Source organism: Nicotiana attenuata, unplaced genomic scaffold (genome assembly GCF_001879085.1).
Source record: "Nicotiana attenuata strain UT unplaced genomic scaffold, NIATTr2, whole genome shotgun sequence".
NCBI classification, from domain to species: Eukaryota; Viridiplantae; Streptophyta; class Magnoliopsida; order Solanales; family Solanaceae; genus Nicotiana; species Nicotiana attenuata.
The window spans coordinates 77809-149897 of record NW_017672305.1 but is presented as its reverse complement, the minus strand read 5'-3'; the positions used below and the strand labels follow the sequence as shown (position 1 = coordinate 149897).

General features: G+C 39.9%; 1 protein-coding gene across 1 annotated transcript; it reads right to left on the bottom strand.

Annotated features, from left to right (window-relative positions):
• Positions 1-40415: 40415 nt before the first annotated feature.
• LOC109212670 (tubulin beta-2 chain) lies at positions 40416-42774 on the bottom strand. The gene is made up of 3 exons (XM_019376340.1): positions 42210-42774; positions 41430-41699; positions 40416-41323 (listed from the first exon to the last, which is right to left on the bottom strand). The coding sequence occupies exons 1-3, from the start codon at positions 42601-42603 to the stop codon at positions 40647-40649; spliced, it is 1341 nt and encodes a 446-aa protein (XP_019231885.1). The 5' UTR covers positions 42604-42774; the 3' UTR covers positions 40416-40646.
• Between the last annotated feature and the right edge of the window lie 29315 nt (positions 42775-72089).

Here is a 72089-nt window from a genome sequence, read left to right as displayed (position 1 = left end):
AATATTATTTCAGTTTTAATACATCCTTGGCTTAAAATTTTCTTTTTATAATTCATATTGCGCTGAAGTAATGGTTTCTAAATAATCGTTATTATTACTTCTATATATTTTCTTTAAGTTATTTTTATATTAATTTTATAATTATCACGGAGCAAAATTAATATATAATAACCAATAAATAAAATAGTAGAGTGAGAATAATTTTTTGTAAAACTCTTATTTCAAATCTGTAATCTTGTTTGTCTAAGTTTCAATTCTCACAGAGGAATTGTTGTAGGCAAGATTACTGATTTTAAGTAAAAATATTCTCACGATGTTTTTACTATCTTTTAGCACAATTCAAGCACGAAAATATTTCTGTTTGATCGCCACTAGTTTTAACTCAATTAATTACATAACCTCACGGAGTGCTATTAATTAACTTTTTCTTAGTGAACAATATAATTGCATTAGCAATAAGCAATTATTCTTTATAGAAATACATGTAGAAACTCAAATAATATTATCAAGTGAATTCAGCGATTCCCAACTCTTTTTAAATTGTAAATTTTTAGGAAATTGTTTGTTTTGCTTTAAGTAATTAACAAGTTTTAAAACCCTACTCACCTTTCATCAATTTGATTCTTTGAAATAGTAGTAAAAATCTTAAAAATCTATAGCCTAGATAACCAATCTCTGTGGGATGATATCATAAACTATACTAGAATTTGACTGAGTACGAGCAGAAGAATTCTATGCACATTGGTCTCGTCAAATTTTTGGCGCCGTTACCGGGGATTGGCATACCTCTACTTCAGATTAAATATTTTGTTACTAATTTGAGAATTTATTATTACAAATTTTGTTATCCTTGTTTTTTATAATAATATTATTAGTTTTTACTAAATAGTACTATAAACATTACTATTATAAAAATAGTAACGTTTTTTTCTTTCTTAATAGTATTGTACTATTTTAGTTTTGCTCTCATTTTGTTTTGTTGTTATAACTATTACTACTACTATTTTTATTATTAATGTGTGTCTATAACTATCATACTATTGTCAGTACTTATTTCTACTACTTCTATCATTAGCTTTCCTTTAACATATTTAGCATAATATTGTTGGTACTTTTACCTACTTTATCATAACTATATTTTTGTATTTTTTTTTTTTGTTTGCGATAACTACAACTAATACTATATTCTACTTTTACCTATATACAATAATAAGTATGACATTTTTTTAGTATTGCTAACCACTGTTTTGTTTTGTTCATTGTTTTTGTTAGCCTAATTACTAATATTATTATTGATAATATTATCTTACTATTTTTTTCCTTCACCAACAATTTCTTTTATCTTTAAAATTTTCTTTTGTTTAGTTATTAACTATTAGTTCTACTTTAAGAACTAGTTTTAATCTTCTTTACTTTCAGAACTTTGAGCAGTTTATGACCCGTTCTTCTACAAAAGAGTTGGTCAATTACGATCCTGAAATTGAAAGATCTTTTCGATTGTGCAGGAAAGAAAAACTTTCATCTTCTCAAAGCATAGCTTGTGAAGGCATGGAGAATCAAGAAGTAGAAGAGCGCAACCCACTGAAAATTCCACCACCAGTCCATGTAGATGAACAATTTGATGAAGTGGCGCCAAGGCCAGCAAACAGAATCCTAAGGAATTATGCTAGACCAGACCACTTTAACTGTGAATCTAGTGTCAGGAAACCCCCAGTGGCAGCCAACAATTTTGAAATCAGGATCGACCTGATTCAAACAATTCAACAATCTTGTATCTTCACTGGAGATTCAAGTGAAGATCCACACAGTCATTTAATTGATTTTCTTGAACTTGTTGAAACTGCTAAATATAATGGAGTATCTCCTGAAGCAATCAAGTTAAGGTTATTTCCTTTTTCTTTAAAAGGAGACACCAAGACTTGGTTGCAAAGTTTGCCTCAAGGATCTATTACCACATGGGATCAGATGATTCAAAAAATTTTGAACAAATATTTTTCTCCAGCTAAACCGACAAAGTTAAGACAAGACATTTCTAATTTCTTGCAGACTGACACTGAGTCAGTATATCAAGCTTGGGAAAGATTAAAGGCAATGTTAAGAAAATGTCCACATCATGACATTTTTGAACAAATGCAGTTGTATATTTTTTATCACGGGTTAAAACCCTCTTTTAGAAATGTGATAAAACCCTCTTTTAGAAATGTGATAGATGCAGCTGCAGGAGGTTCTGTAATGGAAAAAACCATAGAGGAAGCATTGCTATTATTGAATGAGATTTCTGAGAATGCCATCCAATGGCCATCTGAGCGTGTAATCATCAAGAAGGCTGCTACATTAAATCAGGCAGACACTTTAAGTACGCTAACACAACAAATTGTTTCTTTGCACAAAAGTTTGAATCTTTTCAGGTGAATACCCAACAACTAAGCCAGTCTGAGTCTTGTGATATATGTGGAGGAAACCATCAAAACCATGAATGTCAAGCAACCAATCACAATGATGAACATGTCAATGTGACGACCCGACCCGTCGTCTCATGAGAACCACTCCGTTTCCCCCATTTCCTACTTTGTTATGCTTCATTATCAGTGTCTTGTGTGAACGAGTTGAATTGGGTTGATTTTTGGAAGGAAATGAGACACTTAGTCTTTTTAAGGAAGGCTTATTTTGGAAAAGTCAACCGGATGTTGACCTATGAATTAGAGGGATCGGATGTGGATTCCGACGATTCGGTTAGCTTCGGGAGATGATTTGTGACTTAGGAGTGTGATCGGAAGTGATTTTGGAGGTCCGGTGTAGAATTAGGCTTGAATTGGTGAAGTTAGTATTTTTGCGATTTCCGGTTGATAGGTGAGATTTTGATCCGGGAGTCGGAATGGAATTCCGAGAGTTGTTGTAGCTTCGTTAGGTGATTTAAGATGTGTGTGCAAAATTCTGGGTCATTCGGAGGTGTTTTGGTCGGGTTTTTGATCGAATGCGTAACTCAGAAGTTTTAGGAGAACTTAGGCTTGAATCCGATGTAATTTGATGGTTTTGGTGTTGTTTGTGGTGTTTTGATGATTGGAGCAAGTTTGAATGATGTTTTAGGATGGGTTGTCACTTTCGGTTGAGGTCCCGGGGGCCTCGGGGTGATTTCGGATCCATCGGGGTTGAATTTTGGACTTGTTGCATTTCTGAAGTTGCTGGTATCTGGTAATTCCACATCTTCGGAAAAGGGGCCGCAGATGCGGTTCCGCAGATGCGCTAAGGGAGTCGCAGGTGCGAACTTTGGGTCATTGGAGGGCTTCCGCAGAAGCGGATGGTGGTCCGCATATGCGGCGTCCGCAGAAGCGGATATAGACCGCAGAAGCGGTCCAGGTGGTTAAGTGGAACTCCGCAGAAGCGGTGGAATTGCGCAGAAGCAGAAACCGCAGATGCGGTGTATGGGCCGCAGAAGCGAAAAGGCCTGGACAGAAAAAGGGTTTTAAGGTTTCATTTTGTTACGCGAGCTAAGGTATTTTTCCACCATGTTAGAGCAACCTTGAGAGCTTTTGGCCGGAAATTGAAGGTGATTTCGACTGGGTGTGATTGGAGGTGAGTTCTATAACCTAAATACATGATTTAATGGAAGAATTAACCTAGAAATTCATGGAAATTCATCAAAAAGGGAGAAAAGCTAGGGCTTGGAATTTGATATTTCAAAGTGAGTTTTGATGGGTCATTTGAACTCGGATTTGGGAGTTTTTGATATGTATAGACTCGTGGCGAGATAAGGAATCCGATGATGTTAATTTTTCTGATTTTCGAGAAGTGGGCCCGGGGCTTGGGTTTTGCAAATTTCGAGAATTTCGATATTTTTCGAGTCTTTTCGATTGGGTTATGTTCCCTTAGCCTATTGTAACGTATTCGTTGTGGTTTTGATCAGATTCGACGCGCGAGGAGGTGGATTTGCGAGGCAAGGGCATAGCGAGCTAGGATTTTGGCCGGCTTGAGGTGAGTAATGATTGTAAATAATATCCTGAGGGTTTGAAACCCCGGATTGCACACCGTAGTGCTATATTGAGGTGACTTGCACGCCGGATATTGAGCGTGGGGTAGAGCACCGTTGGGGGATTGTGACTTGGTCCGTCCCGATTGATGATTTTACCGCGTATTTGACTGAAACTTATTTGTTATTATCATGATTTGGGCTGATTGCCATATTTGGGCTTCGTGCCAATTATCTGAACCCTTCGGGGATTTTTATCACAGTTTCCTCACTATTTTGAAATACTACTTGAACTCAGTCCTATTGATTATACTATTTTACAAACTCAGCCGCTTTAATTGAACTTCGAGACTTAAATGATATTTTCACTGTTGTTTGGGCTGAGCACTACTATTTTATTGATGCCCGAGGGGCTTATGATGTTTTCTGGACTGAGTGAGGCCGAGGGCCATATGTGAGGATATGTTGAGTGATGTGAGGAGGCTTCCAGGCCTCGTGAGTGATGTGAGGAGGCTTTCAGGACTTGTGAGTGATGTGAGGAAGCTTTCAGGCCCTGTGAGTGATGTGAGGAGGCTTTCCGTCCTTGTGAGTGATGTGAAAAGGCTTTCAGGCCTTATGTTATATGCCACGAGGTGGCTTGATATTGCGCTTGAGCCGTAAGGGGCCCCTTCCGGAGTCTGCACACCCCCAGTGAGCGTCGTCGACGATATATGGATCGGGCTGCACGCCGCAGCGAGATCTGGATCGGGCTGCACGCCGCAGTAGTTACTATATGATACTGTTCTGAGAGTGATCTGAGAGAGAGAGCCCGAGGGGCTGAGAGTGTTTCTCAGAGTGAGCCCGAGGGGCTGGTATTGTTTTGAGATATTGCCCGAGGGGCGAACTTTTATGTGCTCATCTTGCATAATTACTTGCCTTTTTACCTGTTATACTGCGGTATTTGTGCCCGAGGGGCGGATTTTTTTCTGTGCTTATCAGCACTAACGGTTTTGAAATCATTTCGTAACTGTTGAAAAAATCATTTTCAAAAGAGATTTAAATTGAGCCAATATATTTCTAAAGCTTTCACAGCTTCACTGTTTTCTCAAAGGATTGTACCCTGCTTCTATACAGCATGTTGGTTTCTTTACGTGATTTCTTACTGCTCAGTTGTTATTTACCTTTATTACTCACTGAGTTGGAGTACTCACTTTACTCCCTGCACCTCGTGTGCAGTTGCAGGTATTTATTCACCCGGTAGCGGGTATTGGCTGTTTGGAGGCAGAGCTGTAGTAGTCTAGCGAGGTGTCTGCCAGTGTTCGCAGCACCGCTTCTTTCTATGTTATTCATTATTCCTATTCAATGTATTTCTAGACTTGTAAATGTAATTACATTCTTATAGATACTCGTGACTTGTGACACCCCGATTAGGGCTGTGTTGGGTTGTATTTCCGCTAATTAATACTATTAAGTCATATTTAAGCTGTTTAATTATGTTTAACTACTTTTGAAAAGACGAGTTGGGTTAGTTGGCTGGCCTCGTCTTCACGAGAGGCACCATCACGACCAGTGCGGGGTTTGGGTCGTGACAAGTTGGTATCAGAGCCTAGGTTACTAGGTCTCACGAGTCATGAGCAGGTTTAGTAGAGTCTCGTGGATCGGTACGGAGACGTCTGTACTTATCCTCGAGAGGCTGCAGAACCTTTAGGAAAACTTCACATTCTTGAATTCTTATTGTGCGTCCTTGATTCAGCTTGAAAAGAAACTCTTGAAATTCCTTCCACGCGTTCGTATGCGCGTATGAGCGCTCAGTATCAGATGTGCCTTGATGGCTTGTGATTCCCCGATCAAGGGGTGAGATGTGATCTCTGTGAGCTTGATGTTGGGCCAGTCTGGAGGACTTGAGGCTGGATCTTTGCCTATGGCTTGAGCACCGATGTGCTGATTGTGTGAATAAGTGTTTTGAACTTATATGTTCGGTATTGTCCTTATTAGTGGAAGTGACGGTTGGGTAGCCATGTAAAGAGTGTATTTAGTACTGTCAGATGTATCTATGTGACTTGGAAGTGGCGAGGAAGGTCTGCTGGATGATAGGTGAACTATTAAGTATATGAATTCCATTGTGATTAGGTGTGTAACTCCGAGTTATGGGCGCGTGAAGAATCTTTTCATGTCTCCAAGATGGGAGTGAAGTAGATTTTATGTTGCGGTACGAGTTCAGACTCAGGAAGAATAAGTGGTTGCGTAATGTGTATGGCGGTGGAAGGTATACAGAAATGCTATATTGAAGCGAAGCAGGTGGGCTAACTCCTGCGGAGTGTTTTGAAGTGGTGTGATCCCTATGTGTATGTTGGAAGATCTCATGTGTAAGTGAAAGTATGTGTTGAGATTTGAAATTTCGGGTCGCTTAAGAGAGTGGGCTTAACTGTTGCAGGAATAAATGCGAGAATTGCAAAAGAGTTACAGTACGGGATGATTTGTGTTTTCACAACTTATAAATGATTTGAGTTTAATCTCGCTATGGTATGGTGGCATCAATAGAGTAAAAGTGTTATGAGTTATTGAGCGTATCTTGATCTATGGCTTCGAGCCAAGTGGGGGAGGTTGCACGGTTAGGTGCTATGTTGGTTCCAGTTTGGGGCACGCGAGTGAATTAGCTATGGCTAGAGTAAAGGAAAGTTTGACAAAGGTTATATTATACTTCATAGAGTATGAGAATCACAGAATGTCTAGAGTGTTGTGGGTAAAGGATGCTCGGCGCATAGAGCAGGAAGTTGCTTGGTTGTATTGGCATGAGGATTGGATTTTGCGGTGTCAGAGTGCCAGTGAGGCACGGGTGGTTCTGTTCTTTAGATCAGGTAATTTGCAGTTTGAATAGGAGTGAATGACTTTCGAGAATGGTTCTAATGTGTTCAAGATTCTACAGGAAACAATCGGGTATCTTGAGGTTGTGTATGTGGTTAGGGACTGTGTTTTCATTGGAGAAGGTCGAGACTTGCGGCGTTTTATGATTTATTATGGGATCCTATGTATCGGTATCTGGAAGTTAAAGGTGACGGATTTAGATTTGCTAGAAGTCCTTCAGAGTAAAGTATTCTGGAATGTGGTGTTTCTGGGGATATTGAGAGAGTATTTAGCGGCTTATGGGTTTTAGACAGTGTGGTCTTGTGCTTGGGTCTCGGGTAGTGGGCCTGGGTTGAGAGATTGTGGTACTACAACAAGAGGGGGTATCAAGTTGAAAAGGAATCGGAAGGAAATCTAGATAGATGAAGTGGCTTGGTAGTAGACCGAATCGGTATGGAAAGGATATGATTAATTCTTTGTGTGTGTTCAGGGTACTGAGTTCGTACAGGTATTTTGCAGTAAAGCTCTTGAGTTCTGACAGCTTGCTTAGCTTGGTCTAGTTAGAAGGATTCAGTCCTAGTAGTTTAGTTTGTGCAAATTGAATTGGGAGAGAGTTCTTGTTGGGTTTTAGCGTGGTTTGGTGGTTGGGAGATGTATATTTTCTATGGGCATACGGAGCATGGGGTGTGTAATGATTTTCTTCTAAATGGGATCAGTGGAAGTTCTTGGCTAGATGAGTTACAGTTTAATTCTGAAGAGAAGTTCATAAAACTCTTAGGCAATGGGTTGCCTCAGGTAATCAAGGAAATGGTACTGTTAATTGGCAGTGATTTGACGGGAGTATAAGTTTCAGAAAAGGGTAATGTGATTAAACTGATGATACTTCGGTAGTATTGCGGCACTTTCTTATTGGGTCGACTGATGATATTCGGGTTGCTTGGTGGCACAGGGAAATCTTAGAGTATCTATCGTGGAATGATTGGGTATTAAAGGTGTGGCATGTGTANAGGGAGATAAAAGTTTTCCTGCTAACCTTGGATGGTATGGTATATGTGATATATTGTGGAGGATCGAGATTTGCGTGTACGAGGTTTCAGTTCAGTTCTGAAAAGAAGTTCATAAAACTCTTAGGCAACGGGTAGCCTCAGATAATCAAGGAAATGGTGCTGCTAATTGGAAGCGATTTGACGAGAGTATATGTCTCAGAAAAAGGGTAATGTGATTAAACTGATGATACTTCGGTAGTATTGCGGCATTTTCTTGTTGGATCAACTGGTGATATTCAGGTTTGCTTGGTGGCACAGGAAATTTTAAAGTATCTATCGTGGAGTGAAGGGGTATTTAAGGTGTGGTATGCGTTAGGACGACAAAAATTGGGATCAGGTATGATGATTCGTGTGCTATATGGAGTTGGAGACTGGGAGTTCTTATGTACAGGCTATGTCGTGGTTGTGGATCGTGTGTATTCGGCACCGTTTAGCGGCAATCGGGATTTGGAGGCTCGGGTGGATCTTTATTTGCTGGTATGTTAGATTTTGGATGTGATGTTGAAATTCAGACTGGTTGTCTTAGTGTTAGGTGATTCTGAACTATTGCGCTACGGGCTATGGCGGAAATGCCACGGGTTGAGTGGCGAGGTGCATTGGATTATGTTCTTGCAGAGTGGTTTATATTTCAAAGACCCAGCGGACGGCTGGGAAGGATTGCTTTTCTTAATTGGGCCTTCGTGATGGATGTCAGTGCAGAGGTTCCTACCATTGGTTCCGTTCCGGTGTTAAGGGACTTTTCGGATGCGTTTCTTGTGGTCGGGCATGTCGCCGGGCGAGGTTGTGGATTTCGATATTGATTTGGTGCCGGGCACCGTATTGTACGGCTCCGGCAGGAGTTATAGTAGTGGAAGGAGCAGCTTCAGGCTTTCTTGGTAATGAGATCGTTGGTAGGCCGATGTGGATACGTGTTTAGCTTGAGTTGGCTTGGTTGGCCCCGAATTGTATTGTTGAGGGATAGGTTGATTCGATCGTTATTGAGCTTGTTAGTGATCTGAGAAGAGCTATGAGTTGCTTTTCGGTATTGTGAGACGTTATGATTTGTTGGTTATGGGCACATGTGGTGCGGTTCTATTGGGGATTCATAGTGAGAGTCGAGCGAGAAGAGTAATTGGGTGTTGCTCGGTAAATGGAGTATTTGTTATGACCTATCGGGTTGCGTGGCGTATGTTGTTTGTTTCACCGTGGGTGTAATGAATTGCTTTAGTTCCAGACATCAAATTGTGTGTGGCTGTCGATTTTGAGCATAGTGACTTGAGGTGTTTCATGTGTAACAGTGTTGGATAGGATCGCGCATTGTAGCGAGGCCACGTGGAGAATATGACCTTTCGGGGTAGATTCAGGTGTTCTATTTCTATGATGTGAGACGGGGTCTCAGCCTTGTGTTGTGATGGTACTAATGAGCTTGAGGTACAGCTCTTTCGTTTGAGTCATTTTTCATGATTTGAGTATGTTCAGACCATTTCTTATTGGTGCGCGTATTATGCAAGTTGTGGCTTAGGCCTGTATTGAGGTGTCATATCACCAGAGTGGTGTGTTGGATTCGAGGTGATCGTTAGGGTCACTAATGAATACGAACGGTTTGATTTCAGCTTGTTGGAAGGATAATATCGAGGTTCGGCTCGGAATCTGCTATGGTATTAGTCAAAAGGGAAGTGGCTTCATGAATGGTTGATCTGAGAAATGGTTACGGTTTATTGTGTGTTTCATTTATCGTTGGCGGCATATGAAAGTGTTGGAATAAGACCTTAGTTGATAAGAGGTTTTCTAGCGGTATTCGGGTGTTGTGGGCAACTGCTGTGAATAAAAGTTATCGTTTCGAGTGTTTGGGTTATGTAGTATATTAGATGATTGCACCTGAGGTTGCAGGTATGGGTTATTACAGCTGGTTCGGGATTATTCTGAGTATAGATGTGAGGTTCTGATCTTGTGTATGATTTCGGAAAGTGCAATGTGGTTCTATGGTTTATGGACTAGATGGATTGTGAAATTTCAGCTATGTTGTGTTATCGGACCTATGCGAGATGGGGTGACGTGGGATCACCCCCGGGTATATGCTTGGTAAGGTCATTCAAGTATTGGTTGGCTTCTAGGACAACTCTGGGTACGCTCGAGGACGAGCGTTTGTTTAAGTTGGGGAGGATATGACGACCCGACCCATCGTCTCATGAGAATCGCTCCGTTTCCCCCATTTCCTGCTTCGCTATGCTTCATTATCAGTATCTTATGTGAACGAGTTGAGTTGGGTTGATTTTTGGAAGGAAATGAGACACTTAGTCTCTTTAAGGAAGGCTTGTTTTGGAAAAGTCAACCGGATGTTGACCTATGAGTTAGAGGGATCGGATGTGAATTCCGACGATTCGATTAGCTTCGGGAGATGATTTGTGACTTAGGAGTGTTATCGGAAGTGATTTTGGAGGTCCGGTGTAGAATTAGGCTTGAATTGGCGAAGTTAGTATTTTGGCGATTTTCGGTTGATAGGTGAGATTTTGATCCGGGAGTCGGAATGGAATTCCGAGAGTTGCTGTAGCTTCGTTAGGTGATTTGGGATGTGTGTGCAAAATTCCGGGTCATTCGGAGGTGTTTTGGTCGGGTTTTTGATCGAATGCGTAACTCGGAAGTTTTAGAAGAACTTAGGCTTGAATCCGATGTAATTTGATGGTTTTGGTGTTGTTTGTGGTGTTTTGATGATTGAAGCAAGTTTGAATGATGTTTTAGGATGGGTTGGCACTTTCGGTTGAGGTCCCGGGGGCCTCGGGGTGATTTCGGATGGCCATCGGGGTGAATTTTTGACTTGTTGCATTTCTGAAGTTGCTGGTATCTGGTAATTCCGCATCTGCGGAAAAGGGGCCGCAGATGCGGTAAGGGAGTCGCAGGTGCGAACTTTGGGTCATTGGAGGACTTCCGCAGAAGCGGATGGTGGTCCGCATATGCGGCGTCCGCAGAAGCGGATATAGACCGCAGAAGCGGTCCAGGCGGTTAAGTGGAACTCCGCAGAAGCGGTGGAATTGCCGCAGAAGCAGAAACCGCAGATGCGGTGTATGGGCCGCAGAAGCGAAAAGGCCTAGACAGAAAAAGGGTTTTAAGGTTTCATTTTGTTCCGCGAGCTAAGGTATTTTTCCACCATGTTTGAGCAACCTTGAGAGCTTTTGGCCGGAAATTGAAGGTGATTTCGACTGGGTGTGATTGGAGGTGAGTTCTATAACCTAAATACATGATTTAATGGAAGAATTAGCCTAGAAATTCATGGAAATTCATCAAAAAGGGAGAAAAGCTAGTGCATGGAATTTGATATTTCAAAGTGAGTTTTGATGGGTCAATTGAACTCGGATTTGGGAGTTTTTGATATGTATAGACTCGTGGCGAGATAAGGAATCCGATGATGTTAAATTTTCTGATTTTTGAGAAGTGGGCCAGGGGCTCGGGTTTTGCAAATTTCGTGAATTTCGATATTTTTCGAGTCTTTTCGATTGGGTTATGTTCCCTTAGCCTATTGTAACGTATCCGTTGTGGTTTTGATCAGATTCGACGCGCGAGGAGGTCGATTTGCGAGGCAAGGGCATAGCGAGCTAGGATTTTGGCCGGCTTGAGGTGAGTAATGATTGTAAATAATATCCTGAGGGTTTGAAACCCCGGATTGCACACCGTAGTGCTATATTGAGGTGACTTGCACGCCGGATATCGAGCGTGGGGTAGAGCACCGTTGGGGGATTGTGACTTGGTCCGTCCCGATTGATGATTTTTTACCGCGTATTTGACTGAAACTTATTTGTTATTATCATGATTTGGGCTGATTGCCATATTTGGGCTTCGTGCCAATTATCTGAACCCTTCGGGGATTTTTATCACAGTTTCCTCACTATTTTGATATACTACTTGAACTCAGTCCTGTTGATTATACTGTTTTTACAAACTCAGCCGCTTTAATTTAACTTTGAGACTTAAATGATATTTCCACTATTGTTAGGCTGAGCACTACTATTTTATTGATGCCCGAGGGGCTTATGATGTTTTCTGGACTGAGTAAGGCCGAGGGCCATATGTGAGGATATGTTGAGTGATGTGAGGAGGCTTCCAGGCCTCGTGAGTGATGTGAGGAGGCTTTCAGGCCTTGTGAGTGATGTGAGGAGGCTTTCAATCCTTGTGAGTGATGTGAGAAGATTTTCAGGCCTTATGTTATATGCCACGAGGTGGCTTGATATTGCGCTTAGGCCGTAAGGGGCCCCTCCCGGAGTCTGCACACCCCTAGTGAGCGCCGTCGATGATATATGGATCGGGCTGCACGCCGCAACAAGATGTGGATCGGGCTGCACGCCGCAGCGGTTACTATATGATACTGTTCTGAGAGTGATCTGAGAGAGAGAGCCCGAGGGGCTGAGAGTGTTTCTGAAAGTGAGCCCGAGGGGCTGGTACTATTTTGAGATATTGCCCGAGGGGCGAACTTTTATGTGCTCATCTTGCATAATTACTTGCCTTTTTACCTCTTATACTGCGGTATTTTTGCCCGAGGGGCGGATTTTTTTTTTGTGCTTATCAGCACTAACTGTTTTGAAATCGTTTCGTAACTGCTGAAAAGATCATTTTCAAAAGAGATTTAAATTGAGCCAATATATTTCTAAAGATTTCACAGCTTCACTGCTTTCTCAAAGGATTGTACCCTGCTTCTATACAGCATGTTGGTTTCTTTACGTGATTTCTTACTGCTCAGTTGTTATTTACCTTTATTACTCACTGAGTTGGAGTACTCACTTTACTCCCTGCACCTCGTGTGCAGTTGCAGGTATTTATTCACCCGGTAGCGGGTATTGGCTGTTTGGAGGCAGAGCTGTAGTAGTCTAGCGAGGTGTCTGCCAGTGTTCGCAGCACCGCTTCTTTCTATGTTATTCATTATTCCTATTCAATGTATTTCTAGACTTGTAAATGTAATTACATTCTTATAGATACTCGTGACTTGTGACACCCCGATTAGGGCTGTGTTGGGTTGTATTTCCGCTAATTAATACTATTAAGTCATATTTAAGCTGTTTAATTATGTTTAACTACTTTTTATGAAAAAAGTCGGAAGTTTGGGTAAGTTTGGGCTTGGGCCTCGGTCCTCTACGGAGAGGCACCATCACGACCAGTGCGGGGTTTGGGTCGTGACAAGTTGGTATCAGAGCCTAGGTTACTAGGTCTCACGAGTCATGAGCAGGTGTCTGCCAGCGTTCGCAGCACCGTTTCTTTCTATGTTATTCATTATTCCTGTTCAGTGTATTTCCAGACTTGTAAATGTAATTACATTCTTATAGATGCTCGTGACTTGTGACACCCCGATTAGGGCTGTGTTGGGTTGTATTTCCGCTAATTAATACTATTAAGTCATATTTAAGTTGTTTAATTATGTTTAACTACTTTTGAAAAGATGAGTTGGGTTAGTTGGCTGGCCTCGTCTTCACGAGAGGCGCCATCACGACTAGTGCGGGGTTTGGGTCGTGACAGTCAATGTCATCGGATACAAGCAGTATCCTTTTGGAAGTCCAATGACACAGAAATATCCAGGTTTTCAATGGAGCAATTCAAATGATGTTGAGAACTCTCAAAGCTTCCCGAAGCAACAAATACAGGGTCCACCCGGATACCAGAATCCAAACCATGGTCAATCAAACTTCAGACCTTATCAGCAAGCAACTCCATATCAGCAAAGGCCTCAACAAGCCCATCCTAGTCTTGGTGACCTTTTGTACAAGTACATTAAGGTCACTGATGAAAAGATGGAGAGCCAAAATTCATCCCTCAAAAATCTGGAAATTCAGTTGGGCCAACTAGCAGCTCTTGTGTCAAAAAAGATCCAGGGTCTCTTACCAAGCAATACAAAGAAAAACCCAAAAGAGCACCTTAAGGCCATCACCGTACGGTCAGGTAAGGAACTCGATGAACCTTATGGAGAGAGACAAGAAAAGAACCAACCAGAACAACGAGTAGACAATGGTAAGAATGTTGAGAAACCATCTGAACCATCAAAAGAGAAAGAAGTCAAGCAAAAGGAAGAAGAAAATATTGAAAAATTAACTCCTCTCCCCGTGACAATTCCTTTTCCACAAAAATGAAAAGAAAAAAGCTTGATAGTCAATTTGCAAAAAATTTGGATATTTTAAAACAGATTCACATCAATATTCCATTCACTGATGCTTTATTGCAAATGCCTTCATATAACAAATTTTTAAAAGAAATTTTGTCAAGTAAAAGAAAATTGGAAGAAGTTTCTGGGGTAATCCTTACTGAAAAATGCAATGCTATACTTCAAAATAAGCTACCACAAAAACTTGGTGACCTAGGTAGTTTTACCATTCCATGCACTTTGGGAGGAGTATATTTTGAAAAAAGCGCTTTGTGATTCTAGAGCTTCAATAAATTTGATGCTATTTTCTATCTTTAGAAAATTGAATCTTGGTAAAATGAAATATATAGGTGTTTCTCTTCAGTTTGCAGATCAAAGTACTAAGACACCTAAGGGAATAATTAAAAATGTACTTGTAAGAGTAGATAAGTTTATTTTTCCTGTGGATTTCATAGTACTTGAAATGAAGGAATGTCCTGATGAACCGATAATTTTGGGTAGACCTTTTCTTGCTACAGGTAGAGCAATCATACACGTCCATCAAGGACAACTAATTTTGACAGTTGATAAAGAAAGAGAGTCATTTTTTATATGAAAAATATACTAAGATTTTCAGGAGATGAGGCATCATCTTCGTGTTTTTCAGTTGACATGATTAGTTATCTTACAGATGAATTCAAAGATGATCAATTAATTCCAGACTCAATGGAAAGATATTTGGCCAAATCTGGCACCACACAGGATGATGATCCTATCATCAGAAGAGAAACTAAAATATTAGAAAAAGATTATAAAGATGAGGAGATGCAACCAGAACATGTTTAACCAAAAATTGAACTCAAAGTTCTCCCATCTCATTTAAAATATATTTATCTTGAGGAAGAATTATTTCCAGTAATTATTTCATCTTCTCTTACTATAGGACAAGAAGAAGAAGAACTGATTGAAGTATTAAGTGCACACAAAGGAGCCTTGGATCGACTGTAGAAGATATCAAAGGAATTAATTCAGTTGTTTGTACGCACAGAATCCTCATGGAGGATAGCTACAAGCCAATAGTCCAGCACCAAAGGAGATTGAATCCAGCAATGCAGGAAGTGGTGAAAACAGAGATTGTAAATCTTTTAGCGGCAGGTATCATTTATCCAATTTCAGACATCCCTTGGATAATCCCAGTACAAGTAGTACTAAAGAAAGGAGGTATGACTGTTATAAAAAATGAAAGTAATGAATTCATACCTACCAGGACCGTCACAAAATGGAAAGTCTATATTGATTACAGACGTCTCAATGATGCTACTAGAAAATATCATTTTCCTTTACCATTTATTAATCAAATGTTGGAAAGAATTGCAGGATATGGTTTTTACTATTTTCTTGATGGTTATACAAGGTATAACCAGATACCAATTACACCAGAAGATCAAGATAAGACAACTTTCATATGTCCTCATGGAACATATGCCTATAGGAGAATGCCATTTGGTCAGTGCAACGCCCCTGCTACATTTCAGCGTTCCATGTCAGCAATTTTTTCTAACATGACTGAAAAGTTTCTTGAAATTTTAATGGATGATTTTACACTCTTTGGCAAAACATTTGAAGATTGTCTTCATCATTTGACCCTACTTCTTAAGAGATGTGAAGAGACAAACTTGATTCTTAATTGGGATTTGTTACTGAGGGAATTGTTTTAGGACATAAAATCACTACTAAAGGGATAGAAGTTGATAAGGCTAAAATTGATCTTATACCAGGATTACCCCCTCCCAGAACTGTGGTCATGCATGTTTTTACAAACAGTTCATAAAAGACTTTTCAAAGATTTCGAAATCGATGACTAACCTCTTGATGAAAGATACTAAGTTTCATTTTTCAGGTGATTGTTTGAAAGCATTTGAGACCCTTAAGGAAAAATTATCAACCGCCCTTGCAGTTGTGTCCCCAGACTGGAATCAGCCTTTTGAGGTCATGTGTGATGCAAGTGATACAACAATTGGAGCTATTTTAGGCCAGAGAAAGGATAAGATCTTTCGTCCCATTTACTATGCTAGTAAAACAATGAATGAGGCTCAACCAAATTATGCCACAACAGAAAAAGAGTTACTAGCAGTAGTATTTGCTTTTGATAAGTTTCGATCTTATTTGATAGGAACCAAGGTCACTATTTTTACTGATCATGCAGCTTTAAAATACCTCTTAGAAAAGAAAGATGCTCGGCCTAGATTGTTAAGATGGATTTTACTTTTACAAGAATTTGACCTTGAGATAAAAGATAAAAAGGGGACAGAGAACCAGGTAGCTGATCATTTGTCTGGATTAGAAAATCCTCCCCGTGTGTGTAGTGAGATAAAAGAAAAGTTTCCTGATGAACATATTTTTTCAGTCGACACAGTAGTGACTCAACCACCCTGGTTTGCAGATATCGTGGACTACTTGGTTGGAAAGTGGATACCCCATGATCTCTCTTACCAACAAAAAAAAATCTTATATCTAATGCAAAGTATTATATGTGAAATGAACCTTACTTATTTAAAATTTCTGCATATAATATTATTAGAAGGTGTGTACCTGTCACGACCCAAAAACCAACCCGGTCGTGATGGCGCCTAACGTGGTACTAGGCAAGCTGACATATTTCCAAAAACCAACCAATATTTTCATTCTTAAGATAAAATCAAAGCTATTTAACAATAAACCTTCAAAACGTGTTTAAATCAAAACAACAGTACGGAAAGAAAGCCCGACATCGGGGTTTCAATAGTCATGAGCATCTACTACAACCGTCTAACAACAACAAGACTATCATAGCCTGGAAATAACCGATTACAACTAAGGGAGGATAAGGAGGGAGAAAAAACAGGGCTGCGATCGCCAGGCAACTACCTTGCTACCTCCGATGGACCTGCGACTGAGTAATCAACACCAGCTACCGGGTTCAGAAATACCTGGATCTACACACAAGGTGCAGGGAGTATTATGAGTACGCCAACTCAGTAAGTAATAAAAGTAAATAGAGACTGAACAGTAGGAAACAATAAATCCACATCATGATAAACTCAGTAAGCACAACATGCTTTCAAATCAGAATATGAGTCAAATCATCTCATTTAAAATCCATTTTTCGGTAAAAATCATTTAAAGATGCTTTCCAACAGTTTCAATAGAGGTTCAATGCAATTTATAGTAAAAGTGATGAAAATCATATTCGGCCCCTCGGGCAAAATATAGTTCATATACAGCCCCTCGGGTAAACATGAATCATAAACACCCCCTCGGGAAAACCTCTCGGCCACTCATATATATCTCATAGCATAAAATTCTCAGTGGAAATAACAAAGCAAAATCAGTAGCTAAATTCCGAACATCTCGTAAAAACTCCAGTTTCAATGAAAGTTGTTTAAAATATTTTTTCAACATTTTCAATAGAAGCTCAGTATAAAGAGGAGTGAAAACAGTAGTTTCATAAAACAAGCCCCTCGGTAGGGGTGTTCAAAACCGAACCGAAACCGAAAACTGAACCGAAACCGAAGCTTAATGGCTTATTGGTATCGGGTTAACGGTTTAACGGACGGGGAACGGATTGAATTTTTTTTATTAACGGCTTATCGGTTTGGGGACGGATTATTTAATTTTCTTAACGGATAATCNTAATTTTAACGAGTTTACGTTACGGGTTTCGGGGGTACGAGTATTATTACTTAATTTACTTTAACGAAATAACTACCACTTTAACGACGTTAAGTAATATATACTATATACATATATATATATATATATATATATATATATATGTATATATATTAAATAATCAAAAACCCTTCTTCCACTTCTAGTACTCTATCTCTATTCTCTATTACTAATTTACTATTAGACATTTAGAAACCCTAACGCCTAAATTCACTTGTTTCTATCTACGACCACAAAACATGCTTGGGGTCTTACATCTTTGACGTTCCACGTTATGTAAGCTGGATATAACTCCTTATGGTTCTGTGATATTGTCTCTTTACAAGTTGAAGTTGATGAGGATCCGGTAGAAGCCAAGAATGAAGGAAAAGATGCGACAACTGAGGTAGCTAAGAGTAGTACATATTCTAGGGGTAGCTTTGTTGATTCTGCTGTTGTCTTTCTCCATTTCTGATAAAATTCCCAACTCTTTACAACAGAAAAAGAAGAAGACCAAAAAAATTGTGGAGAAATATTGGGACCGGGAGCTTACAAATGAGACAACCAATATGGGTTAGTCTCCAGATTACTATCTCCTGCTGCTATGCTTCAAAAGTTTGTTCTTACTATATAATGAGTTACTGTCTTTCCTTTTCCAGCTTCGAAGTCCTAAGGAAGTAAGTCTGTTATGAACTCCAAGAGCGTCATGTGCAATATAGATTGAATTAGGCCGATAAACCGCCCGAGAAGAGCTAAACCAATACCAATCCGCCCGATATCTTATCGGGTGGCTAGCGGATTAATTAAAAGCCGATAACCGATAAGCCAAACCGTTAAGAGTAAATAACCGCCCAATATATATATATATATATATATATATATATATATATATATATATATATATATATATATATATGTAACGACCCGACCGGCCATTTTGAGCTTTTGCACTTCGCTCGGGCATGACTAGCCCCGTATTATGTATTGTGACTTATGTAAATTGTCGATTTTGGTTTCAGGTTAATCGGAATAGTGATCACGGCCGTCTCAACACTACATAATGGTAGGAAGAGTGGGTAGCAATAACTAATACCCGAATAGTGGATCGGGGTCGAATTTCCACAGGGAGCTTGGAATGGAGTTGTATTGCCTGTTTAGCCTAGAATTGCGTTTGTACTTCTAATTGCACTCCTAAAATTTTTGGGGTTTTTTATATTTAAAACTACTATTGTAAACTAAGGATTAAAGCTAAATTATGCTAAGGAAATATTGCTAAGTTGTGCTTAATATAGGAAAAAGGCAATAGGGTCGTGACACTACCTAGGTGGCTAGCTAACGGGTAGAAGCTACTAAAGGGAGATTGATAAATCTGGGTTTATTGCTATAGCCGTTGCACAATTGCACTCATTCTCACACCTCTCGGTAGAGAGAACGATTTTGCCCAATTGACTCTCTCGAGACCAATTAGGTAGGCCAATTAGACCGGGCAACTAGGGCTCAAGTAGGGTGGTTACTCTTTCGAGGTTTAACCCGTTAATTGGGACTACCATTCTCATGGGTCCATCCCAATTCCTTGTTGGGTCAACTTTTAGGGTCATATCACTCTCTTTCTCAAGAAGAGTTTAGACCCACTAAGCTTGAATTCATGTTTGCAACCACAAATTCTAGATTGAAACACAAAATCAACCCAAATAACAAATACCCAATCTCAATCTCACCCTAGAATGCAACACCCATTAACTACCCACACTAGGGTTGAGCCACAAACCTAGCTAATGGGTTTAGCTAGACATAATTAAAGAAGAAATAGTAGAAATAGATGATGAAATGAACATGCTAATTGATTACTAATTAAAATCTATGATATTCAAGAGTAAAAATGCAAAAATAGGCTACAAAATACTTCTCACGAGCGCAGCTCTTGTTCAGAATCTAAAACTTGACCTAAAAATGGTAAAAAGATCTATTTATACCGAGCTGGAAATTTTGGACAAAAATACCCCTGTGGGGTCAGCGCGGACCGCGCAAAAATGTAGCACGGCCGCGTAGGCTCTTTAAACTCTCAAATCTCATCTCTGAAGTTGGGGGCCGCTGACCGCGCAGAAATGTAGCGCGGCCGCGGTGGAGGGTTGGCGCGGACCGCGCAGAAATGTGGCGCGGCCGCATAGCTTGACTTAGCCAAAATTCCATGTCTCTGAATCTCCTTCACGCGGACCGCACTGATATGTAGCGCGGCCGCGTGAGACTTAAGCCTTCTCTGAACTTCCCTTGCGTGGACCGTGCAAGAATGGGGCGCGGCCGCGTGGCTTGCACCTCAAATTACCCCTCTCTGAATCTCCTAGCGCTGTCGCGTGGCAAATCAGTGCGGTCCGCGCTAGGTCTTCCTGTTCCTCACTTCACTTGTTCTTGATACTTGGCAGGTTTCACTCCGTTTTGAGCCGATATTTAACATTTGTAATCTTGTCGCTCAAACCTGCAATCAAGCGCAATTTGTAAGCCTTTTGGGACTATTTTGTGGCAATTTGTAACAAAAGCAATAGCAAGTAAGGGGTATAATCATGGTAAAATCCTAACTTATCAAATAGATATGGAAGGATAATCTCAGCTTGAAGCTCTGAAATTGAAAGGTTTGACTCAATCTTGACTTTTTAGTATTTGATCTCGGATTTGGATTTTTATGATTTGGTTAGCTCCATTAGGTGATTGGGACTTAGGAGCGTGATCGGAATGTAATTTGGAAGTCCGTGGTAGATTTAGGCTTGAATTGGCGAAATCGAGAATTTTGGCATTTTCCGGTTGATAGGTGAGATTTTGATCTAGGGGCCGGAATGGAATTCCAAAACTTGGAGTAGGTCCTTTGTGTCATTTGTGACGTGTGTGCAAAATTTCAGGTCATTCCGACGATGTTTGATAGACTTTTTGATTGAAAGCGGAATTTGGAAGTTTTTGGAATTCTTAGGCGTGAATCGATGTGATCTTGGTGTTTTGATGTTGTTTTGAGTGTTCCGAAGGTTGGAACAAGTTTGAATGATGATATGGGATATGTTGGCATGTTTGGTTGAGGTCCTGTGGGCCTCGGGTGAGTTTCGGGTGGTTAAACGGATCAAATTGTTGTTTTGAAAGTTGCAGATTTCTTCAGTTCAGTGTTGCAGAGTTTTTCTCTTCGCGTTCGCGAAGAAGAATTTGGCTTCTGGAAGTTTGTTCTTCGCATTCGCGAAGAGACTCTCGCGTTCGCGAAGAAGGAAATCTCGGTTTCACAGGTCTGACTTCGGAGGCTCATATCTCACAATATATAAGGAATTTGGAGATGCTCTAAGCATGAAAGTTGTAGCCCTTTGTGTCTAGATATGAGAAATGTAAATTAATTGGCATTTTGATTTGTGTAAGAAAAATTATGGTGGTTACACTACAGGCTGTCCGGGGAGAGTTAAAAAATCTCTGCTGCACAGGGATGACTTGGGAAGCTTATATCTCGCAATATATAATGACTCAGGAAATGAGCAACCTATGAAATTATAGCCCTTGGTGTCTAGTTTTCAGAAAATCAAACCATTTGTCATTTGGAGTTGTGTGCAAAAGGTTATGAGAATTATACTAAAGGCTGTCTGGAATGAGTTTGGAAATCGCTGATGAGGAATTTGTTCATCGCGATCGCGAACGTGAAGAACAAACCTCTGGGCAGCAGAATAAAGTCCAAATTCGTCTCATTCTTCCATTTTTGGACCAATGAAGCTCGGGTGGAGCGATTTTTCGAGGTATTTCCAGAGAAAACAACGGGGTAAGTGTTCTTAACTCAATTTTTGTTAGATTACTCGAATCCATCATTGTTTCTAACATTTAATTGGTGATTTTTAGTTGGAAAAGTTTGAAAACCCTCTTGGATAGATTTGAGGATTAGAGGGTCGAAATGTTATCGGAATTTTCTCATTTTGGTATGGTTAGACTCATGGTTGAATGTGTTGTCGGATTTTGTGAGTTTCGTCGGATTCCGAGACGTGGGCCCCATTGGCGATTTTGAGTTAAATTTCGGATTTTGTTGGAAAATTAGTATTTTCATATGGAAATAATTCCTATAATTAGTATTGACTAAATTGAATTAATTGTGGCTAGATTCGGGTCTATGTGAGGCCGATACGAGGGGCAAAGGCATTTCGGAGTAGGATTTTGCTCGGATTGAGGTAAGTAATGATTATAAATATTGTCCTGAGGGTATGAAACCCCGGATTTCACATCGTTGTGCTACCTTGAGGTGACGCACACGCTAGATGACGAGCGTGGGGTCGTGCACCGTTGGGATTTGTGACTTGGTCCATCCCGTACAACTATTAAGTCGCGTATTTACTTGGAAACTATTTGATATTGTTATATTTTGGAAAGTATTATTGTGTTTGGGGCTAAATCCATGTCTGGGCCTTGTGCCGATTGTTTGGACCCTTAGGGGCTTTTATTACTGATTTCCTCACTGTTTTTGATTTGATATTTACACTCAGTCTTGCTATGTTCTTACTGTTTTCATAACTCGGTTTTATTCACTCCTCTTGATTTCAAAATGATATTTATCGCCGAGTACTTGTTTTACTGGCATCCCGAGGGGCTTGAGTGAGTTTTGACTGAGTGAGGCTGAGGGCCTGTGTTGTGAGGATGTTATGGGATCGGATTGCACATCGCAGCATGTGGTACTGATTTGTGATATATGAGAGGCCGAGGGCCTGGTTTATTATGCCACAAGGTGGCTTGTGATTGATATGAGGCCGAGAGCCTGTTGGATTATGCCACGAGATGGCTTGATATTACGCTTGGGCCGTAAGGGGCCCCTCCAGGAGTCTGTACACCCCAGTGAGCACAGGTACCCAGTGTGATGATCCTGTCTATTATGTGAGGCCGAGGGCCGGATTGATTATGCTACGAGATGGCCTTATATTGCGCTTGGGCCGTAAGGGGCCCCTCCCGGAGTCTGTACACCCCCAGTGAGCGCGGGTACCCAGTGTGTGTGATGTGTTGCAGCCCGAGGGGCTGTTGTTGTTTCATATTGAAGCCCGAGGGGCTGTTCTTAATCTATGTTGCCCGAGGGGCGGTTCTTGATTCATGTTATGCCCGAGGGGCTGATTACGAGTGATTGTGAGGTAGCCCGAGGGGCTGGTTCTGATTATATTATGCCCGAGCGGCAGTTTATGGTACATGTTTTGCCCGAGGGGCTGTTTATGTTTCTATCGTTTTTACTCACTGATTTTAACACTCGTTTTGAAACTATTGAAAGTTGTTTTAAAAGGTTTTACTGAAACTGAGCTTGATTTACGAAGTAAATAATTTCTGTACTGTTTTGGAAATGTACTGTATTTGCCGTAGCGTTATGACGTGGCTTACGTGTTTTCTTACTGCTCAGCTTTCATTTACTTTTATTACTTACTGAGTTGGCATACCCACATTACTCCCTGCACCTTGTGTGCAGATTTAGGTATTATTTTGAACCCGGTAGCGGGTGTTGGCTGCTTAGTGACAGAGTCATCGAAGTTAGCGAGGTAGCTGTCCGGCGTTCGCAGCACTGCTTTTCCTCCCTCTTGTCTTCCTTAGACTGTATTTAGTACATTTTTAGACTCTTAGCTGTATTCAGACCTTAGTAGATGCTCGTGACTTTCACACCCCGATGTCGGGCTAGGTTTTGTTTTCCGCAGTTGTTATATTTCGCTTTATTTTGGGATTTATCATTATTAATGACTTGATTTTGAATCATTATATTTGTTAATTAAACTTGGGGTTTGTGTCGGCTGGCCTTGTCTTCACGAGAGGCGCCATAACGACCGGTTCTGGGTTTAGGATCGTGACAAGTTGGTATCAGAGCCTAGTTTACATAGGTCTCACGAGTCATGAGCAGGTTTAGTAGAGTCTCGCAGATCGGTACGGAGACGTCTGTACTTATCCTCGGGAGGCTGCAGAACCTTTAGGAATAACTCCACATTCTTGAATTCTTATCGTGCATCCTTGATTTTGCTTGAAATGTAACTCTTTGAATTTCCTTCCACGCGTTCGTATGCGCACATGAGTGCTCGCTATCAGCTGTGCATTGACGGCTTGTGATCTCCTGATCGAGGGGCGAGATGTGATTTCTATGCAATGATGTTGGGCCAGTTTGGAGGACTTGAGGTCGGGTTTTGCCTGTAGCTTGAGCACTGAGGTGCTGATTGTGTGAGCGCGTGCTTTTTGAATTTATATGTTCGGTAGTATCCTTATTAGTGGAAGTGATGGCTGGATAACTATGTGGTGAGTATGATGTGATTGCGAGATGTGTTCAAATGATTTGAATGAGACGAGAAGGGTCTATTTGGGGGTAGTAAGAACTATCCAGTGCGTGATTTCCATCGTGATTTGATGTATGGCCCTAGTTGTGGGCGTGATTGAAGGACCTTTTCAGGTTGCCTAGTTGGGAAGTGAGGTAGATTTCATGTTGCGATATGAGTTCAGACTCAGGAAGATTGAGTGACTGCATAATGTTTATGGCGGTGGAAGGGTATAAGAAATGTTAGTTTGAGGCGAAGCAGGTGGGTTATCTCCTGCGGAGTGTTCTGAAGTCCGTGTGATCCTTATGTTATTTGTTGGAAGACCTCTTGTACCAGTGAATATATGTGTTACAATTTACATTTTGACCACTTTAGAGAGTGGGCTTGACTGTTACGAGGGTGAATGCGAGATTTGCAGAAGATTTGAAGTACTAGATGGGTTGTGTTGCACGAGCTTATGAAGGATTTAGTTTAATCTCACTATAGTATTATGGCAGTAATAGAGTATGTTCATTATAAGTTATTTTGTGTTTTGATCTATTGCTTCAAGCCAAGTGGGGGAGTCTGCTATTGATTAGTTGATGGCACGGTTATGTGCTATGATGGTTCCAGTTGGAGGCGTACTGGTGAATCGGTTATGGCTTACAGAGGTTGAGACCGGGGATGGCTCGAGTAAAGGAAATTTCAATAAAGGTTATGTTATGCTTTATGGGTGTATGAAAATCGTGAAATGACTTGAGTTGTTATTAGTAAAAGGATGTACGGTGCATAGAACCGGAAGTTACTTGGTTGCATTAAGGTGAAGTTACACTCTGCGGTGTCGGAGTGCTAATGAAGCACAGGTTGTTCAGTTCATTTGATCAGTCTAATTGCGGTTTGAGTAGAGTGGATAACTCTCGAGAATAGTTCTAATGGGTTCAAGATTTTACATGTAATAATTGGAGATTTTCAAGTTGTATATTTGGCTAGAAACTGAGGTTTGCATTGGAGGGTGTCAAGACTCGTGGTATTTCTATATCATTATGGGATTCTATATATCAGTATCAGGAAGGTAAAGGTAATGGCTTTGGATTCGCAGAAAGTCCCTTCAGGGTAGGTATTCTGAACGTGGTGCTTTTGGGAATAGTTAAGAGAGTATTCAACGGCTTATGAGCCTTAGACGGTGTGGTTTTATGCTTGGGTCTCGTGTGGTGAGTCTGGGTTGAGGAATTGTGGTGCTATAGCGAGAAGGAGTATCAAGTTGAAGGTAAATCAGAAGGAAACTTGGATAGATGGGATAGCTTGGTAGTAGGTCGGATTGGCATGGTAAGGATATGATTAGTTCTTTGGATGCTTACGAGGTAATGAGTTTCTGTAGGTGTTTGGCGGCAATGCTCTTGGGTTTTAGTGGCCTGCCTAGCTTGGTTGAGTTAGAAGGATTCAGTCCTGACGGTTTAGTTTTGTGCAAATGGAATTCGGAGAGTTTTTGATGGTTTCTACCATGGTTAGAGATGTATATTTTTTACGAGCGTGAGGAGCATGGAATATATAGTGATTTTCTTCTAGATGGAATCAATGGAAAGTTCTTGGCTGGTTGAGTACGTAGTAGTTGTGGCTCGTAGTGGATTATGAAGTTCTCATATTTATTATGGGGTGGCATGGTACATGCGGTATGTTGTGTAGGGTTGAGATTTGCATGTGGAAGGTCACGATTCAGTTCTGAAAGGAAGGTCATAAATTCTTAAGCAACATGAACAGTTTCAGATGACTAGGGAAATGATATTACTAATTGGTATGGCTTGATGAAAGTATACGTTTTAGAAAGGGTGATGTGTTTGAGTTGAGGATACTTCATTAGTATTGTGGCACCCTCTTATTTGATCGACTGCTGATGTTCGAGTTTGCTTGGTGGCGCAGAAGAATTATAGGAGTACCTCTCGTGGGGTGATTGGGTATTAGAGGTGTGGTATGTATTCGGATAGCAGAAATGGGATCAGATATGGTGATTCGCGTGCTTTATGGACTTGGAGACCCGAGTGGATCCTTTGTTGCTTGGGTATGTTAGATTTGGGACGTGATATTAAGTATAGACTGGTTGTCTAAGTGTTGTGTTATTCTGGGCTGTTGCGCTAAGACGACGACGTTAGCTATGCCGGGAATGCCACGGATTGAGTAGCAAGATTCGACGGATTATGTTCCCAGTAAGGTGGTTTCATTTTTAAAGACCCAGCAGATGGCTGGGGAGGGTTGTCTTTCTTATTTGGCCTTCGTGATGGATGGCAGTGCAGAGACTCCTACCATGATTCAGTTCCAGTGGTGAGGGATTTTTCGGATGTGTTTCCTACTGCCGGGCATGTCGCCAGACAGGGTTGTCGATTTCGGTATTGATTTGGTGCCGGGCACCGTATCATATGGCACCGGCGAAGTTAAAGGAGTTGAAGGAGCAGCTTCAGGAACTCCTTAATAAGGGGTTCATTAGTAGGCCAATATGGAGGTGTGTTCTACATCGAGTCGGCTTGGTTGACTCCGAGTTGTATTATTGAGGGATGTGTTGATTCGATTGTTAGTGAGCTTGTTAGTGATCTGGGGAGATCTATGAGTTATCTTTCCGTAATGCGAGGCGTTAGGATTTATTGGTTATAGGCACATGTGGTGCGGTTTTATTGGGGCCTCTCAATGGAATTCGAGCGGGAAGAGTATTGGGTATTGCTCGGCGGATGACGTATCGGTTGTGTCCTTTCGGGTTTGTGTAATGTTATGTCAATTGCTTCGCCATGGTTATGATGATTTGCTTTGGTTCTAGACATCAAATTGCGCGTGGTTGTCGATTTTGAGCATAGTGACTTGAGGTCTCTCATGTGGACCAGTGTTTGGATAGGGTAGCGCATTGCAGCGAAGTTATGTGGAGGTATGACCCTTCGAGTTAGATTCGTGTCTTCTATTTCTACGATGTATGACGGGTTCTCAGCATTGTGTGTGGTGGTACTGGTGAGCTTGCGGTACAGCTCTCTCATTTGAGTAATTTTTCATGATTTGAGTACGTTCGGATTGTTGCTTGTTGTTGCGCATATTGCATGAGTTGTGGTTGTAGATTGAATTAATGTGTCATGTCACCAGAGTAGTTATGTTGGATTAGATGAGATCATTGGGATCTAGAATGAATACAAACGGATTCGGTTTAAGCGTGTTGGAGGGATAATATCGATGTTCGGCTCAGAAATTTCCTATGGTCCTTGCTAAAGGAGAAGTGGCTTCACGAATGGTTGATCTGAAGAGTGGTTATGACTTCTTATGTGTTTCATTTATCAATGGCAGTATATGGAAGTGTTGGAATGAGGCTTTATTTGATAAAAGGCTTATTATCGAAATTCGGATGTTTTGAGTAACTGCTGCGATTAGAATTTATCGCTACAAGTGTTTGAGTTATGTGGTATGTCATGTAATTGCACCTGAGGTTGCAGGTATGGGTTATTACAACTTGTTCGGGCTTATTCAGAGTATAAATGTGAGATTCTAATCTTGTAGATGATTTCAGAAGTGGAAATGTGGTTCTAAGGTTTATGGGCTAGGTTGATTGTGAAATTTCAGTTACATTGTCTTATCGGACCTATATGAGATAGGGTGACGTGGGATCACCCTCGGGTATCTGCATGGTAAGGCTATACAGCGATTTGTTGGCTTTTGGAACAACTATGGGCACGTTCGAGGACGAACGTATGTTTAAGTGGGGGAGTATGTAACGACCTGACCGGTCGTTTTGAGCTTTTGCACATTGCTCGCAGTTCTCGGGCATGACTAGCCCCGTATTATGCATTCTGACTTATGTAAATCGTTGGTTTTGATTTCAGGTTAATCAGAATAGATATGGAAGGATGATCTCAGCTTGAAGCTCTAAATTTGAAAGGTTTGACTCAATCTTGACTTTTTAGTATTTGATCTCGGATTTGCATTTTTATGATTTGGTTAGCTCCATTAGGTGATTTGGGACTTAGGAGCGTGATTGGAATGTAATTTGGAGGTCCGTGGTAGATTTAGGCTTGAATTGGCGAAATCGAGAATTTTGGCGTTTTCCGGTTGATAGGTGAGATTTTGATGTAGGGGTCAGAATGGAATTCCGGAAGTTGGAGTAGGTCCGTTGTGTCATTTGTGACGTGTGTGCAAAATTTCAGGTCATTCCAACGAGTTTTGATAGACTTTTTGATCGAAAGCGGAATTTGGAAGTTTTTGGAATTCTTAGGCTTGAATCCGATGTGATCTTGGTGTTTTGATGCTGTTTTGAGCGTTCCGAAGGTTGGGACAAGTTTGAATGATGATATGGGATATGTTGGCATGTTTGGTTGAGGTCCTATGGGCCTCGGGTGAGTTTCGGGTGGTTAAACGGATCAAATTCTTGTTTTGAAAGTTGCAGATTTCTTCAGTTCAGTGTTGCACAGTTTTTCTTTTCGCGTTCGCGAGAGTGCAATCGCGTTCGCGAAGAAGAATCTGGCTTTTGGAAGTTTGTTCTTCGCGTTCGCGAAGTGACTCTCGCATTCGCGAAGAAGGAAATCTCGGTTGCACAGGTCTGACTTCGGAGGCTCATATCTCACAATCTATAAGGAATTTGGAGATGATCCAAGCATTAAAGTTGTAGTCCTTTATCTCTAGTTTTCCGAAATGTAAATTAATTAGCATTTTGATTTGTGCACCAAAAGTTATGATGGTTACACTACAGGCTGTCCGGGGAGAGTTCAAAACTCTCTGCTGCACAGGGATGACTTGGGAAGCTTATATCTCGCAATATATAATGACTCGGGAAATGAGAAACCTATGAAATTATAGCCCTTGGTGTCTAGTTTTCAGAACATCAAACTATTTGTCATTTGGAGTTGTGTGCAAACAGTTATGACAATTATACTAAAGGCTGTCTGAAATGAGTTTGGAAATCGCTGATGAGGAATTTGTTTATCGCGAACTCGAGGGAAGGGTCGCGAACGCGAAGAACAAATCCCTGGGCAGCAGAATAAAGTCCAAATTTGTCCCATTCTTCCATTTTTGGACCAATGAAGCTCGGGTGGGGAGATTTTTCGAGGGATTTTCAGAGAAAACAATGGGGTAAGTGTTCTTAACTCAATTTTGGTTAGATTACTCGAATCCATCATTGTTTTTAACATTTAATTGGTGATTTTAAGTTGGAAAAGTTTGAAAATCCTCTTGGATAGATTTGAGGATTTGAGGGTCGAAATGTTATCGGAATTTTTTAATTTTGGTATGGTTAGACTCGTTGTTGAATGGGTTGTCAGATTTTGTGAGTTTCGTCGGATTCCGAGACGTGGGCCCCATTGGCGATTTTGAGTTAAATTTCGGATTTTGTTGGAAAATTAGTACTTTCATATGGAATTAATTTCTATAATTAGTATTGACTAAATTGAATTAATTGTGGCTAGATTCGGGTCGATGTGAGGCCGATACGAGGGGCAAAGGCATTTCGGAGTAGGATTTTGCTCGGATTGAGGTAATTAATGATTGTAAATGTTGTCCTGAGGCTATGAAACCCCGGATTTCACATCGTTGTGCTACCTTGAGGTGATGCACACGCTAGATGACGAGTGTGGGTTGTGCACCGTTGGGAATTGTGATTTGGTCCATCCCGTACAACTATTAAGTCGCGTATTTACTTGGAAACTATTTGATATTGTTATATTTTGGAAAGTATTATTGTGTTTGGGGCTAAATCCATGTCTGGGCCTTGTGCCGAACCCTTAGGGGCTTTATTACTGATTTCCTCACTGTTTTTGGTTTGATATTTACACTCAGTCTTGCTATGTTCTTACTATTTTCATAACTCGGTTTTATTCACTCCTCTTGATTTCAAAATGATATTTTTAGCCGAGTACTTGTTTTACTGGCAGCCCGAGGGGCTTGAGTGAGTTTTGAATGAGTGAGGCCGAGGGCCGTATTGTGAGGATGTTATGGGATCGGGCTGCACGCTGCAGCATGTGGTACTGATTTGTGATATATGAGAGGCCGAGGGCCTGGTTTATTATGCCACGAGGTGGCTTGTGATTGATATGAGGCCGAGAGCCTGTTGGATTATGCCACGAGATGGCTTGATATTGCGCTTGGGCTATAAAGGGCCCCTCCAGGCCCTGGTTTATTATGCCACGAGGTGGCTTGTGATTGATATGAGGCCGAGGGCCGGATTGATTATGCCACGAGATGGCTTGATATTGCGCTTGGGCCGTAAGTGGCCCCTCCCGGAGTCTGTACACCCCCAGTGAGCGCGGGTACCTAGTGTGTGTGATGTGTTGTAACCCGATGGGCTGTTGTTGTTTCATATTTAAGCCCGAGGGGCTGTTCTTGATCTATGTTGCCCAAGGGGTGGTTCTTGATTCATGTTATGCCCGAGGGGCTGATTACGAGTGATTGTGAGGTAGCCCGAGGGGCCGGTTCTGTTGATATTATGCCCGAGGGGCGGTTTATGGTACATGTTTTGCCCGAGGGGCTGTTTACGTTTCTATCATTTTTACTCACTGATTTTATCACTCATTTTGAAACTATTCAAAGTTGTTTTAAAAGGTTTTACTGAAACTGAGCTTGATTTACGAAGTAAATGATTTCTGTACTGTTTTGGAAATGTACTGTATTTGCTGTAGCGTTATGACGTGGCTTACGTGTTTTCTTACTGCTCAGCTTTCATTTACTTTTATTACTTACTGAGTTGGCGTACTCACATTACTCCCTTCACCTTGTGTGCAGATTCAGGTATTATTTTGAACCCGGTAGCGAGTGTTGGATGCTCAGTGACAGAGTCATCGGAGTTAGCGAGGTAGTTGTCCGGCGTTCGCAACACTGCTTTTCCTCCCTCTTGTCTTCCTTAGACTGTATTTAATACATTTTTAGACTCTTAGGTGTATTCAGACCTTAGTAGATGCTCGTGACTTGTGACAGCCCGATGTCGGCTGGGTTTTGTTTTCCGCAGTTGTTATATTTCGCTTTATTTTGGGATTTTATCTTTATTAATGACTTGATTATGAATCATTATATCTGTTAATTAAACTTGGGGTTTGTGTCGGCTGGCCTTGTCTTCACGAGAGGCGCCATCACGAGCGGGTCTGGGTTTAGGGTCGTGACAATATAGCCCCTCGGGCAAGCCTCTCAGTCACTCATGACTTAACTCTCCTTAATCAGCACTCACACTCAGCACTCACCCTCAATAGGTACCTTATAATAACCGTTGCGGCGTGTAGCCCGATCCATATATATATATATATATATATATATATAGTCGACTACGCTCACTGGGGGTGTATAGACTCCGGAGGGGCTCCTACAGCCCAAGCGCTATATCGATGCGGCGTGCAGCCCTATCCATATATCGCTGTGGCGTGCAGCCATATCCATATATCGCTGCGGCGTGCAGCCCGATCCACGTACATACATACATACATACATACATACATACATACATACATACATACATATATATATATATATATATATATATATATATATATATATCGCTGCGAGCGTATAGCCCGATCCATAAATATATAATCCTCACAATCAGGCCCTCGGCCTCTTTTAGTCATCAATCTCACAAGCCACTCGGGCATCTCAGTGAAAAATCAGGGAAACTCATCCCAAACAACTTTCATATATTTAAAAATAGAGCAATGAAACTGAATCAAACAATGAACAGGTAAAGTCATGACTGAGGATATGCTTTCAAATCAAAACAGTGTGAGGATAGTGACAAAATACCCCTAAAGGGTCAAAACAGTACAGGCACAAGGCCCCAATCATGCCATTCAGCCCAGGTTATAAGAATTCATTCTAAAACATATAGCTATTATACGGCTTAAATCAAAATATGCAACTCTATAGTCGCTGCGGGACGGACCAAGTCACAATCCTTGACGATGCACGCCCACACGCCCGTCACCTAGCATGTGCGTCACCTCACAATAGTGAAACGATGTGAAATTCGGGGCTTCATACCCTCAGGACAAGATTTACAATCATTACTTACCTCAACCCGGTTAATCCTCTACTCCACAATGCCCTTGCCTTTTGAACCGGCCTCCAAATGCCGCGAATCTAGCCACAAACAATTCGACACAATCAACACGAGCAAAAGGGACCAATCCCATAAGAAAATACTAAGCTTAAGGTCAAAAGTCAAAAAGTCGACTCAAAAGTCGAGCCCCGGGCCCACGTCTCGAAATTCGACCAAAGTCACAAAATCCGACAACCCACTCGATTACGAGACTAACCATATTAGTTTCACTCAATTCCGACTTTGAATCGGCTTTCAAATTCCAAAAGTTCATTTTATGAAGTTCCCCAAATTTTCACCCCAAATCACTTCTCAAATGATGAATCCAACTTTATAATAATGTATTTTAGCCAAAATTGAGTTAGAATCACTTACCCCGATGGTTTTCGTGAAAATTCCTCGAAAAATCGCCAAAGCCCGAGCTCTCTAGGTCAAAATATTAAATAAAACCCCAAATCTCGTATTTATAGCGCACCTATCGGATTTCCATTTCCGCTGACAGCCAAAAATCACCGCCCCAGCGGACTTCCACCGCTGACCGCAGAATTCCTCCATTGACCGCGCTTCTGGTGGCTGCATAGACAGGCCTTAGTATTTTGGCCATACCTTTCTCTACAGATACGAAGGGCTACAACTTTCGTTTTTGAATCATCTCAAAATTCCTTGTAGATCAAAAGATATAGGCTTGCAAAGTCGGACCAACGAACCTACGGATTCTTCCTTGGAGCGCCTCAGCGACCCAAATTCCGCCCTCAGCGGAAATTCCTTCGCCCTCAGCGAAAATTAAGCACCAGAACCATGCCTGATTTCCGGTAATGCCCTGACTCGCTAAAAACTCACCCGAAACACACCCGAGGCCTCCGGAACCTCAACCAAATGTGCCATTAAGTCCTAAAATACCATACCAACTCAATCGAGCTCTCGAATCACCTCAAACAGTAACAAAAATATTAATTGCACACCAATTCAAGCTTAATGGACTTGAAACCTCAAACTTTCACAACCGATGTCGAAACCTATCAAACCTCGTCCGAATGACCTCAAATTTTGCACACACGTCACAAATGACATTACTAGCCTGCTCCAACTCTCGGAATTCTATTCCGACTCCGATATCAAATTTTCCACTACCGACCAGAAACTGCCAAATTCCCAGTTTCGCCAATTCAAGCCTAATTCCACTACGGACCTCCAAATTACAAACCGGACGCGCTCCTAAGTCCAAAATCACCTACCGGAGCTAACAGAGTCATCAAAATTCAAATCCGGTGTCAAATACTAAAAAGTTAAAACTTGGTCAAACCTTTCAAATTTAAAGCTTCAAGATGAGAATCTTTCTTCCATATCTGTTCCGATTAACCTGAAAACCAAAGCCGACGATTTACATAAGTCATGATACATCATACAGGGCTAGTCATGCCCGAGAACTGGCGAGCGAAGTAAAAATACTCAAAACGACCGGTCGGGTCGTTACAGTACCTGAAGAAGAGATATACAAGATTCTATATCACTGCCATGATGGAGAAATTAGAGGCGAATATGCAGCAAATCAAACGTCTTTTAAAGTTTTAGAAGACGGATTGTTTTGGCCGACACTTTTTAAAGATGCTCCAGCATATGTTGCACAATGTGACAGGTGTCAGAGAACTAGTAATATCACTAAGAGAGATGAGATTCCACTGCAATCAATACAGGTATGTGAAATATCTGATGTTTGGGGAATAGATTTCATGGGTCCTTTTTCTTCTTCTCACTCTTTTGAATATATCCTTGTGGGCTGTGGATTACATGTCAAGATGGGTTGAAGCCATCCCCGAGGAATGATGCTCGTACAGTGTGTAATTTTCTTAGAAAAAATACTTTTACTAGATTTGGCACACCACGAGTCATAATTAGTGACCAAGGCACACACTTCATGAATAGACAATTTTCTGCTTTGCTCTCAAAATATGGTGCGACTCACAAAACAGGAACACCATATCATGCTCAAACTCATGGACAAGTTAAGGTATCCAACCGCGAGCTAAAAAGAATTCTTGAAAAAACGGTTGGAATCTCAAGAAATGACTAGGCTTTAAAATTAGATGATACATTATGGGCATACTGAACAGCATTTAAAACGCCAATTGGAACATCCCTATATAGATTAGTCTTTGGAAAAGCTTGATTTGCCCCTTGAATTAAAACACAAAGCTTATTGGGCATTAAAAGCACTGAATTTGATCTGACCTCCGCTAGTAAAAGTAGATTTTTTTCAAGTGAATGAATTGGAAGAACTCAGATTAGTAGCTTATGAAAATTCAAGAATTTTCAAAGAACAAACAAAAATTTGGCATGACAATTTGATCCGACAGAGAAGTTTTAAAGTTGGAGATCAGGTACTTCTTTACAATAGCCGATTCAGGCTATTCCCAGAAAAGTTGAAATCCGGGTGGACAGGTCCTTACAATGTTATAGATGTAACTCCATATGGTACAATCGAAATTCAACAGAAAAATGGAGGAGACAAGTTTAAGGTAAATGGACACAGGCTAAAAATGTACTTTGGAGGACATTTTGAGCAAAATTCGTCGGTCATTTTGATAGACTGATGAATCTCAAAATTAATAAGTCGAGCTGATGATGTTAAACTCAAACTATGATACCCTACCCGTAGCCATTGAGGGTGAAGCAATGGAGCCTCATAAGTCCAATACAGATTTGGGTAATTAAATGCTTAACCAATTAATCTGGTCAATATCCAGGTTATTGTACAACCAGAACGTCTCATGAAAGCCTCAACAAAAATAATGTCACCTACACAGGACTAACTCTATGGTGATCGGTATGCCTATGTAACTGGTTGGTTAGCCAATAATAATTGAATTCGAATGTTGGCACAGGTAAATTTTCTGATTTATATTCATGACCAGCACTTTATGACTATTAAAGTGTTAAATTAGTTCAATCTATTACACATAGAACATGCGTGGTCACAGTTTCTTTCAAACTTTTTTCTGTGATTGTAAATATGAAAGTCAAAAAGATTTTATTATGTATATATTCTTATTTTCAATATATAAAAAGGAGTTTCTAATATATTTGTGTATGCACAACTTATTTTCGTTAGTTTATAATCATTCTTTATTCATAAGTATTGCTCTTGTACGGTTTTAAAGTGTTAATATAAAATTTTGCATACCTTCGAACATAATTTTTTCATTTATGCCATCTAACTATGATGACCCGAAAGGTCATCTTATATTTTAGAACTCAATTCTGCGCTTTTAAGCCATAAAAATCCCATTTTTTTACCCTCCTTGATTTGCATGCGTTGTCCGTGTATTTTTCCGGAACGCTTTTATGTTAATAGTTGATAAAAATAAAAAAATTTGCTAAAAACTTCATTTGAGTTGACTTCGGTCAACATTTTTAGTAAACAAACCCGAATTCGTATTTTGACGATCTCGGTGGGTCCATATCGTGATTTGGGACTTGAGCATATGCCCGAAATTGAAATCCGAAGTCCCTAGCCCGAGATATCGGACTTTATCGAAATTTGAAAGTTAAAGGCTTAATGAAATGGAAATGTTTGACAAAGGTTTGACTTTTTGGATATCGGGTCCGTATTTTGGTTCCGGAACTCGGTATAGGTCCAACACCATATTTATGACTTGTCTGTAAAATTTGGTGAGAAACAGAGTTGGTTTGACGTGATTCGGACGTCCGGTTGAGAAATTAGAAGTTTCAAAGTTTTCTTGAACATTTCGTTTGATTTGGTGCTAAATTCGTAGTTCTAGGTGTTATTTTGGCGATTTGATCGGGCGAGCAAGTTCGTATGATGTTTTTAGACTAGTGTGCACTTTGGTTTAGAGTCCCGAGGGCTTGGGTGAGTTTCGGATAGGCTACGGAGTGAAATTAGACTTGAAAGAATTGCTGGTGTATATGATATTGTTGTAGGCCTCTGATCTCACATTTGTGAGATCAGGCATCGCAATTGCGACCTCTGAGGGGTTAGCATTTGCGAGCAACTCATCGCAAATGTGAAGAGTAGCTGGGCCATACAATCAACGCAATTGCGAGAAAATACTTCGCATTTGCGAAGTGAGTCAGGGATGGCAGTTATCGCAAATGCGATCATTGAGTCGCATCTGCGGAGGTTCAAGTTCGCATTTGCGAACTTATCTTCCCATTTGCGAAGGCAGCAGAAGTGTGAAGGGCTACACATTTGCAATCGCATTTGCGACATCTGCAGCTGGTAAAACTTTACTTAGACGGGATTTTTGCTCATTTTTCAAAACTTTCAAAACAAGAAACTCTCTAGGCGATTTTCCAAAGACCATTTCTTCCCCAAAATATTGGTAAGTGATTATAACTCTTTTTCTTTCAATCTTTCATTACATTTCACATATCTTTAACTTAAAATCTAAGATTTTCATGGTGGAATTGGGGATTTTTGGGTAGAAATTAGGGATTTGATAAATTGGAAATTTAGACCTCAAATTGAGGTCGGATTCAAAAATCAATTATATAACTGGGCTCGGAGGTGAATGGATAATCGGGTTTTGGTCCAAATTTAGGGTTTGGACCAAGCGAGCCCGGGTGTTGACTTTTGTTGATTTTTTGAAAAATGGCCTAAATTTATTTCTTTGCAATCATGGGTAGTTCCTAAGGCTTTATTTGAATCGTTTGGTTGGTAATTTACTAGATTCTACTGGTTCGGAGGCTCATTTGAGAGGAAAAGCCGTGGTTGAGCTTTGAGTTTGGCCGTTAGAGCGAGGTAAGCATCGTGGTTAATCTATATGCATTCAAACAATTTGACTATTGCACAAGACACATGTATTATGATTTGAACTCTTCAAATATAATCTTAAAATACTTCGTAAATAAAGTTTAGACACAATAAACCACGACTCTGATACCACTGTAGGATTGCATATAGATGTTCATAACACGCATCGGAAGACAATAACAACCCTAAGAAGATCTTTTTGTATTTAAAATTTATTTACATGTCAAAGATCGAATCTAAGACGTACCTGGTGAAGAGAGTCTCGTTTCAAAATTTCTTCGATAGTACAAAGACTCTATGCGTATCCGCACCAAGACCAGTCCTTGCTATCAACTCTTTGATCAATGAAACGAATAAATTGAATTAAAATATTGTGCTAAAAATTTTCTCAAAGATAGAAGAACAAGAAATATTTTTTTTTGTAATTGTATTTTTTTCTTGGTTTTGTATTGTATTCTCACTTTTACAAAGTAATTTTTCTTCTTAAGACTTACTGTGGTAAACTTTCTCCATCATCCTTTATATAGCATCACCCATAAACCCTTTTTCTATTTGGTTGAGATGATGATTTACTTGGGTAAAAGATTAATTCTAAAAAATAAACTTTATGAAATTTTTCTAAAGAAAAATCAGAAACCCATTCTTAGGATGGTTTGAATCTGTCGAATTTTACATGGACTTTCCATGAAGCCCAACGTTAAAGGATTGTAATAATGTCAAATCCATTCACTATTGGATTTTCCTTACAAGCCATTAATTAATATTTTGTTAAAAGAAAAGTTCAAATCCCATAACAAATAGATTTTTTGTTGTAGACGTTTCTTATGAGATTTTACAATCCAATTCCCAATTGGATACTTTATTAATATCTATATATATCCTATATATAAATAAGTATCAACTATGACTATTAAATATATATCAAATATATATTCCAACCAAGAATATATTCACAATATTAATATATTTAATTTTGCTATTTTAAATAGAAAGCTTAAATTTATTCACAATATTAATATATTTTGTGTGTTAGCAAAGAATATAACAATATTTTATTTGTACTAATAATTTAATTTACTTGACTAATTAAACTCTTTAATTAATTATCAAATAATAAAATAATTAATTCTTTAGCAAAGATCATAACACTCGTTAGTGTGCGATCCCCTAGGTTCAGTACTAAACCGGTAGTAAATTAATCTGATCAATATACTAATCAAGGGCGGCGTATAGCAACACTTCTTAACGAACGCATAGCATGAAGTATACATTTTACTCTCAAGAATCCATAGAAGAATAATGTATTATTTTCTTCTGTCCTTATACCTCTGAGTCACACTAGGATATGGTTTAACTGTCAAATACTAATAGGCGGCCAACTATGTGTTCATGTAAAATATGATCGACCATTGAATTACCTTAGAAACTCTTTTCTTCTTTTCATTCAATTGCCCTGGTCCTTAATTCGGTCATTTATAATTCATGACAACATGGAGCTTAAACTCATTACCAAGAGTTGACAGATTCCATCTTGATCAATCACTAATTCTACAAGCATTTAATCATATCCAATATCCTTTCAACTATTGTCCTAGGGTCATCCGTGTCTAGTATCAAAGCACAATAAATAACTATTCAATTACTAGGACGATCTCTAGTCAAAGATAACTCTTACATCACATTCTTCAAGAGAATATCACTTTGACAGTTTATGGTAATTCTAACCATTACGAATTATCCAATGAGTCGGTTCAATGATCATATCTCTATATGCATCATCTATCTATGTGATCATCTATCCAAGACGATCACATAAATATTACCAGATTACTAATGTCCAAATTAATAATTCTACGATCAAGAACAAATTAAGATTAAATTATAAGAAACTTTACTCTCATTATCATGATCTCCATCATGATGTCAAGTCTCAAAATTTAATCTAGGACTTTATCGGATGCTATATATATTTTATATCAAATAACGTTCATAAAAAATGTTCAAATCATCATATATGAGATTGGATCTAGGGCATATCTATTATATTCCTAACACTAATTCCCAAGATCCTCTTTTATATGTCTTGTAGGAAAAAAAAAGTTAATTTTTTATACGGCACCAAGTTTTGTGCCACCTATAATTTTTGGGTAACTTAAGATACCGATAGGTTTCACATCTTCTTTGTTGTTGCTTTTTTTTTCTTTGTGTTTAGGGTTTCTTTTTCTTCTTCTTAGCTGCAAAAAGGGATTTGTCAAATTTGTTGTTATTTGACAATTTGATGATCAAGGTTTATTCTTTATGATATTTTAAAGATGTTTTTTTAAAAAAATTTGAGCTCATTTTGAATAGATTTGTGCATTGAATCATGTGTTGGATTGTTGAAATTCAAAGAACAAGTTTAATGTTTCAAAACTTAAGAGTCGAAATCTGTAGTTACATTGAAGAAATTGAACTACTTAAGATTCGAATTTCTGAAGTTGCATTTGAAAGATAGAAGAAATTCAAATTTGATTTCTGAAGTTGCATTGAAGAGATTCAACTAATTCAGATCCAAGCTGGTACACTTTGTAAAATTTTGAACAATAGTGATATAACTTTGGTAATTCTACAATTGTGAAGAAAACGGTCCTAGTATCACGAATAGACTTAAGCTGGTGCCCAGCCCAACTCATATTTCCTAAGCACTCATACCCAAAACACGAAGTTCTCATCGAGCCTGCAGACGTCCTTTGTATTTCCAAAGCTTGACCATAAATGAACGATGAAGTTCCTTAAAGTAGGAAAACATGTAAAGTGTCAAACACATTAGTATTATAATAGCTTTCCTGGAAAACTTGCCCCTCTGTTGTGGTGCTTGATTCTCTTGATGGATTGTCAAACATTGATGCTTTTATGTCTAATGGCTCTACATTTAGAAGAAAACACTGCCCAAAATAAAGAATCTCAGGTGAATTTGCCTTAGACAACTTCAAGAATCCGTAATTGATCAGAGAGGAATAGAATCATATATAGTGCTATTCATGCTATCTAAAGTAATTAATTAATAGTAGTACCTATTTTTCCACTGTGCTGTTGTTGAGATTGACGTAAGTCTTTTCTAATTTAATATTTCAATATAGTAATCAAGCCTTGTGATATTCATTTTCATCCTGTTAAAAGGCATCTTCACTATCATCTTAGACCATCCGTGCCAGGTACAGCAGGAGTTTCATTGGGACTTTTGCCGTTCCTAGTTGCATTTATGTAAGAAAATGCCTAGTAAGGCTTTCGTATGAATGTGATGGCCAATAAATAACTTAGTAATATGTAACTAGAGGAGATCCATTTTCTGTAAACCAATCAAAGCCTTGTGATATTCATTTTCATCCTGTTCAAAGCCTTGTGATATTCATTTTCATCCAATCAAAGCCTTGTGATATTCATTTTCATCCTGTTAAAAGGCATCTTCACTATCATCTTAGAACGTTGATTGGTTTACAGAAAATGGATCTCCTCTAGTTACATATTAGTAATGTTTAAAGATTCAACAAAATCAACAATTTTCAATGTTAGACAACAGGTCAGAGAATAGTCTATGGAGAACTTTGAAGAGTGCTCCACGTCTGAGCAAATAGTGACAAGTGCAACATGGAAATCACCCGACATGAACGTAATCTAGATAACTAGAACGCAGACAAATTTGGAAAATCTTGAAGCACAAACAAGCTGCCGCAATAGATAGTTGAAATGAAAATAGAGAGCAAAAGATAAAGCAGCAGGAATCACAACAAATAAAACACATTATCAATATGAATGTTCAAGACTAGAACCAAAACAAAGCCAAAAGAAACAAGTACTAATTACAAACAGACAAGCAACATAATACTTGTAAAAGCCTGGAGTTTGAAGAGCACTATTACATCTCACAGCCAAAAGAACATCAACTAGAAGTTGTGATTTTGGCTTCATTCATTCATATTTGAAATGTAACAATAACATTTCAAATTAATCCTCCTGAGCTTCCTCTTCATCCTCATAATAGTCTCCCTCCTCATCAGCAGTGGCATCTTGGTACTGCTGATACTCTGAAACCAGATCATTCATGTTACTTTCAGCCTCGGTAAACTCCATCTCATCCATTCCCTCACCAGTGTACCAATGCAAGAAAGCTTTTCTCCTGAACATAGCAGTAAACTGTTCGCTCACACGCCTAAACATCTCCTGAATTGATGTTGAGTTCCCAATGAATGTCGATGCCATTTTAAGTCCAGTAGGTGGGATATCACAAACAGTTGATTTCACATTGTTTGGGATCCACTCAACGAAGTAGGAAGAGTTCTTGTTCTGCACATTGAGCATTTGCTCATCGACCTCTTTTGTGCTCATTTTACCCCTGAACATAGCAGATGCAGTCAAGTATCTTCCATGGCGGGGGTCAGCTGCGCACATCATGTTCTTAGAGTCCCACATTTGCTGTGTTAGCTCCGGAACTGTCAAAGCTCTGTACTGCTGAGAACCACGGGAAGTCAAAGGCGCAAATCCAACCATAAAGAAGTGGAGCCTTGGGAATGGAATCAAATTCACAGCTAATTTCCTCAGATCAGAGTTCAACTGCCCAGGGAAACGCAAGCAGCACGTGACACCAGACATTGTGGCTGATATCAAATGATTCAGATCTCCAACTGTTCCATCAAGCAATAAGAAAATCATTAATACAAGTACATGACAATAAAATAAATAGGAGCAAATACATGAGAAAGAGCAAATCAAGAAGCCAAAAGATCTTACAGCTTGGGGTGGTGAGCTTTAAGGTTCTGAAGCAAATGTCATATAAAGCCTCATTGTCCAGGACCATACATTCATCTGCATTTTCGACTAGTTGATGAACAGACAGAGTAGCATTGTAAGGTTCAACAACAGTGTCAGAAACCTTAGGGGAAGGGAAAACCGAGAACGTAAGCATCATTCGATCTGGGTACTCCTCTCTGATCTTTGAAATCAAAAGGGTCCCCATACCCGACCCTGTTCCTCCACCCAATGAATGGCACACTTGAAATCCTGAAACAACACAAGAAAAACATTCGTCAAATCCCAAAAGATATATAAATCTCGGAAAATGACTAGATCCAAAAAAACAAAACCAAATAACTGTGGAAAACTTTTGTTAAATTAAGTAGGGGTTAAAAGCACTTTCAGCCGCTCCATTATCGGTAAATTTTCATTTTAGTCCTTGCCATATCTGCCTGCATGCATTTAACATTCAATTAAATGAAATGTGCATTTTTAATCCTTCCTGTTTGCTTGTGAATTTTCACAAATGGACACAATATTAAACATGTCACCAATTTAGTTACTCATGTATTACATCAAGTTAGTACTCTTACACCATATTTGAGGGAAATATAGTTATAAAAATAGTGTATATGTAACATTTTTTCTATATAAAGAGACCAAAAACTCAACATTTATCCTAATCGAAGGTTATATATGCCGAATCATATATCACAATGAACAAAATCACAATTATCAATAATGGAGGGACAATAAGTGACGGGTTGAGAAGCAAACCTTGTAGGCAATCACAGTTTTCAGCTTCCTTACGAACGACATCAAGAACGGAATCAATTAATTCAGCACCTTCAGTATAATGACCTTTAGCCCAGTTATTACCAGCACCAGATTGGCCAAAAACAAAGTTATCAGGCCTGAAGATCTGACCATAAGGACCAGATCTGATACTGTCCATGGTACCAGGTTCCAGATCCATAAGAACAGCCCTAGGAACAAACCTTCCACAGGTTGCCTCATTGTAATAGACATTGATTCTCTCAAGTTGGAGATCTGCATCTCCATCATATCGGCCCGTAGAATCAATGCCGTGTTCGGCACAGACAACTTCCCAAAACTTGGCACCGATTTGGTTGCCACATTGTCCACCTTGAATGTGAAGGATTTCACGCATTTTGAAAATAGGAGCGGAGAAAATATACGGAGAGAAAGGAGAATGAGAGAGGAGAAGAGGGGATTAAAGAGAGGTGTGTAGGGACAGAGAGGGGGGGTTGATTTTTATAGTGAGATTTAAATTATTTTAGGGTTTGGGAGATGGGGTGGGGGTGAGCGGCGGAGCCGGAGCTCCTGGTAACGGTTACTGAATCAACGGTCAGATTGAATTTGACTTGACACCTTGGAATCTGTGGAAAAGAATTTGAAATTTGAAATTTGTGGGGGACAGCTGGATAAGCTAAGGAATTTAGTACTGAAGGCCTACGATATATGGCATAAGGCATTATAGGTCCTTTTAGTTTAATCAAAGTACAATTGCATCCTTAACTTTTCATCTATGGCTAGTTTCTCCTCCAATAAAACTTGCTTGCACCCCATGAATGTGTCATGCACAATTAGTGGTGGCAAAATAGTTAAACAAAAATAATTAATCACCCATATTATTCACTAAAAATGGGTTGGGTAATAAATTTTTTAAAAATGGGTCAAATATGGATAAGAACCGTATATCCATTTAAAAGATGGTTAACTATTGGGTTTAACTTTTACATTTGTAAATCCTCAAATTGGGGGTTTCTCAAGCTTGGAAGAATTAAAAGTGTATTCAAGAAGCCATGAAAATTATGGGTACCCATATTATCCGTTTGTTAACCTTTTTTTATCCGTATTAAATATGGATCTGGTTGAATAATTCGTCCATTTTTTTATTATCCGTTTTTCACCCGTCTCATATCCGACCCGACACGATCCTATCTGCCCGTTGCCACCCTGGCCCTATACAAAATGAAGGCAAGACATGTGGCTTATATGAATAATTAATATGTATTTCCGTTTAACGTATAATTATTATGGTTAAATTATTTAATTTGATATAAGAATGAAGACTAATAAATATGTTTCTATCATTGTTCTATTATGCCCCAAAGAACTAAGTAATCCTCTTTAGGTGTCACGTCTTGAACACATCTTTGCAAAAGAGTATCCCCCCCCCCCCCCCCCCCGCTTTATTGAGCTATTATGATTTTTTTTTTCTTCTATGATATGCCAACTTCAATTTATAAATGATTGATAGGTTACAAGTACTTTGGGCATAAGTACTTTTCTTTATGTTTTGATGATCTAACAACCTTACCATCCAGAACAGATAAGGAACCTGTTATACATTTACAAGACCTTAAGATCACAAAGTTCCAGGTTGGGATCCAGCGTCGGATATAACTCAACTCTTCAGAGTGGAAGGAACAGCTGAGGGAACAGGTCCCTACTAGTTCCCGAGGAGACTATATGAAGTCAACTCTCCAGCTGGAAAGTTGCTGCCTGCACAAGCTACTGTACAGGAATAGTGCAGCAGTCAACTTTCTGTGGAAGGCTTTTTACCTACCTTGCTTACATCATTGTAAGTGATGTCACACATGTATAAATACAATCAAGAAAGGTAAAACAACTTACTTCATGAGAGAACAAAATAAGGAATCTTATTCAATTAAGTTCCCTTGCATTCAGAATAACTAGTCAGATGTCTGGTTCAATTCTCAATGAAATCAGATAGGGAAACAGCAGAGGAACCAGATAGGGATCAGTTTCCCTCGTCGTTGTACAGTCAACTCTACAGTTGTAAAAGCTGATACACCGTACCGTCTGACAGGCTACTGCACTGTACCGTCTGACAGCAGTACAACAGCACAGCTGTAGCTTGCTAAGGCCAAACTAAAGGGCACTTTATTACATCATCCTTGATGACATCACACACATATATTATCAACATGAGGCAAGGGATTTGATCACTCTAACACTTGCAAAATCAAAAAATAATATTCTCTCAAGTGCTAGCCACAACCTCTCTCAAGAACAAAGTTGCTGCAACCTCAAGGACCAAATCCAAAGATTGAAGATATCTTAAGTCCTTAGGTTTGTTGAGTCTTTGTTATTTGTTCTTCATTTGTAACTCCTACTTAGCTTAGTTAGAAGCATTGTGTAGGAAACCCTTTGTAAATCATAAACCCCTATGTTTGTGTCTTGGTTAGAGTTAGTCGAGTTGTGAAATATTTATAATAGAGTTATTACAAAGTGGCTTGTAATAGTATTGTTATAAGTTAGTGAGTGATTAAGTCGTTGTAATAGAGTTATTACAAAGTGGCTTGTAATAGTGTAGTTACAAGTTAGTGAGGGATTAAGAGGTTAATTCCTAGGTTACAATAGGTTGTAATCTAAAGATTGCTCAGTAGTGAAGTTGAAATCCTACAAGGGTAGGTCGTGGTTTTTTAATCCCGTTGAGCTGGGAGTTTTCCGCGTAAAATTCCTCTGTGTTCTTTATTTATTGTCGATTTACTGTGGGAACAAATAGAGAACATTATTCCTTATACTGACAGTCTGTTGCTTACAGTGGAAACTGATAGAGAACCTGATTCTCTGTACAGTTTGGTGGACTCATATATTCTATCAATTGGTATCAGAGCAGGTTCTTTCTAAAATGTTAACACTTAGAAAGGATCTACATGGATGTTCCACCAAACTTTGAGGAAAGTCAATCAACCGACAGACCACCAAGTGTTCATGAAATGGTTCGTAGAAATGGAGGCAATCCCAAGAAGGGTAGCTCTAGCAGAAACATTAAAGGATACGATTGTTGTCACAAGTGCAGAATGCCAGGACATTTTATCAAAGACTGTCCTCTCCACGATCAGGACCATTACAAACACAATGTTGACAAGATGGTTAAGAGGAACCCGGTCCCCGACAGAAAGTTCAAGAGAAGAGAGTTTGCTGATAATATTTTAAAGCAAGCTCTGGATGCCTGGGGAGATTCCTCTAGTGAATCTGAGGGTGATGATGAACAGGTAGACACCTTCATGATGGCCGTTGAAAGCAAAGCTGCAAAATATGATTCCATATTTGCATTGATGGCAAAATCTAATGAGGATGAAGAAGAAGATGATGATGAAGTAAACTTCTTTGATGTTCAAAGAAATCTAAAGTATTATTCTCCGAAAAAACTTATATCTTTGGCAAATGTTTTAATTGATGCGTATCATAGTCTTATAAATGATAAAGATGCCTTAACTGTGGAACTGGGAGAAGTAGAACAATCGAGAGAAGATCTATTAGTTGTGGTGGTAGATTTAGAGGAAACCATTGAGAGTCTGAAGAAAGAAAAAGAGGTTTTAACTAAGAGTAATGCTAACATTGAGCATGAGAAAGATGACCTATTAGTGGTGGTTGTAATCTTAAAGGAAATGATTGGAGAACTTAAAATGGAAAGTAGGCCTGAAAATTCTCAAAAAAGAAAGGAAGTTGCAAGTGAGGCACACATTAAGCATGAAAGTGAGTTAAATTCAGTAAAGTCTAGTCTGTGTGCTGAGCTTGAGAAAAACAAACAACTTCAGGAAGAACTAGGAAGAGTGAAGAGTGACCTTGAAAAATCACTTAAGTGGACCTGGTCCTCTGATGCTATCACTGCCATGTACACCAACAATGAGGGAAACAGGCAAAGAATCGGGTTTCAAAGGGAAAAGACTCCCTACAACCCTCATAGCAAGTATGTTACGGTACCTGACAATTGGCTTTGCACTCACTGTGGCAACACTGCGCACTTTAAAGAAAATTGTAAGGCCAGAATTCAGTCTTAACAGAAAAATAAAGTTTTTGCTGAATAAGTAACTGCTGCTAGGGAACCTGGTCCTTCAAATAAAAAACGTGTAATGCCTGCTTGGACTAAAAGAGCCCTCATTCACCCCTTTCCTCATTACAAGGGACCCAAACTTGTTAGGGTTCGTAAGTCTAACCTTTGATATCCTTGTGCAGGGAACAGTGAAAGAGAGCAGTCAATAGTGGTACATGGATAGCGGCTGCTCGAAGCACATGACTGGAAGTACAAATGATTTCCTTTCACTGAAGGCCCTGCATGGAGGGAGTGTATCCATTGAAAATGGCAAGAAGGGATACATTATGGGAGTTGGAAGGATCTGGAAGTCTCTTTCCCACTCTATTGAAAATGCCTACTTCGTGAAGGGGTTGAAGTATAGCTTGCTGGGTATTTCCCAAATCTGTGACAAGGGAATCTTAGCTGTATTAGTGCTGTTGATGATAATGCTGAGTTATGGCATAGAAGGTTGGGCCATGCAAGTTTCACGCTGCTGAACAAATTGGTCAAGAAGGACCTGGTTCGTGGTCTGCCCAAGTCAAGCTTCAAGGATCACAGGGTGTGTGATGCATATGTAAAAGGAAAGCAAGTCAGATCCTCTTTCAAGCCCAAAAAGGAAGTTAGCATCACAAGGCCGCTTGATCTCCTACATATGGATCTATGTGGACCTATGAGGGTGCCAAGTAGAGGAGGAAAGAGGTACATATTTTCGTCATTGTGGATGACTGCTCCAGATTTACATAGACCTTGTTCCTTGAAATTAAAGATGAGACTCCAGCCGATACAGAGGAACCTGGTCCCTCAATCACAATATTTGAAGCAGAAAACAGAGTTGTGGATACTGTACATGGAACACCAGCTGCTGAGGTGAGGAACAGGACACATGGATCAAATCTAGAAGAACCTAGATCCTCTCTTAATAAGATTCAGGTGTCCAACTGGACGCACAAGAGCTCACACCCTCTTCAAAACATAATCACTCCTCTTGATTCACGAATTCAAACCAGATCAAAGACAAGAAACTCACTTGCCTTCTCAGCCTTTCTCTCTCAAATAGAGCCCAAGAATATCAAGGAAGCATTGAAAGATGCAGACTGTATTACAGCTATGCAAGAAGAGCTTCGTCAATTTGAGAGGACAGTGTGTGGAACCTGGTTCCACGACCTGCTGACAGAATTGTTATAGGAGCCAGGCTCCCCGTGCTTGGTGTGAAAGGTTGTCATAATTCCTTCTAGAAAATGGCTTTACAAGAGGGAAAATTGACAACACTCTTTTTCTGAAGAAACGAGGAAGGAACCTGCTCATTGTGCAGATCTATGTTGATGGCATCATCTTTGGAGCAACAGTTGACTCTCTATGAGAAGAATTTGCAAAACTCATGGGAAGTGAGTTAGAAATGAGTGTGATGGGCTAAATTTCTTCTTAGATTTACAAGTGAAGCAAACTCCCAAGGGGACAATGATAAGACAACAGAAGTACATCAAGAAGCTGCTGAAGAGATTTGACATGGAGATATAAAAAATCATTGACACTCCCATCGCCACAGCTACTCGTCTAGACATGGATGAACCTGGTTCCCCTGTAAATCAGACCATGTATAGAGGTATCATAGGGTCACTTCTGTAGCAGACCAGATATTATTTTTAGTGTGGGTCTTTGTGCCGGGTTCAATCCAATCCAAAGGAATCTCATCTGAAAGCTGCCAAGAGAATCCTAAGATATTTCAAAGGGATGCAGGACCTGGTTCTCTACTATCCATCGGGAGATAACTTTGACTTGGTTGGATATGCTGATGCTGATTATGTTGAATATCTGGTGGATAGAAATAGCACATGTGAAACGGCACATTTTCTAGGGTCATGCTTGATCTCATGGGTACAAAGAAACAAACTGTCTGGCTCTTCCTACTGCTGAAGCTAAATACGTTGTTGCTGATTCTTGTTGTGCTCAACTAGTATAGATCAAGCAACATCTTGAAGACTTTGGTGTATTTACAGCTTGAACCCGGTACAACACATAAGGACAAAGCATAATGATGTGCGACATCACTTTTTGAGGGATAATGTTGAAAAGGTTCTAATTTGTATGAAGTTCTGGAAGACGGAAGACCAGGTAGCAGACATCATCACCAAGGCGCTGAGCAGGGAACATTTTGAAAGAAATCGTCTGGAGTTGGGGTTGATCAAGCTCAACTAAGGACTTGGTCCCTCGATGATTGGCTATGTTAAGAAGGAAATGTTCAATGCTAAAAAGTATTTTTCGGCGACATCTAACTCAAATCTATACTGTTACAGGTATACACATATGGCAGTTTCAGGACAAAAACAAGTAAGAGTGACATTGCACTTCTACAAGTCTTTGCTCAGATTTTCAAAAACTGTCAAGGAACCTGGTTCCTGCGACTCAGGTTAGTGGTTTCTTCAATACTTATATGCCTTTTTAAGCTGCTGAAGTGTCATGTCATTAACTTATTCATGCCTTTATCCTGCCTCTATCTTGATTTTTGAAGTCCAAAATGTTAAACCTCTTCTGAACTGACCCGTTGCCCCCAAAAACCACTTCTCTATCTTACACCCAACCAAAACCGATTCTTTTCTTCAAAACCAAAATCAACCTTATCTCAAAAGAATCCTTCTCTCCAAAATCAACCTTGTCTCAAAAGAATCCTTGGAGAAAAGAATGTTGGCTGAGAAAGATGCAGCAGATGATAAGGATAAACAGATTGAGAAGAAGAAGAGGGAGACATGGCTGCTCAGGGATCGAAAGGGTAGTGTAAGTGAGGGACCTGGTTCCTTCCAAAAACAAAAGGTTGAGTCATCAGGTTTGGAGAGGTAGAAGACTCTGAAGTCTCAAAAAGTGCTGTTAGGCAGAGTGTTGACTCTGATATTGCTGAAAAATGGAGGAACTTCTTGACATTGTTGAGTTCCAAAAATAGAATCACCTTTTTGTTCCTCAAAGTCCCAACGTTTATGAAGAAGAAGTAAAAACTTCTATGTTTTATGTGATACTCTGATGCTATATGTGCATGGGACTGAGTTTGTTCTTGATGAGAAGAAGTTTGGAGAGATTCTTGGTGCTCTGATTGATGGTTCAGCCTACTCAGATAGGTTGAGAACCAGGTCCTCGTGGACCCTTGTCAGAATAGAATGCTAAGTTGAAGGGTGAGAATGAAAGATTGAGGAAACGGGTGGTGGAACTGAGAGAGCAGATGATCATTGATCAAATGAGAGTGAATGAACGAATGGACAAGCTCATCAAGGCCTTAGCCCCTTACTTTTCTTCCTACCCAGTGATCCATGTCTTTCACTCCTTCCAAATTCCCTCAAATTCCTATCTTCTTTTGATCCCTATATTTGATGACATTGGTACTTAGTTGTTTAAATTGTCATATTATGTATTGTTGAAACTACTATGCTTTTGTTATAATTACTCTACTATGGGCAATCACTCTATTTTGTGCAATGACATTCACTTGTTGTTCTTGTTATTGTTTATGCTGTGTTGCCCAAGTGGCATGAGTTAATGTTGCTGAACTTCTTTTTGGTTGTGCTTCTTCTGTTATTCTTTTCAATGATGCCAAAAGGGGGAAGTTATATAGGTGTCAACATGGGGGAGGAACATAATCGAATTGATATGTTGTGTTGTGCATGAAAGATAGCTCTGCTTCACAGGGGGAGCGTTGCTGATAATATGTTAATTATAGGTCTGATCCGCAGCGAAACATGTGAGGAATCTGGTTCTCAAGGGGAATTTTGGGTTTGTCATCATCAAAAAGGGGAAAATTGCTCTAAGTTACGCTATGTCATGTTTTGATGATGACAAACATTCTCAAGGAACTAGGTACGGACCGGATGTGATCAATACATGTAAGGAATCTAATTCTCAGGGGGAATATTAATTCTTGGTTTGTCATCATCAGAAAGAGAGAAATTGATAAGTTATGGTATTTTGAGTTTTGATGATTTGCCAAACAGTCTTGAGGAACCAGTTATGATCAGTTCCTTATGTTTGGTTCTTAGCGGGGATATGGCTGATTCATAGGGGGAACAATGTGGAGATCCGGTTCTCAGGGAGAATATCGATTCTAAGTTTATCATCATCAAAAAGGGGGAAATTGATAGGTTACAAGTACTTTGGGCATAAGTACTTTTCTTTATATTTTGATGATCTAACAAACTTACCATCCGGAACCAGATAAGGAACCTGTTATACATTTACAAGACCTTAAGATCACAAAGTTCCATGTTGGGATCCAGCGTGGGATATAACTCAACTCTTCAGAGTGGAAGGAACAGCTGAGGGAACAGGTCCCTACCAGTTCCCGATGAGACTGTATGAAGTCAATTCTCCAGCTGGAAAGTTGCTGCCTGCACATGCTACTGTACAGGAATAGTGCAGCAGTCAACTTTCTGTGGAAGGCTTTTTACCTACCTTGCTTACATCATTGTAAGTGATGTCACACATGTATAAATACAATCAAGGAAGGTAAAACAACTTACTTCATGAGAGAACAAGATAAGGAATCTTATTCAATTAGTTCCCTTGCATTCAGAATAACTAGTCAGATGTCTGGTTCAATTCTCAATGAAATCAGATAAGGAAACACCAGAGGGACCAGATAGGGATCAGTTTCCCTCGCCGTTGTACAATCAACTCTACAGTTGTAAAAGCTGCTGCACTGTACCGTCTGACAGGCTACTGCACTGTACCGTCTGGCAGCAGTACAGCAGCACAAGGCCAAACTAAAGGGCACTCTATTACATCATCCTTGATGACATCACACACATATATTATCAACATGAGGCAAGGGATTTGATCACTCTAACACTTGCAAAATCAAAAGAAAATATTCTCTCAAGTGCTAGCCACAACCGCTCTCAAGAACAAAGCTACTGCAACCTCAAGGACCAGATCCAAAGATTGAAGATATCTTAAGTTCTTAGGTTTGTTGAGTCTTTGTTATTTGTTCTTCATTTGTAACTCCTACTTAGCTTAGTTAGAAGCATTGTGTAGGAAACCCTTTGTAAATCATAAACCCTTGTGTTTGTGTCTTGGCTAGAGTTAGTCGAGTTGTGAAGTCTTTGTAATAGAGTTATTACAAAGTGGCTTGTAATAGTATTGTTACAAGTTAATGAATGATTAAGTCTTTTTAATAGCGTTATTACAAAGTGGCTTGTAATAGTGTAGTTACAAGTTAGTGAGAGATTAAGAGGTTAATTCCTAGGTTACAATAGGTTGTAATCTAAAGATTGTTCAGTAGTGAAGTTGAACTCCTACAAGGGTTGGTCGTGGTTTTTTAATCCCGTTGAGCTGGGATTTTCCACGTAAAATTCCTCTATGTTCTTTATTTACTGTCGATTTACTGTGGGAACAAATAGAGAACATGATTCCTTATACTGACAGTCTGTTGCTTACAATGGGAACTGATAGAAAACCTGGTTCTCTATACAGTTTGGTGGACTCATATATTATATCAAAAATAATGGAGGTAAATAAAACAAGTTTCTTTACTCCAATAACGGACTAGTATAAATAGTTCAAGCCCCTGATTGAAATATTCACATAATATTTGGAGCCTATCACTTTTGAAATTTTTGAAAAACAACGTTCAAATTTATTTTTTTCAATGTATTTTTCAAATTTTAACTCAAACAAATATTTTTGCCAAAACCCGTTTGGCCATAGATTTTGCCAAAATAAACTTGTGTTTTATTTGGCAAACACATGTTTGACCATAGATTTTGCCTATATTTTGGCGAAATCCCAAGTCCCAAATCCCAAATCCCAAATCCCAAAACTAGCTTAATTGTTGGTTTTGGGCCAAATCCCTAATAATACACATGTTTTTCCAAAATAAATTTGGGAAATATGTTTTGAAAATGTATGTCCAAACACATTTTTATCCTCAAACCAAATTTCATCAAAATCAAATTTTTCAAAACAAATTTGAGAATCTATGGCCAAACGCTATATGAGTTTACAAATTCAAAATCTCAGGAACTTCAAACAAACACCATTAAATACTCTTTTTAAGACAAAAAAGAATTAAATACTCTTTTCCAATTGCAACTTCGATACCTTATTTTTTCAACTTGAGCCAAATAATGTTCTCTGTGAACCAGTAGTTTGACTAGGTGCCATGTGAATATTTTGAATGGCAAATTTTATAAACAAACTCAATAAGGAAAAGCACCGAACTAAGATCTCCTACCTTGCCCGTGGGCCGTGAGTTTATTCTGAGCCAGATAAAAAATGGGATATTATCATTTTTAGCTTGTGTCAAAAACTATTTATATTTTGCAGTCGAAAAGTGTATAAAATTTATATAATATTTATATATAACATACATAATGTATATATATATAAAAAAGAATTATATATTTTTTTGACTATATTTTAAGAGCGACTATGCAGTATCGTTTTCCCAATATTTGGTCAATGCATATGATCAAACCTACACGTTAAAATTGGAATAATTTATCATACATTTGCATAAATGTTTCATTAAACTTTCTTTAAAATTTCTATATGCCCCACAGTTATCTCTTAATCCTTTTGGTATTAATATTATCTGTCCAATAAGTTATCAAACGACTTCTTAAATGAATCAAATTGTTAATTTCATGTTTTGTTACATCTATGACTTTATTAACTCTGGCTTGCGAAATGTTGTTCCTATGAATCAAGAGATAATTGAGCTACTAAACCTATAGATATCATAACAGGAATTATTGAAAAAACTATCAACAAATTATTTTTCTAGTCATCAAGTGTTGAGTTTGGACTTCTTAGCAACAACACGAAACCCTCAACGTGTATCGTTCACTCGGAGTAGTATTATATTTTTACCGAGCAAACTTGGAAAAAATTCAAAGATAGTCAGATTTACAAATGGTAATTGAAAAATAGTCATAATTTTAAAAATAATCGAAATTTAGCCACTTTTTATATAAAAGATAAATATGAACAAAAAAACTGTTCAAAATTAGGAAAATATTCCAGCATAATATGCTGGAGTTCGAATTTTTTACATGTGAACTTCCAGCATAACATGCTGGAATTTCATAATGTGCTTGAGCTCCAACATAATATATTGGAAATCCATACACATGTGCTCCAATCTCCAGTATATTATGCTTGAACTTTTTGTGTGCAGTAGTTCCAACATAATATGTTGAAAATTCATACACAGGTGCTACAATCTCTAGTATATTATACTGGAAACTTTCTCTGTGCTGGAGTTCCAACATAATATGCTGGAAGTTCATACACGAGTCCAATCTGCAGTATATTATACTGGAACTTTTCATGTGCTGGAGTTCCAACATAATATGCTGCAAGTTCATGTTTGGTTTTTTGTGTATTTAATATATTAAATACATAAAAGAGGGTGAATGAGAAATGGAGGGAAATGAAATTTTTGAATGAAATTTTAATTTTCCCCCCTTGGCAAATGGACATTGTCCCATATTGGAAGAGGAAGAGGTTTTTTTATGGGTATATAAGCAATTGCTCTTCTTCTAGCTCTTAAAGAGTTGAGAAGAAGGCAAGCCTCGCGTCGTCGTCGTCGCTCGCTCGGCTCGACTTCGGCTTCGGCTTCGGCTTAGGATTCGGATTCGGATTCAGATTCGGATTTGGCCAAATGATTGATTGATTAATTTTTTGGACCAAATTTATTTGTTAATAGTAAAATATTAACAGAAATATTATTAAATATTTATTTTAATAACAGAATATTAATATTGAAATGAATATTAATATTAAATTCAATTCAGTTATCCAAATTTCAGTTTTCTGTTTTTGTAACAGAAAATTAACTACCCTTCAATTTTTCCTCTTTATTTTCCCTCTTTATTGTTGAGTAAATGGCCATTTATATAATGACATTTATGCTGTGGCCGTTTTGCATAAACAACCATTCTGAAGAGTTGCACCTCTTCAGATTTCAGCTCAACTTTGGCTATAAATACAACACTATTCTGCTCAGAATTTCACTATGATTTTCTGAGTTTCTCCTCCTCCTTCTGCATAGTTTAAACATCAAACAAAGCAACAGTAAGTGTGATTTGCTACCGAACTTTGTGTTCGCTGAAACACTGGGGTTTGAAGTACCACTACACCAGTGTGTAATTCGTTCTATTCTGGGAGGAAATAATCCATAACCTTGGGTACTAGGAGGGGATTAAATTCCTTAAGGAAACACTGTGAATTCAATGGACTCGAATTGGTTTTCTGATATTTTGTTGTACATTTCCGTTGTTGTTCATTTCTGTTTATGTTCATTTCTGTTTATGTTCATTTATATTTCCAGAATTATTTTACAAATACAGTATAATAACTAGCTTAAGGAATTTAACATATTTTCTGTATTTGTACTTACTGTTTCTGGAGAGTAAAACCTTTGTGGTTTTGTACTCTATTAAAATCTACGTGATTTTAACGTTTGTGTCATTCTTTTACAGAAATGACTAATGATAATGTGAACCAAGTTGTTCCAATGGTGACTGCCAATGCCTCAACGAGCCGAACGACACCGGCAGCATTGGCACCGGCGGAGAAACCCGAAAAATTTTCCAAGATTGATTTCAAGCGCTGGCAGCAAAAGATGTTCTTCTATTTGACTACTCTAAGTCTCCGAAAGTTCATCAAGGAAGATGTTCCTGTGCTGTCCGATGAAACTCCAGAAACTGAACGCTTTCTCGTGATTGAGGCGTGGAAGCATTCAGATTTTTTGTGCAAGAATTATATTCTAACCGGGCTGGAGGATGCTTTGTATAACGTCTGCAGTGGCGTGGAAACGTCAAAGGAACTGTGGAATGCACTTGAAAAGAAATATAAAACCGAAGATGCCGGGTTGAAAAGGTTTGTTGCTGCAAAGTTTTTGGACTACAAAATGGTAGATAGCAAGTCTGTTATTACCCAAGTCCAGGAATTGCAAGTGATTATTCACGATCTCCTTGCTGAAGGTATAAATCAAATTAATATTGATGTTGAAAGTAGTAATCTTAGTATTTTTACTAACAGAAATTTCATTGAAGGTCTTGTCATCAATGAAGCATTCCAAGTAGCAGCGATGATTGAGAAGTTGCCTCCTTTGTGGAAGGACTTCAAAAACTACTTGAAACACAAACGCAAGGAGATGTCCTTTGAAGATCTCATTGTTCGGTTGAGAATCGAAGAGGACAACAAAGCTGGTGAAAAGAGAGGCCATGGGTACTCAACAATAATGGGAGCAAATATTGTTGAAGAGAACAAAAAGAGGAAGAAGGCTTCTGGACCGAAATAGAACCCAAGCAAGAAGCGGTTCAGTGGAAACTACTACAACTGTGGAAAAACCGGACACAAATCTACGGAGTGTCGTGCTCCGAAGAAAGACAAGAAGAAGGTTCAAGCAAACATGGTTGAAAAGCATGATGATGTTGATGACTTGTGTGTCATGCTTTCCGAATGCAACTTGGTGGGCAATCCTAAAGAGTGGTGGATTGATTCTGGAGCCACTCGCCATGTTTGTGCTGTTAGAGAAGCTTTTGCTACTTATGCTCCTGTTGGACCCGATGAGACGATTTCTATGGGAAATGCTTCAAAGGCCAAGATTGAAGGATGTGGGAAGATATTTCTCAAAATGACTTCCGGCAAAGTGGTGACTTTGAACAACGTCCTTCATGTTCCCGAGATTAGGAAGAATTTAGTCTCTATTGGACTTCTTGTTAATGTAACAACCCGACCAGTCGTTTTGAGACCTAGCACGTCGTTCAGCAGTCTGAGGCCATGAGCAGCTTCATTTCAGGTATTATGACTTGTACGCGTGGTCGGAATTGAATTTCGGGAAGTTCAGCGATGATTTGGAAAGAGAATTCTCATTTCGGAAGCTTAAAGTTGAAAGAATTAACTAAGATTGGATTTTTGAGCAAACGACCTCGGAATCGGGATCTGAAGGTTCCAGCAGGTTCGTATGATGATTTCGGACTTGGGTGTATGCCCGGATCGAGTTTTGGATAACCCGGGAGCATTTTGGCGCCTATTGTGGAAGTTAGCATTTTGGAAGAAATTTCATAAGTTTGGCTTGAAGTGCATTTCAGTGTTATCAATGTCCGTTTGGGATTCTGAGACTGGGAGTATCTCCGTATGGTGATTCGGTAGTTGGGAGCGCGATCAGAAGTGAATTCGGAGGTCCGTAGGTCGTTTTGGAGCCATTTGGCTAAAGATAGAAATTTGAAGGTTTTTGAGAAATTTGACCGGAAGTGGACTTTTTGATATCGGGGTCGGAATCTGATTCCGAAAGTTGGAGTAGGTCCGTAATGTCGAATATGACTTGTCTGCAAAATTTGAAGTCAATCGGACGTGATTTGATAGGTTTTGGCATCGAATATAGAAGTTTGAAATTCTAAAGTTCATTAAGCTTGGATTGGAGGTTGATTCATGATTTTAGCATTGTTTGATGTGATTTGAGGCCTCAAGCAAGTCCGTAATGTATTTTGGGACTGGTTAGTATGATTGGTTGGGGTCCCGGGGGCCTCGGGTGGATTCCGGGTGGTTAACAGATCGAATTTGGGTAAAAAGCTGCTGCTTGTTGCTGGTATCTGGTTTCCTTCTTCGCGAACGCGAAGAGGAAAGTGGGAGGCTGCTGGATTTGGCCTTCGCGAACGCGAAGAGGAAGTCGCGAACGCAAAGGGGTGGGCTGAGCTGCTACGCGAACGCGGGGGAGAGATCACGAATGCGTAGAAGGAAAATTGGGCCTGAGGTCATTGGCCTACGCGTACGCGAGGCCTTGTATGCGAAAGCGAAGGGGCTAGGTAACTGGCCTTCGCGAACGCGGGCGACAGGACGCGAACGCGAAGAAGGGCGGATCTGGGCTGGGCAGAATGTTTAAAATCGGGGTTTGAGTTCATTTCACCCATTTTTTTCTTGGCTTGGGCGATTTTTGGAGCTTTTGAAGAGGGGGTTCCGCCATTCATCATGAGGCAAGTAATTTATGCTAGTTTTGAGTTAAATACAAGGTTTATATATGGATTTAGGCATGGAAATTTGTAGAAAACTTGGAGTTTGAGGGAAAACCTAGAAAATTGATATTCTTGGAATTTGAGCACGATTTTGGATATAGAATTAAGAGAAAATCATATATTTGAGTTCGTGAGTTCATGGGTAAACCTTATCTTCGAAACTTCTCGGAATCCGGGCACGTGGGCCCGAGGGCGTTTTGTCAACTTTTCGATCGGGGTTAGGAATTGTTATAAATTGGATTTGTAATGAGTAATTGAGCTTATATTAATGGATTTGCATAATTGTTGGCTAGCTTTGGAGCATTTAGCATCGATTCGAGTCTTCGGAAGGGCGTGGAATGCCGGTTGTGGATCTTCGGGGTGAGGTGAGTCTCCTTTCTAACCTTGTAAGAGGGAATTGTCCCCATAGGTGAGTTAATTGGTTATGTGCTCCTATTTGTGGGGGCTACGTACGCACGAGGTGACGAGAGTCCGTGCGTAGCTGCTATTATGTTATTGTCCGGGTAGTCTAGGACCCAAAGGCATGCTGTACTTGGAATATTTGTAATGCTATTGACGGTTTGAATTGCTTAAATCCTATCGAATTGGTAAATGAATTTCTAAAAGGATTAAACTTCGTTTTTTTAAATCGTTGAAAGAGAATTGGCTTTTATTTGGATAAATGTTCCCGATAAATTCTTAATTGGTTGTTTGAGCATGTATTTCTGTGTGTACCTGCGTCGCATGTATGATACGCGAGTAGGGTGATTGTTTATTTAAATTTGACCGCGTCGCATGGGTGATTCGCGAGCGGGGTAATAGATGCATCTATGGTTCGTGCCGTTCGACCCTCGGCAGTGCACATTTTACATTTATGTTGGATCGGGCCATACGACCTCGGCATGAGTTGCGCATGCTTATATTGCTTGCCTTGATATTTATTGATATTGGTAGCTGCTCTCCCGATTTGAGATAATTGTTAATTAAAGGATTATGAATCCGGAGGCTTTTTATAAAAAGGAACTTTTTACCTGTCTAGTAATTCACTTGAATTTACTGTTGTCCTTAATAAATTCGTGAGATCACCGTTTTAATAATATTATTATTTGACCATTAGTAAGTGTCGAAGTTGCCATCTCATCTCTACTTCTTCGAGATTAGGCGGGATACTTACTGAGTACACGTTGTTTTTTTGTACTCATACTACACTTCTGTGCGTTTTTGTTGCACAGGTACATGCACCTCTAGTGGCCTAGTGGGCGTAGCAGCATGGTTGACACGGAGACTAGGTGAGCTGTATTTCCTTGAGGCGACCCGCAGCTAGAATAGTCTCTCTCTCAGGATTCTATTTATTTTCTGTCTAATTGTATTCCGGACATTTGTTGTACTTTATTCGATTTTTCTTAAAAGTTTCTCATGCACTTGTGACACCGGGTTCTGGGAGGGTTATGAAGTAGTTTGTATTAACTGTTTATCATTTAAAAATTGATTTGCGACAATTATCCTCTAAATTGGTAAATTTGAAGGAAAATCCTAGATTTCAAAAATAGTAAAATGGGAATTTGATTAAGTACTTTGGTTGGCTTGCCTGACAGTGGTGTCTGGCGCCATCACGACCCTTAGTGGATTTTGGGTCGTGACAACATGGTATCAGAGCACTAGGTTCCTAGGGTCTCACGAGTCATGAGCAAGTCTAGTAGAGTCTCGCGGATCGGTACGGAGACGTCTGTACTTATCATCGGGAGGCTGCAGGACTGTTAGGAGTACTTCCCTTCTTGATTCCTTATCGTGCGATTTGATCCTTGGAAGCGTATGCCTTTAATTCATTCCTACTCAATCTTACGCGATGCGAACCGCTTGTTATAAATCGAGAATTGAAGAACCGTAATGGTACTACAGATGTGGTGCAGGATGTTTCTCCCGGTATAGCTGATCGGAATATTATCGTCGCTTTGTAGAAGGATATTTTATTGTTTCAGCCCAGTAGCGGTACTTCTGAGGGCTCTGAGGCTAGGCACAAGTTGCCATGATGCTTACGAATGATTGTTCCGCAGTATTGATATGATGGTAGGATGTTTGCCTACTTGTCGGGGCAGTGAATGACTTGAAGGGAAGTTTACTCAGTGCATGATTTAGAGATTCGGTATTTTATTCTCGGCAGGGGAAAGGCAATCGGGCTGAGAGTGTTCAAGTTTTGGGTTGATGGGGTAACGGGACTTGGTATTTGTGAGCATGGTGGAGTTTTTCTTCTATGATGAGGTGTCATTGTCCTTATAGAATGTACTAAGCTCGCCGGTGTTATGACCTTCTACAATTCGCCTTTGGGGCAAGCTATTGTGAAATAGTATCAGAAATGCGGCTGTCAGATATCGCAGGGTGCGGTAGTTCAGGGTTGAATAAGTGTTTCTAATGTCGACGGTATGAGAAAGATGATCTTTCGAAAGGTGTAAAGTTAGCAGCAATTGTGGGTTCAAGTGCCACGAAGATAGATTTTATTTAAGGCAGCAACTGAGCAGCAGAGGATGAGGAAAGACATGTGGGAAGTGTCAGGCGGTGGCTAAATTTCTAGAAGGCCGAGTATAAGAGGCCAAGGGTCGAGTAGTCGATTAAAGGGATGAGTTTCGCCAAAGTGGGAGAGTGGCGGAGTTGCATATGGGCATTGGGGTAGGATGACTAGGCACCTTAAGGAGAGTCTGGGATGACTTAGGAATTTTAGTGATTGGTGATTTGGGGTCTACGGATTTAATTGAAGTATGGGCTATTATACGACAGGAGATTTGATATAATGGGAAGGAGCTGCTTGAATGAAGAAGGATACAACATAACTTTGAATTGGAGGGGTGTTGTCGCACACTTAATTGATGTCCACGAGGGGTGGATGAACTTGTGCAGCTAGAGAGTGAGCTCGAACTCGGGATGGGTTATTGGTGTCGTAGTCATTGCACCCTGTGCAGCAGCGTTGGAAGATGTCGGGAAGTGATCTCCACGGGAGGGTTATCCCCTGTGGGCAGGTTAGTGGTCGCGTGGTTGGCAAGGCTTTCGCAAAGAATTTGATGGGTTGTACAGCAAGAGATCGGTCGTGCGAATGCGGTTGATGATTCAGAGTATAAAAGGGGTTTTGCAGAAAGATTCCGAGAATGTTGGCGGTTGATTGCACAAGGTTATGCCAATAAGAGATAAAGAATCCCGGTGAATTCCAGGGTTGTGTAATAGTGGCTTCAAGCTAAGTGGGAGAGCCCCACTGCCTATGATTGGGTTGCATGGTTACGTACTTGCGAAGTTTCTGGTTATTAGCATATTGCTGGGTTATTTCAGCTACGGGAAAAGAACATAAGTGGTAATTTGAGCAAAGGAATTATTAAAGGTATGCTATCGTTGGCCTTATTGGCCCATGTTCAGACTTGGGGAAGGATTTAGGATTTGTGCTTTGTACAGATGCGGGTTCCAAGGGAAGTGATTCTGCCAAGTGCTTCACCAAGAGGGTATCCATGTGATAGAAGACTCATAGAGTTGATTATATTCGGGGCCAAGTCAGAGCGGGTGGCTCTCAACAACGGTCCTAGTGAATTCAAAAGTTAAAGTGTGATGCCTAATGATTTCGAGCCTATCCGTACGATTAAGAATCAAGCTTGGTAGCAGCCTATGAGAAAAGGCATAGAATGTTCTAAGATGTTTTGACTTACAAGGTAGCAATTGGGAGGTATGAATGGTTCGTGGGATTTGAGACAGCATGGTCTCGTGATTCAGGGTCACTCGGGATGAGTGCGGATGGGGTGTGTTAAGTGTTGAATGGAGTTATCATTGTTTCTATGGCAATCAAGGATAAATTGGAAGAAGAGGGATTGGGTAGCCATAGTCGAATTGGCGTGTTGCTGGTAGTGAGCAGTTCTTTCAACGTGATCGAGTTATGCAAGTGAATTGTGACGGTGCGTGCGAGGCTTGTCGGCCGCCGTAGTTGGTGATATTCAGAAAGTATTCTACTGTTGTGACCTGTTATGTGGAGGTGGGCCCCGGAAGGGCTATGGTGGCTTAGACCACCACTTAGAGATTTGCATATTTCCACGGTTATGAGAATTCACGTGTGTGTTGCTATGGTTCGCCTGAAGTGAGTTAAGTGAAAAGCTTTTATATGATGAAGTGTTAGTCCATTAGTGGTTCCGGAGTTATGATGGAAATCGTGTCCTATTGAATATTGGCATATTGGGTGCAGTGAGCGGTATGGGATTTGAAGTGAGGATCAAGGCTACAGTTTGGTGTTGACGAGGATGTCACGAGCTCGGATGAGCAGGAAAGTAGTTTCGATGTTTAAAGTAAGTTGGTATTGTTTTCAGCGTTACCTGAGATCGGTGTTTGTGAAGGAGGCTTTGCATCCTGGTTATGGATTCTTGGTCGCTTTTCAGCGTTAGTGTGGTCGGTGGTATGGATATACAGACTTGTTATCTGTTACGAAAGGTCGTAGGGGGCGTGTTCCATGGGAAGATTGTACAAGCGTGGCACGTAGTCACTGATTGGTTGGAGGATGAAACCAAGCATGGAGATCGTGGTGGTATCATTAATATGAGAATTTATGCCTGGAGGGCACTCGGTTTATTGGGTTGCGGACTGTGGATGATTACTCCGGTTATGATGGTTGTTCTTATGTGTTATGAGAGAAAATGGGAGTATTTATGGACCTTTGAAATGTTATTAGCCTAGTTCGGTGCGATCAGAATCGGCTTAAGGTCTATGGATGGATTTAAATGTGAATGTGGACTTTATATCAGGCCAGACGTGTTCATTTCAGTAATGCGCTCCTTATGGAGGAGTAGTCAGGGTGTTATTTCGTTGTCAGATATTTCATGTAATGATACATTGTGCCGTGTGAGTTGTGAGACGGCTTGGGAAATGGCTTATGTGTTGAGATTTCCGCGTGGAGATGATGTTATGTGAGCAGAATGGCTCTTGAGGTTCAGATCGTATATCGCGCACCCCAGTTGTACTTGAGTTTTGCAGCCAATGGCACTATATGTCTCCCCAGGGATGGTATTAAGCACTTAGCGTGCTTGTGACCGATATTCGGTATTTTGTTGTAATGAGCAATTTAGCTCGATGTATATCTCCTTATGTGAATTTTATGGGTGGATCGGGTGGCACGCCGTCATGGTTATGTTATTTGGATCGGGTTGCGCGCCGCAGTAGTGTGATGCTGAGTACAGTTCCCTGTATCTATTTTTATGTATTTTGTTTCCTATTTTTATGAGGAAAGCTCATATTAGCTGTGTGCCCGCGTCGCATGTATGATTCGCGAGCGGGGTGTTTGTTTAATTAAGTTGACCGCGTCGCATGTATGATTCGCGAGTGGTGTAGTTGAATTTCCTTCTCAAAGTTTGCTTTCCTTTGTATCGCGTTTGATATGGTAGCCTATTGGCACATTGTTGCATCATATGGGACTTTTGGTCATGTCGGGGTGGCTTATTGCCTGAGCAGTCCGTACTGGGTGAGACGAGATCATTGAATTCGAGATCAGTGCAATCTGAGTATATGAAGTATATTAAGGAGCTAAGACCATTGCTTGGTTCAGAATGAGGTGATAGTTCTTGCCAGGAGTACAGACCCAATGAATTGTTGTTTCGGCAGTGGTTATGAATTTATACACATCTCATCCGTCGTGTCGGTATGGTAAGAGTTAGAACAAGACCTATGTATGTTATGCGGTGTAATGGGAGCATCAGATTCGTGGAATTTCGACTAAATTGGTCAGAGAATATTATTGTGGTCCTATGAGTAAAATGGTGTAAGGTGTGAATTCAGCTAAGGTATGCAGTCACATCTTGGTACTACGTGTAGTGATTGATATGATGAGCGTATGTTGGAAACAGGTCTAGCATAGAATTCCGGATGTTGGAATTGGGCTCTAAGGCTTATTTGCTTGAATAAAAGTAAATATCTTCAGAATTGATCGAGCTAATGTGCTCAACTGAGTTGTGGTAGCACGAGAAGGTGCATGAGGTGTTAAACAGTGATTTCAGACTACTTCAGTGTAGTTCTCAGCACGTTCGAGGACGAACGTATGTTTAAGTGGGAGAGAATGTAACGACCCGACCGGTCGTTTTGAGCCCTAGCGCGTCGTTCAGCAGTCTAAGGCCATGAGTAGCTTCATTTCAGGTATTATGACTTGTACGCGTGGTCGGAATTGAATTTCGGGAAGTTCAGCGTTGATTTGGAAAGAGAATTCTCATTTCGGAAGCTTAAAGTTGAAAGAATTAACTAAGATTGGATTTTTAAGTAAACGACCTCGGAATCGAGATCTGAAGGTTCAAGCAGGTTCGTATAATGATTTCGGACTTAGGCGTATGCCCAGATCGTGTTTTGGATAACCCGGGAGCGTTTTGGCGCCTATTGTGGAAGTTAGCATTTTGGAAGAAATTTCATAAGTTTGGCTTGAAGTGCATTTCAGTGTTATCAATGTCCGTTTGGGATTCCAAGTCTGGGAGTAGCTCCGTATGGTGATTAGGGAGTTGGGAGCGCGATCGGAAGTGAATTCGGAGGTCCGTAGGTCATTTTGGAGCCATTTGGCTAAAGATAGAAATTTGAAGGTTTTTGAGAAATTTGACCAGAAGTGGACTTTTTGATATCGGGGTCGGAATCCGATTCCGAAAGTTGGAGTAGGTCCGTAATGTCGAATATGACTTGTCTGCAAAATTTGAAGTCAATCGGACGTGATTTGATAGGTTTCGGCATCGAATATAGAAGTTTTAAATTCTAAAGTTCATTAAGCTTGGATTGGAGGTCGATTCATGATTTTAGCGTTGTTTGATGTGATTTGAGGCCTCGATCAAGTCCGTAATGTATTTTGGGACTGGTTAGTGTGATTGGTTGGGGTCCCGGGGGCCTCGGGTGGATTTCGGGTGGTTAACGGATCGAATTTGGGTAAAAAGCTGATGTTGGTTGCTGGTATCTGGTTTCCTTCTTCGCGAACGCGAAGAGGAAAGTGGGAGGCTGCTGGATTTGGCCTTCGCGAATGCGAAGAGGAAGTCGCGAATGCGAAGGGGTGGGCTGAGCTGCTACGCGAACGCGTAGAAGGAAAACTGGGCCTGAGGTCATTGGCCTACGCGAACGCGAGGCCTTGTATGCGAACGCGAAGGGGCTGGGTAACTGGCCTTCGCGAACGCGGGCGACAGGACGCGAACGCGAAAAAGGGCGGATCTGGGCTGGGCAGAATGTTTAAAATTGGGGTTTGAGTTCATTTCACCCATTTTTCTCTTGGCTTGGGCGACTTTTGGAGCTTTTGAAGAGGGGGTTCCGTCATTCATCATGAGGTAAGTAATTTATGCTAGTTTTGAGTTAAATACAAGGTTTATATATGGATTTAGGCATGGAAATTTGTAGAAAACTTGGAGTTTGAGGGAAAACCTAGAAAATTGATATTCTTGGAATTTGACCACGATTTTGGGTATGGAATTAAGAGAAAATCATATATTTGAGTTCTTGAGTTCATGGGTAAACCTTATCTTCGAAAATTCTCGGAATCCGGGCACGTGGTCCCGAGGGCGTTTTGTCAACTTTTCGATCGGGGTTAGGAATTGTTATAAATTGGATTTGTAATGAGTAATTGAGCTTATATTAATAGATTTGCATAATTATTGGCTTGCTTTGGAGCATTTAGCATCAATTCGAGTCTTCGGAAGGGCGTGGAATGCCGGTTGTGGATCTTCGGGGCGAGGTAAGTCTCCTTTCTAACCTTGTAAGAGGGAATTGTCCCTATAGGTGAGTTAATTGGTTATGTGCTCCTATTTGTGGGGGCTACGTACGCACGAGGTGACGAGAGTCCGTGTGTAGCTGCTATTATGTTATTGTCCGGGTAGTCTAGGACCCAAAAGCATGCTGTACTTGGAATATTTGTAATGCTATTGACAGTTTGAATTGCTTAAATCCTATCGAATTGGTAAATGAATTTCTAAAAGGATTAAACTTCATTTTCTTAAATCGTTAAAAGAGAATTGGCTTTTATTTGGATAAATGTTCCCGATAAATTTTTAATTGGTTGTTTGAGCATGTATTTCTGTGTGTACCTGCATCGCATGTATGATGCGCGAGCAGGGTGATTGTTTATTTAAATTTGACCGCGTCGCATGGGTTATTCGCGAGCGGGGTAATAGATGCATCTATGGTTCGTGCCGTCCGACCCTCGGCAGTGTACATTTTACATTTATGTTGGATCGGGCCGTACGACCTCGGCATGAGTTGCGCATGCTTATATTGCTTGCCTTGATATTTATTGATATTGGTAGCTGCTCTCCCGACTTGAGATAATTGTTAATTAAAGGATTATGAATCCGGAGGCTTTTTATAAAAAGGAACTTTTTACCTGTCTAGTAATTCACTTGAATCTACTGCTGTCCTTAATAAATTCGTGAGATCACCGTTTTAATAATATTATCATTTGACCATTAGTAAGTGTCGAAGTTGCCATCTCGTCTCTACTTCTTCGAGATTAGGCGGGATACTTACTGAGTACACATTGTTTTTTTGTACTCATACTACACTTCTGTGCATTTTTGTTGCACAGGCACATGCACCTCTAGTGGCCTAGTGGGCGTAGCAGCATGGTTGATACGGAGACTAGGTGAGCTGTATTTCCTCGAGGCGACCCGCAGCTAGAATAGTCTCTCTCTCAGGATTCTATTTATTTTCTGTCTAATTGTATTTCAGACAGTTGTTGTACTTTATTCGATTTTCTTAGAAGTTGCTCATGCACTTGTGACATCGGGTTCTGCGAGAGTTATGAAGTAGATTGTATTAACGGTTTATCATTTAAAAATTGATTTGCGACAATTATCCTCTAAATTGGTAAATTTGAAGGAAAATCCTAGATTTCAAAAGTAGTAAAACGGGAATTTGATTAAGTACTTTGGTTGGCTTGCCTGACAGTGGTGTCCGGCGCCATCACGACCCTTAGTGGATTTTGGGTCGTGACAGTTAAGAATGATTTTAAATGTGTTTTTGTTTCCGATAAGGTTGTAATAAGTAAGAATGAAATGTTTGTAGAAAAAGGTTACCTCACTGAGGGCCTTTTCAAGCTGAATGTAATGGTTGTTGAAAATAATAATAAAATTTCAGCTTCGTCTTACTTACTTGAGTCAAATGAATCATGGCATACACGTTTGGGTCATGTCAATTATAAAACCTTACGGAAAATAATTAATTTAAAAATATTGCCCAAGTTTGAATGTGACAAATCAAAATGTCACGTATGTGTGGAATCTAAGTATGTTAAACATCCTTATAAGTCAGTTGAAAGGAATTCAAATCCTTTAGATTTAATTCACACAGATATTTATGACATGAAGTCAATACCATCTCGCGGTGGAAAGAAGTATTTCACAACTTTTATTGACGATAGTACTCGATATTGCTATGTTTACTTACTTAATAGTAAAGATGAAGCAATAGACGCATTCAAGCAATACAAAAATGAAGTTGAAACGCAACTTAACAAGAAAATCAAAATGATAAGAAGTGATAGGGGTGGTGAATATGAATCTCCTTTTGAACAAATATGTTTAGAATATGGAATTATTCATCAAACAATGGCCCCTTACACGCCCCAATCCAATGGGATTGCAGAAAGAAAGAATCGTTCATTAAAGGAGATGATGAACGCATTATTGATAAGTTCTGGTTTGCCACAGAACTTGTGGGGGGAAGCCGTTCTTACGGCTAGCCGAATACTAAATCGAGTACCCCATAGCAAAACACAATCCATTCCATATGAAAAATGGAAAGGAAGGAAGCCCAACTTGAATTATTTTAAAGTGTGGGGTTGTTTGGCAAAAGTGCAAGTTCCTAAACCCAAAAGGGTAAAAATAGGAGCGAAAACCGTTGATTGTGTTTTCATAGGATATGCGACTATTAGTAAAGCATATCGATTTCTTGTTCATAAATCAGAAAATCCCAACATTCATAATAATACGGTTATAGAATCAGATAATGCTGAGTTCTTTGAAAATATATATCCGTATAAAAAGGAATGTGAGCCGATTGGTGAAGGATCTAAACGACCTCGGGAAGAAACAAAAGAAAGTACACTTAACCAGGAGGATCCAAGACGTAGTAAACGTCAAAGAACGTCTACTTCATTTGGACCAGATTTTGTGACTTTCTTATTAGAAAATGAGCCTCAAACATTTAAAGAAGCTATGTCTTCTTCGAAATNATGTGAGACCTTCAGTTAAGTTGCATTGTCAGTCCTACATGGGTTTGGAAGATGGGGAATCACCCCCGGGTGTTTGTATGGTGAGCTCATGCAGTGGTTCAATGGCTTTGGAACGACTCCGGGGATGTTTGAGGACGAACATATGTTTAAGTGGATGAGGATGTAACGACCCGACTGGTCGTTTTGAGCAATTGCGTCCGGTTCGACAGTTTGAGGTCACGAGCAGCTTCATATTATATGTATCGACTTGCATGCATGGTTGGATTCTATTTCCGGATGAATCGCAGTCGAATTGGAAGAAAGAATCTAGTTTTGGAAGCTTAAGCGGTGAGAATTTGACCGGAATTTGATTTTTGAGTAAATGGCTCAGGAATGAGTTTTGGATTATGTTAGTAGCTTCGTATGGTGATTTGGGACATAGGCGTTCGTTCGGATTCAGATAGGGTGATTTGAGGCATTTCGGCGAAAGTTGGAAAAGTTGAAGTTTCAAAAATGGAGAGGGTTTGACCCATAGTTGGCTTTTGTGTTATCGAGGTCGGAATGTTATTCCAAAAGTTGGAACAGCTTTGTTATGTCATTTGGGACTTTCCTGCAAAATTTGTGTTATGTATTCAGACTTGTGTGGTTGTTTGGTTTAGAGCCCTGAGGGCTCTGATGAGTTTTGAAAGTGTTTCAGAGTGTTTGGAAGGAAATTTCTGATTTTCTTCTGTCTGATCTCGCATTTGCGAGTAATGCATCGCATTTGCGACCACCGATTTTTCGGGCATTGTATCGCATTTGCAAAAATGGCTGGGACTGGCAGGCTTCGCATTTGCGAAGCCAGTCTCGCAAATGCGAAAACCATCTGGGCAAGGGAAGTTCGCAATTGCGAACATTTAGGCAGCTTTTGCGAATGCCCCTTCTTTGCATTTGCAAAGTATTTATCGCAATTGTGATAACGTCAGGCCAGCTAAGGCTTCGCATTTGCGAAGTATTCTTCGCTTTTGCGAGTTTGCATTTGTGAACCCGGTGTCGCAAATGCGACATCTGCAGCCTGCTAAAAGCCGGGCAATCTGACTCATAGCTTCATTTTTCCATATTTTGAACCCTAGGTCCGAGAGTAGGCGATTTTGAGAGAAGATTTTCATACCAAATCATTGGGTAAGTGTCTCTAATCAATTTCCAGCTATATTTTGTGATTACATCTTAGATTTAACATCAAATTCATGTGAATCTAAGGGAAAATTTGGGGAAAATTGTGAAATCATTCAAAATGTAAAATGATGATTTGAAGGACCAAATGGTATCGGAATTTGATAAATTTTATAGGGGTGAACTCGTATCGGAATGGGTATTCAGTTTTTTGTAAAAATTTTCGGGTTCCGGGGTGCGGGCCCGGGGAGTTGACTTTTGTTGACTTTTTGCAAATTGGATAACAATCATAGCTTTGTTAATAGATGTTGTTTTCTCTTGCATTGTTTAATGTATTCAACTCATTTTTGGCTAGATTGAGCCGAGCGTTGATTAATTGGTAAAGGAAAAGCTAAATTGTGTATTGAATTGGCCGGATTGAGGTAAGTATCTTGCCTAACCTTGTGTGGGGGACTCCCCCTTAGGATTTGAGTCTTCTATGCTAATTGTAGTCCGTGCACACGAGGTGACGAGTGTGTACTCGGACTTATTTGTGGAAAATTTGCCTTTCTTGTGGTTAGGTCCTTATGTTCATTAAGTGGGAAGTTTTCTGATATGATTGTGTTTCCTAATTGCTTGTTTTACCTCTATATGCTCCATACAATGTTGTTAACTTTCCACTAATTCTTACTTGTTACTTGGACCTTAATTGCCTTAATTGGAGTGATTGTCCTCCTTATTGTTTTGTCATTCTTAATTGTGAAATTCCTCCATGACCCCGTGCCTATATTCTATGTGTCCAAATTGTTGTGGTTGCCGATGTAGTTATCACGTGACTTATATGTCTTGTTGTTTTTTAAAGGTGGTTGTGCTTCTTGGTTTTTTCGTGATTCTCTTGTTGCCGTGCACTCATACTCTTGGTGGTAGCAATCCTTGTGATTGGGTTGTTGAATTGTTGTTGTTGTTGATTTTAAACTATGTCTGGTTGTTGATATGTTGAGGAGGAATAATGGAGAATTGATGTTGTCTACTGGGATCGGGTTGCACGCCGCAACAAGGAGTAATAAGGGTGGACAGGTGGGATCGGGTTGCATGCCGCAACAAGAGGAATAGGGGTGATATATATTGAGGAGTAATAAGGGTGGACTAGTGGGATTGGGTTGCACGCTGCAACAAGGAGTAGTAAGGGTGAATGATCATGTTGTTACTGATATGGTATTATATAGACTATTTACTCTTATTGTAATTGTTAAGGAGCAATAAGATAGGATTGGTGGGATCGGGTTGCACGCCGCAACAAATATATATTATTTACTTTTATTGTAATTGTTACGGAGGAACAAGGGAGGATTGTTGGGATCGGGATGCGTGCCGCATCAATAGATATATGTGCTTATGTATTCCTCTTTGACTGTACAAGTTATTCAGTAGTTTTACATTTCATTTAGGATTTGGTTATAGCTGAATACTGAGAAGACCCAAGTTCATTTGTTTAAAACTTTGACAGTTTGTATTTCGGGCTTCACTAAGTTTTGAGGATTGCCTAATAGTGAGAAGGATTTTCTTTGCTAGAACATATCCATTCATGTGCGGACCACAAACTCCCGAATGCACCTCATTCATAATCATTTCAGCTTCTTTGGCATCCACACATCTCAATAAATTCAAATCTGGGGTTCTTTTGTATAGGATTTCCCCACTAAAAAAAACCGTTAGAGAGTCGCCTAATAGTTCTCATTTGATCCCTATTAGCATGTTCCGGATATTCTCTTGTTTTCAAAAGCTGTTTAATCTCACGGTACCATGGTTCACCATCTGGTTCTGCTTCAATTGTATTGCAATAACCATGTTGATCCCGAATTTGAATTTTAATGGGTCAATATGAGTATTGCCCGGATATGGAAGCATTAAGGCCAGGGTGGTCAAGGCATCAACTAATTCATTGTGAAACCTGGGAATTTATTTGGACTCGATGGATTTGAACCTTTTGCTAAGATCATTGTCTATATGGAATGAGCTTGATGTCTCGAGTCTCCCAATCACCTTGAGCCTGCCGAATAAGCAAATCTGAATCTCCTATCACCAACAGTTCATGCACATTTAGGTTTATTGCCATATTCAGACCCATGACGCAAGCTTCATATTCTGTCGTGTTGTTTGTACAAAAGAAACAAAGTCGCGTCGTGCCAGGGTAATGTTGGCCAATAGGTGATACAAGAATTGCCCCAATCCCTACGCCTTTAATGGTGACAGCCCCATCAAAGTATAGTTTCCAAACTTGACTGTCATCTTGGACAACTTCTTCAACTAAATTAACCTCTTTATCTAGGAAGTATGTGTTCAAAGATTCATACTCATCATCAACCGGGTTTTCTGCCAAATGATCTTTCAAAGCTTGTGCCTTCATAGTCGTACGAGTGACATAAACAATATCAAACTCCGTGAGCAAGATTTGCCACTTTGCCAATCTGCATGTTGGCATCGGCTTTTGAAAGATGTACTTCAGGGGATCCATTCGGGATATGAGGTAAGTTGTATAGGCCAAAAGATAATGCCTAAGCTTCTGGGCGACCCAAGTTAAGGCGCAACATGTTCTTTCTAAAAGAGTGTATTTGGCCTCATAAGCGGTGAACTTTTAACTCAAATAATAATTTGCTTGGTCTTTTTTTCCTGTGGCATCATGTTGACCCAGAACACAACCAAAGGACCTATCCATTACTGACAGATATAAAAACAGAGGCCTACTAGGTTCCGGCGGGACCAAAACAGGGGGATTTGACAAATATACCTTGATCTTATCCAAAGCATCTCGGCGCTTATCTGTCCACTTGATAGCGACGTTCTTTTTCAACAACTTGAAAATAGGCTCACATGTGGTTGTGAGCTGCGCGATGAACCTGCTGATATAGTTCAACCTCCCGAGTAGACTCATGACTTCTTTTTTATTCTTCGGGGGAGGCAGGTCTCGAATGGTCTTTATCTTGGAGGGATCTAACTCAATGCCTCTTCGACTAACTATAAAACCCAAAAGCTTTCCAGAAGGAACTCCAAATGCACATTTGGCTGGATTTAGTTTGAGATTGTACCTTCGTAGCTTTTCAAAGAATTTTTTCAAGTCTTGCACATTATCATATTGTGTTCTGGACTTAATGATCACATCATCAACATACACTTCAATCTCTTTGTGCATCATGTCATGGAAAATGGTAGTCATGGCCCTCATGTAAGTTGCCCCTGCATTCTTCAAACCAAATGGCAATGACCCTATAACAATAAGTTCCCCATGGAGTTGTAAAGGCAGTCTTTTCTACATCTTCTTCATCCATTAGAATTTGGTGATATCCGGCATAACAATCAACGAAAGATTGGATCTCATGTTTAGCACAATTGTCAATAAGGATATGAATGGGTAAGGGAATGTTGTCCTTTGGACTTGCTTTGTTTAAATCCCTATAGTCAACACAAACTCTAATTTTCCCATCCTTCTTTGAAACCGGCACAACATTTGCTAACCATGTAGT

Coding starts and splice junctions, on each gene's coding strand:
- LOC109212670 (XM_019376340.1), bottom strand. CDS start 42,603: ATGCGTGAAATCCTTCACATTCAAGGTGGACAATGTGGCAACCAAATC. Junction 41,700..42,209: donor AAACTGTGATTGCCTACAAG/GTTTGCTTCTCA, acceptor GTGTTGTTTCAG/GATTTCAAGTGTGCCATTCA. Junction 41,324..41,429: donor AAAGCTCACCACCCCAAGCT/GTAAGATCTTTT, acceptor TTGATGGAACAG/TTGGAGATCTGAATCATTTG.